This window comes from Panthera pardus, unplaced genomic scaffold (assembly GCF_024362965.1).
Source record: "Panthera pardus isolate Hobbes unplaced genomic scaffold, ASM2436296v1 HiC_scaffold_10, whole genome shotgun sequence".
NCBI classification, from domain to species: domain Eukaryota; kingdom Metazoa; phylum Chordata; class Mammalia; order Carnivora; family Felidae; genus Panthera; species Panthera pardus.
The window spans coordinates 31872174-31944262 of record NW_026526655.1 but is presented as its reverse complement, the minus strand read 5'-3'; the positions used below and the strand labels follow the sequence as shown (position 1 = coordinate 31944262).

The 72089-nt window shown below is 38.9% G+C and overlaps 1 protein-coding gene across 2 annotated transcripts; it reads left to right on the top strand.

Annotated features, from left to right (window-relative positions):
- Positions 1 to 21635: 21635 nt before the first annotated feature.
- Positions 21636 to 44827, top strand: ICOS (inducible T cell costimulator). 2 transcript variants are annotated; one of them, XM_053905749.1, is made up of 5 exons: positions 21636 to 21777; positions 37808 to 38146; positions 39212 to 39318; positions 40283 to 40367; positions 42613 to 44827. In XM_053905749.1, exons 1-5 carry the CDS (start codon positions 21720 to 21722, stop codon positions 42765 to 42767), a joined length of 744 nt encoding a protein of 247 aa, XP_053761724.1. In that variant the 5' UTR covers positions 21636 to 21719; the 3' UTR covers positions 42768 to 44827. The 2 variants fall into 2 exon arrangements, with proteins under 2 accessions (XP_053761724.1, XP_019301831.1); XM_019446286.2 differs by having other exon boundaries at positions 42578 to 44827.
- Positions 44828 to 72089: the final 27262 nt, after the last annotated feature.

Below are 72089 nucleotides of genomic sequence, written 5' to 3'. Positions count from 1 at the left end.
TAATCCCTAGAAGGGGGCTCAGGTTAACTAAGTCTGGTAACATCGTTGTCTGGTCTAACGAGAAAATGTATACTTTGTAAAGAGCATGGTCTTTTCTAAGGAATGAAATGCTCATAGCCCCAGTGCTCTCTAAAGCATGGAATGGATACCACTAATTTTAACAGGTATCAGAAAATAATGACTTTGGGTGGTATTTGGACATTGAGTAACATTGACTCACAAAGTGAGAATATATTTTCCCATTTCAATTTTCACTTTTTTGGATTACATCAAAGAACAAATCTCATAGTTCTCTATATCTTTAGCACATTACTAACATTTGTTCATCTTAAACTCTTTCTCTCTTTCTGGTTAGAATTTAATGCATTATTTGTTCCCATTTATTATTATTATTATTATTATTATTATTATTATTATTATTGTCATTGCCTTTTATTCTTGGCAAGTAGTATTGGCTTTCCATTTAATTACTGATATGAAAAATTTTAAAGTTTTTTTTTTAAATAAAAGGCTTCCTTTTAATATTTTATTTATTTATTTATTTAGTCATTCATCTCTGCCCAACATGTCTTAAACTCAGGACCCCAAGAGTCACATGCTCTTCCAACTGAGGCAGACAGGTGCCCCTCTAAGTTTTAAATAAAAACATAGAAGGACAAATTTAGTAGAAACACAAATGTTAAGATAATCACAGCCCAAGTGGCATTGGGAAATAACAAAAACAGAAACAGAAGCAAAACCCAAGAACAACAACAACAAAACCATCCTGTGACTACAAGAATGCTTCAAATTTGGGGAACTTGTAGATCAAGCCTCTGTTTCCGAGGCACCCCCTTTTGTAGAAGCCTCTCAGAAAATACTTAAGCCTAGAAAGGCGGAATGGGGTGTTCTCAATAAATCAGTTCCCTTGTTAAACCCTTCCCTAGAAAGAGGAGTTTCCTTCTTACAGCCTTCTCTTCCTCTGGCTAGTATCTCTTCTTTCCTCTTTTACTTTCTCATCCCCCAAGTCCTTTCTCTGTCCCATCTCACTGTTTCCTCTTTCTTCACCTATTCATTGGCCAAAGTTCCCTCCTCATCCACCAATGGCTGCTGCCTCTGCCTTTATGTGTTCTGCCATCTGACCAATCAGGGTGCTGCATTTGACATTTCATGCTTTCTAGCTTCCTCTGATGTCTTCAGAAGAAAACTCCTGTACACAAAGGACTCTCCTTGGACATTCTGAATCCCTTTAAGGCTACTTTAACAATTTCTGGGTTCAAATTCTGGACAACTGTAGGGTGCTATTATTATCCATAGAAAGTAACCCCCCTCCCCCCACCCCCCCCAGATGCTTTCACTCTTGACTTCCCTTGGACACAACATGTGGGTTTTCCAGGCTGTAGTGCACGCTAGTTTGTTTTATGCACTCCTGGGACAGCACAATGGAACTTCTAGAATTTGCCTTGGATAACTTATGTCCTTGAAGGATTGATATTATTACATTAAATTCTGGGAATTAAGGAAATTAGGGAAAGCACCACCAACATGAAACTAAACATATCCAACGGGATCGTCAATTTGGAAACTAATTAGGGGAAAGTAATTACTATTTTCCTCTCTCCCACCATAATCACGGATGGAGTTTGATAGGAAGGAAAGAGGCAAGGGAATGTTTCCTACTATGAGACAATATGAGAAAACTTCCCCCCCCAGACCTGAAAATAATGTCGAGTGTTACATTTAGCATCTTTGACATTTCTCCTTTCTCATGTGTCACATTAGTTGTCTTCTCCCTACATTCAGCTTTTGAACACACATAATACAGAATACCTTTAACTTTTTGTTAAATCTTACAGGCCAGAGTAGAGAAAGTTTAAAGTAATCAAAAAAAAAAAAAAAAAAAAAAGATAAACAACTCCTGCCTCTTCAAAACAAAAGCCCACTGAGGAAGCTGGTGCCACATAAACCTCACCACCACCAAAGGCCCAGCTCAGAGTCCCTAAAAGACAGCCTGTGGTATTGACCAGTTAACCACGCGGGCCACCACGGAGAGGTGTGAATACGTGGGGAGAGTCACGTGTTGTTTCTCTGCTGCTTGAACACCAGCGGCAGCTAACACTTACCTAGCAAATAGAACATGTTCCATACCAGTGGGAGTACTTGACTTGTGAAAACTTGCTCAATTCCCCCAAGAAGCTAACGAGGCAGGTATTGCCATGGTCTTCATGTTACAGGCGAGAAAACTGAACTCAGAAGTTTAGGCACTTGCCTGTGGGCCTGCAGCTTAGGAAGTCGGTGACCTTTGGGCTTAAGGCCAGAAGATGGCTCCAGAAGCCCAGCTCTCAACCTCTGCACCAGGAGCAGCCCTTTCTGAGTGAGGTACTGTGGCTTCCATGGAGTTTGTCGCCAAGAGTCTGTGAAGGGAATCCAGTTTTCCCATTTGGGAATCCAGTTGTATTCCTCAGGAAAAATTACTAGGCACTGGGGGCAATATATACCACATTTAAGAAGGAGACAAAACTTCTAATTTTATATGTTTGAAGGAAAAACTTGCTCATACAAACTATTGTTCTCATGAAGCCTCACTGAAGTAAATAAAAATGAACAGCTCTGGAACATGAAACTAAAATGAGACAGGATGAAACAAATGACTCCATCAACAGGGCTTCTGTCACATATGACATTCCATTTTTGAGGCTGAGATCTTTAAAGCCTTAGCAATTTAGTTTTGATTTTCTTTGAGTTTGTTTTTTAATCAGCCCCAAACCTACTTGATGCTTTTACATTTATTTCTAAGGCAATGTTCCCAGGCACAAATTTCAAAGGGGAATTCTATTGCTTTTTTTTTTTTTTTTAATCAATTATAGCTGGCATACAATATCCTATTAGTTTCAGGTGTACATCATAGTGATTCAATATTTTTATACATTACAAAATGATCCCCATGATAAGTGTAGTTACCATCTGTTGGTATACAAAGTTATTACAATATTATCGAATACATCTCCTATACTGTACATTACATCCCCATGACTTATTACTTTTTAATAATTGCAATAGAAGCAGGAGGTATCCTGGTAGTATTTATGCCTACAGAGAGAGAAAAAAATAAATGTGATTGCCTGGGGCTCTTTCTTTGCTTTGTTCTCAATTGCTGTTTCGACCTCCCTTCTTCATCTCGGGCACTAACCACCCACAAACTGAATAGACCACTAATTCTTAGCAAGCAAATCCTGCAAATTAAGAGGGTTGGGTTAGGTCAGGGTATGGGCGTAAGGAGACCCAGCAGTCTCAGAGAAGGCACTATGTGCCTTTGTAATCTTTGTTGGAGTAGCAACGCCTAGGGGTTGGGTAGGCAACTGACCTCTACAATCCAAGAATCTTATCTTACCTTATTTTATTATTTTATTGCTTACTGGTCACATCAATTGAATTCTCACATCATTGTGTGAGAAGAGATAACATACAAAGTCCTAAAATGCCAAGTCCTTGTTTAGAAATGGATCTTTGTCCCAATAATTTGTAGGATGGTTAAGAGCCCAACCATGGGGTTAATTCCCTCAAATGGCTGGCAAATAAATACACTGACAATTTTATTGCCCCAAATGATGGATCTGATGGCATACATTGACGAATAGATGGGTAACAAAATGGCTTGCCCTAGGGTTTATATCTAGAAGTTGCAGCTTCATAATGCTAAAACAATGGATTGACTTTTTGTTTTTTGGGGTTTTTTGTTTTTTATTTTTTTGGTCTTGTGGATAGGGCTTTTTTTTAATACCCCCCAGAAGATAAGTCTTTACTTTAGGAACCTTGGGTATATTAGTTTTCTAGGGCTGTCATAACAAATTGCTGTGGTCTGTGTGGCTTAAACAACAGAAATTTCTCACAATTTTGGAGACTAGAAGTACAAGATCTACATGTTGGCAGGATTGGTTTCATTTAAAGGTCATGAGGGAAGGATGTGTTCCAGGCTTCTCTCCTTGGCTGATAGATGGTTGTTTTGTTCTACGTTTTCACAGTCTTTCCTTTCTTCCCATCTGTCCTAATCTCCTCTTCTTTTAAGGACACCAGTCATTTTGGATTAGGGCTCACCCACCTGACCTCATTTTACCTTAATTACTTCTTTAAAAGTTGTATCTCCAAATACAGTCACTTTCTGAGGCATTGGACGTAGGACTTCAACATATACATTTTTGGGAAGACACAGTTCAGCTCCTAACTATGGGTAACCTCATTTGTTTTAGGCTGATAGAGAGGTTTAGCTCTAGAGCTAGACTTCAAAATTACAAGTTGAAAAAGTCTATCTTTGGTACACACAGTCTTTCCCCCCGCCAGGATATTGTCTTCAGGCTGATGTCACCATCTTCTTTATCCTTTACAGACTCTGTGCCTCACTGTTCTATCTTCCTCTATCATAAATGCTCTCTCAAGAGAGAATCTGATATCAGTCATGTATATAGAGGAGCAATTTTAACTTAGGGCAATTTACAGGCTATGTCTTCCCCATAATAGTGTAATGAAAGGCTTTGTCTCCATTTAAAGGAAATTCACCCAATAGTTTGTAGATCAATAGGTGAGGGGGCAAGTGAGATGAAGGACTTTTCCTTGCCCCACCCTTGAAATAACAAGATGTAACCAGACACGAAATTCATCTCTTTACAAAATTGATCCTTGGGATCAATCCACTGTCCCCCCACCCCCCCAAAAAAAAGGGAAATAGGCAGTAAACACAGGTAGGAGTAACTGAGAAAAGATGAATAAAGAGACTATTTGTAAAGGTGTGAGCAGAGTTAAGGAAAGCCAGTAAGGGATGGATAGATATCCCAGGGCAAGCAACAACAAGCCATTACTACCTCTAGATCTGAAGGTCAAGGAGAGGGAATGTTTATCAGAACGGAGACAGAGCTATAGCAGTAGCTACTAGCTGAGCTGTTGCTATGAGAAGGCTCCAGGACAGAAGTTATGGTTTTAAAAGGAGGACAGAAGTTACGGTTTTAAAAGGAGGTAGCTTAGGGAATAGTGAACCTCACTTTCCTCCCGCCCTACCATCTCTCGCCAGAGCTTCGCCAGCTGAAAGCAAATGGAAACCAGAGGTTGAGGAAGTGGATGTGGTCTGTGAGGGCAGCCTCCCAAAGCACAGGGCAGGGTGGGCACAGTCCTTGTGATTCACCTCTTGGGAACGGTCCAACAGTGAGAACTAACTTCGGGCTCCTGTTTTCTCCTCCTCTGTTTTTAATGATGAAATGATTTAAAAAAGGCTTCCGTTTATCACTGTCACTTATTTAGTCTAAAAGTCTTGTTATACATCCTTCTGCAATGAGTTTTCACACTGTGCCTTGAACACTTAGTTTATCAGCAGTATAAGATGAAGGAAGCATTTTCCTCTCTTTGCAGACTTCTGCTGTTTTTGTCTGTTCAATATTCCTTTTCCTCCTTTCTGGTAACAGCACCTTGGTTTTCCTTTAGGGGCCATTTTCCTCAGACTCTTAGTTAATGTGGTTGGCGTAGGGCTGACCTGGCTTCTGGACTCCAGGGCTAAGCACACGAGCAGGCCCAGCCAATCACAGCCCTGCATGTCCTTTGTCACGGGGATTATTATTATTATTTTTAAAAGGCATGTGCTCTGTCAGTGCATCAAACTCATGACTTCTGTTAGTGCTATCTACTCTTTACAAGCTGTCACTTTTGTAAAGCTGGCAGGAGGTAAGCCCAGAGTTCTTTAAGGTCAGGATGAAGCCAATACAGAAAAGAGCAGAAAGGAGATACAAATGAAGATAGAGCCCTGGATCTAGCTGTACCCGAAGTTCTCTTAAACTTACTTTTAATTTCATGAACCATTATTCCTTTTCTTTCCTTAGGCCAATTTGGGTTTCTGTCACTTGTAATAGAAATTCCTGACTAATACCTTCTCTGTGATCTTAAAAATCAATATTGCTTTATATTGGTTTCTATACATATTGTTTATCATCCAATGGTCTAGGTTTAGTCCTGTGCTTCACTGTTATATTACAGGGATAGTGGATAAGCACTGTTGAAAGTACTTCCAGCAGCAGAAAAGTAAAATGCTGTGCAAGCTGTCAGCTGGCATGTTTTGTGGGAATAGAGCCACCTACCCATTGTGAAGAATATCACTTGTTTGATGAAATTCTGCAAAATGAAGACATGGGCCATCCACAGGAATATGTAACATTAATTTTTAGTTTTTAAAAAAAATTTTTTAAATGTTTTTATTTATTTTTGGGAGAGAGAGAGAGAGAGAGAGAGAGCGAGCGCGCATGAGCAGAGGAGGGGCAGAGAGAGAGGGAGACAGAATCTGAAGCAGGCTCCAGGCTCTCAGGTATCAGCACAGAGCCCGACATGGGGCTCGAACTCACGAACTGTGAGATCATGACCTGAGTTCAAGTCAGATGCTTAACCGACTGAGCCACTCAGGCACCCCAATTTTTAGTTTTTTTTTTTTAATATGATAGCAACCAGCCTACTGAAGCAATGAACATATAGCACATTTAGAAGTTGCTTATTTCTTATTGATCTTCAAGTTACGTTAACCTTATTTCAAAGCCTCCTTCCCTCAGTCTGGGAAGGAGCAGAATAGTTCCTATTATGCTTTCTATTTGTTTGATATTATTTTCTTTCTGACCATACATATGTTTCAGCTATTTCCAGAGCAAGTTTTCTTTTTCTGTTCGTTCTTTCTTTTTTTTAGAGAGAGAGCGCAAGTGGGGTAGATGGGCAGAGGGAGAGAGAGACAGAATCTCAAGCAGGTTCCACACTCAGCACGGAGCCGCCTGCAGGGCTTGATCCCACGACCCTGAATCATGACCTGAGACAAAATCAAGAGTTGGATGTTCAACCACCTGAGCCACCCAGGCATCCCTCCGGGGCAAGTTTTCAAAGCTGGAATAGGTATGTACTCTGTTCGTACTCCTCACATTACTGTTTAGGCTTTATCTGTTCAACACTAAACAATTAAAATAATATAATCCAATCTTTCGTATGATTCTAATGGCTATAAAGAAGATAAAACAACATCTAGATGGTTGGAGTTTGTGTAGACATAGCTTCACTTGTAATGGTGGATACACTTCTGCGTATGGGTTTGGGGTCTACTGGAGCTTCAACAGGGGCCCTGGTCTGTTTGGAAATATCTGATAAAAGTGGAGCAGGAGCAGGCTTCCTGGGAAGATACCACTTGATTGGGAGACTGTGTGATGTGCTGTAAGAGTTCTGGTATTTATTATCAAATTGCCCTTAGAAGGCTGTATCAGTATTCACTCCTACCAGCTGTGGATAACTGTGCCCGTTACTTATGTCCTGCACTAAAGCTGAATATTAGGTTTTGTTTAAAATCTTGTAGATATCATTTAATATCCTTTATTTTTATTTATTTTTTTTTAATTATTGAACGTTTATTTATTTTTGAGACAGAGAGAGACAGAGCATGAATGGGGGAGGGGCAGAGAGAGAGGGAGACACAGAATCCGAAACAGGCTCCAGGCTCTGAGCGGTCAGCACAGAGCCCCACGTGGGGCTCGAACTCACGGACCACGAGATCATGACCTGAGCTGAAGTCGGACGCTTAACCGACTGACCTACCCAGGCGCCCCCATTTAATATCCTTTAAATATCACTTAAATATCTTTGCCAATTTGGTAGGACAAAAATGTATGTCATGCTTTCCGTTTCATTTCTGTCTGCTTACTAGTGAGCTTGAACTTTTTCTTTCTTTTTAAAAAAAATTTTTTAAGTTTATTTTTGAGAGAGAGAGAGAGAGAGAGAGAGAGAGCGAGCGCATGAGCAGGAGAGGGGCAGAGAGAGAGAGGGAGACAAAGAATCTGAAGCAGGCTCCAGACTCTGAGCTGTCAGCACAGAGCCCAGTGCAGGGCTGAAACTCACGAACTGTCAGGTCATGACCTGAGCCAAAGTTGGACACTTAATCAATTGAGCCACCCAGGCACCCTTTCAACTTTTTTTTCTTAATGTGGGTTTGAACTTTCTTCTTTTGTGAATTGCCTACTCAGGCCCTTTATCTACTTTTTAAATTTAGAGTGTTCTTATAACGACATGTAAGGAGTTTTATGTATTGATCATATTGGCCTTTTGCTGTCAGAGTTACAAATATCTTTTCTGCTTTCACCATTTGACCTTTATCTTTAGATTTTTGATGTATGAAAATTTGTGAGTTTTTATAAATTGTATTTATCAAGGTTTTTCCTTTATGTCATTTTCCCCTTGTTTTTAGGCTTAAAATACTTTCTTCACCCTGAGATTAAGCACATAGTCATGTATATATGTTTCCAAAAATATCTTTGTTTTTTCTAACACGGTTGTTGATTTAAAAAAAAGATATAAAAGATAATACACATGAGGACAATATCCAAGAAATAACCATGAAGGAATTTATCCTTCTATCTAAGCAGTTAAAATATACTTTTCTCATCCAAATTTTCTCCAAATTCTTTTTATGATTTTTTAAAGTTTAATTTTGATTCAGGAATTTTGCCATTTTATATGAGGTTAGAGCCCTACTCTAATTTTTAAAAATAGTTGGCTAACTATTCCTATGTAACAAAAATACATATTTCCTCCACTGCCTTGAAATTTATGTGTCTATCATTTTTTAAATTCCTGTGTTGTATGGATTTGCTTCTGGATTTTATATTCAGTTTAGCTAATTCTTATACCCGTTCTTGGGGCTCAACCACTTTGACACTTCACATTATAGTCCGTTAATTGTTTTGGTTATTTTCAACTCCCCCCCCCCCCCACCCAAAAAAGAATTCTAAAATCATTTGGTAAAAAATTTGAAACTTGAAAAATCCAGTGGGTTTTTTGTTGGAAAAACATTATAAATTTATTTAGAGAAACGGATACTTTAATCAGATGGAGTCTTTCCAATCAGAAACATTGTGTGCCTCTCCATGTGTTCACACCTTTTGTTATGTCCCTTGGTAAGTTTCATAGCTTTGATATAGACATGTACACTTGTTATTTTCCCCTTATAGTTTTCTAACTACTCATTTTTTCCCTGACATAGAGAAAGTTACTGGCTCTTCTTGGATTTATTTTGTTCGTAGCTACCTGACTAAACTTATTAATCATAAGACCTTTTCGGTTCATTCTCTTGGATTTTCTTGGTAATCAACTACATAAAAACAAATATCTGATAACTGTTTCTCTCCTCTTTTAAAAAAATGTATAGCACTTGCTTCTTTTAAATATCTTTCTGAATAATGAAAAACAGTGGGGGTAGTACCTTCCTCCAACCCTTAGAGGATCCCTTTGTAATTAAGCATGATTCTGTCTAGTGATATGAGGTAGAAACTTTATCAGGTTAAGAAGTATCCTTCTAGTTATGATACTCTACTAATAGTAGAGTTTTTAAAATCATGCACGGATACTGCATTTATTGAAGGTCTTTTCAGCATCCATTGAGATGATTGTATATTTTTCCCCTTTAAGTTTGTGAGATATAGATTTCTTAATATTATGCAATTCTTGCATTTTTGGGAGTAAATCCTATTTGGTACATTATTCCCTTAATAAGCCATTGAATTGGATCTAAAAAATGTTTTATTTATTTTTGAAGGAGGGAGGGAGAGAGAGAGGGAGAGAGAGAAAGGGAGAGAGAAAGAGGGAGAGGGAGAAGGAGAGGGAGAAAGAGAGGGAGAAAGAGAGGGAGAAGGAGAGGGAGTGAGGAAGAGGGGGGGGAGAGAGAGAGAGAGCGCGCGCGCTAAAGAATGGGGAGGAGAAGGAGAGAGAGATACAGAATCTGAAACAGGCTCCAGGCTATGAGCTGTCAGCACATGAGCAGGGAGATCATGACCTGAGCCAAAGTCAGACGCTTAACCTACTAAGCCACCCAGGCATCCCCAAATTAGACTTCTTAGTTTAATTAATATATTCATAAATGAGACTGGTCTGTGGATCTTCTTTGGGTTAACTTTATTTTTTAGCATTCTCAGTTTTGCAAAATAAGCTAACATATTTTCAGTCTTTACTTCTAGTGGTCCAGATTGAAGCACTCACTTGTAGAATATTTTGGGTTTAGCCCTTTTGTATGGGCTAGTTTCTTGGTTCCATTTTTATTTTCTTCCAAGGTTATTAGTCTTTTCAGTTTCCTATTTGTTTCAATTTTCTAGATCCCAGAAAATTAGCAATTTCAACCATATTGTGAAAACGGTAAATGGTACTGGATGTTCTATTTTCTTTAAAATTAAAAAAAAAAAAAATCTTGGTGTTTGGGTGGCTCAGTCTGTTAAGTGTCTGACTCTTGATCTTGGCTCAGGTCATGATCTCATGGTTTGTCAGTATGAACCCCATGTCAGGCTCTGTGCTGGCAGCGTGGGGCCTGCTTGGGATATTGTCTCTCCCTCTCTCTGCCCCTTGCTGTGCTCATGCGTGGTCACATTCTCTTTTTCCCAAAATAAATAAAGAAACTTAAAAAAATCTCATCAGGATCTGTGTTTTCTTCGAACATTGTGCTTATATATTATCTTTCCCTCAAAGATAGTCTTGCTCCAGTTAATGATTTTTAAAATAAAAACATATCTTTTATTATGTATAATTTGTTTCCTAATTCAGTATTTTTTGTTTGTAAATACATATTAATTCTATGTCTCTACTTTTTAATTTTTTTTTTTTTCAACGTTTTTAATTTTATTTTTGGGACAGAGAGAGACAGAGCTTGAACGGGGGAGGGGCAGAGAGAGAGGGACACACAGAATCGGAAACAGGCTCCAGGCTCCGAGCCATCAGCCCAGAGCCTGACGCGGGGCTCGAACTCACGGACCGCGAGATCGTGACCTGGCTGAAGTCGGACGCTTAACCGACTGCGCCACCCAGGCGCCCCTGTCTCTACTTTTTAAAGCCTTAGTTTTTCTTTTGTATCTCTTGATCTAAATGATTAACTCATTAGTATTATTTCATTCTTACTTAATAAAATACTAAAGTTATATGATTATATTTTTGCCAGGTATAGCTTTGGTCATATCTAATATGTTTTGGTAAGTTGTGTTTTGTCATGTTTCCTAGGTTGTCTACAATTGAATTTTACTATTTACTCTTTGACCAAAGAGTTATTGTAGAGAGTGATTTTTGAAATTTTTAAGCAGACATAGTTTTAACACTTAAACTTTTCTTGCTAATTTTTAATTTCATAGTGATCAAAGACAGTGTACATCTTCCGCCTTTGAATTATATTGAGGGTTTCTTTGAGTGAATCAATAACAATAATTTTTTGTAAATATTCCAGATGTGTTGGAAAAGCAGATATATTCTCTAATAGACTAAAAGTTTAATATATAATAAAACAACCTTTATAATTTGTTACTCAACTTTTATCTTTAAACTTTTTGCTTATTTGAACTCTCAAAGACTAAGAATAATCTCTTAGCTATTCTGTTTCTATTAATTTTCCAAATATTTCTGGCATTTCTATATTTCAATAAGTCTTTATATTTGTATAAGAGTACTAAAGCTTTATTGTGATTTTACTTTTAAATAAATATAAAACAACTTCTTTGTCCTGAGTTTATCTTTGATGATATTTTGACTCCATTTTTTATTTGTTACTGTTTATCATACTTAGACACATCTTTTTACATTTTCCCTCATTTGTCAATTTTATATTCCAGTGCTTTGCCTAACCTATCTGTGGCGGCTTAATGTTTTCCTGCCAATTTGCATGAGCATTTTACATATGAAAAATATTAATTCTTTGCATCTTTCTTATAAATATTGTTTCTAATCTGTTTGAGTTATAATACTTAATTTCTATGTGGAGAACTCTTTTTGAATCCAATCTATTAGTGTTTATGTGATTTCTTTTGTTGCTTTTATACTTAGAATATACTTCTCCATAGTTTTTGTTTTTTATGTAAACTTTATAACTTTGCAATTTATATGCAGTTTATTTTGATGTATGCTAAGCTATAGATCTAAACAGATTTTTTCCAACTAGGTATCTAAATATTTTGGTGGCATCATTTATTAAATAACTGTTTCCTTTGAGCTGATATGAAATGCTGTTTTTGGTGAATACTAAGGATTGGCTTGCTCAAATTCCAGTCCAGCCTCCAAGTGTGCTTTCCTATAATGCAGAAGTGGGAAATCTGGGCTTTCTTGGGCTTTCTGGGCTTTCTTGCAGCTAAGGTTCAGATGTGCCATCACAGGACTTGAGGAATTGCATCAAAAGAAAGACATCTGTTTTGCTAGCACAAATTATGGCAGAGGCAGGATAGTCTTAAGTGAGTAGATTCCTGAGCTGATAGCCTCCAACAGTGTCCATGGAAGCTTTTATGATCATGATTGGAACTGTGTAAGGTAGGGTCGGGGAATTGTTTGTAGAAGTCAAAATCTGCTTCTCCAACCCTTCTAAAGATTTTGTAATATCTGGTGACAAATCATTTTCTGGTCAAACTAGAGAGAATGGTTTCTGTTATCTGCAGCTGAACCCTACCTAGTATATTGATTTTATCAAACATTAAATTTTTATATATCCCAGGGCCTCATTCTAGATACATATTCCTTTCCACTGAATTTTTTATCTTTGGACTGGTATAAAATGATCTAATTATTTTAACCTTATAATATGTTTTAATATATGGCAGGCCTAGTATAAAAAATATTTATTCTTCTGGATGAACTTTTGTATCACTGACAATTTCCTCATAGTCCTCAGCCCTGTTCCTTGGGGATATTGATTCAATAAGCCGTTTGAAGAAACTGCTCATCTTCTGGTCTGAGGTTCCGGGCTGGGCTCACAGTTTCTTGATAACTCTACTATAATGGTTACAAAATAATTCTAAGATTTAAGGTGAAGATTTTGATAATAAAGTGGAATTTAATTTTCTTTTGGGGGGGCATTAATTTTCATTACTTTATAACTGCACCCAACAAAACTTTGTTTATATTTTTATATCAAATAACTTATGAAAAGCTAACATCAAAGAGTTATGGGGGCACCTGGGTGGCTCAGTTGGTTAAGTGTCCAACTTCAGCTCAGGTCATGATCTCGCAGTTCTGTGAGTTCGAGCCTCACATTGGGCTGTGTGCTGTCAGCGAATAGCCTGCTTAGGATCCTCTGTTCACCCCTCTCTTTCTGCCCCTCTCCCGCTGGTTCTCTCTCTCTCTCAAAATAAATAACCTTAAAAAAAAAAAAAAAGTCTCGACACTTCAACACATCTATAATCCGGAAAATGATCAAAGATTATGTGAGGAGAAGCTGGGTCTAAGATTCTTTGTAATTGCAATCTTTAGGCATAGGAAAATGTAAACTCTCAGAGAATGACATAAAACAAAGCCTCCAAGGGATGAGCACTGGGTGTTGTATGGAAACCAATTTGACAGTAAATTTCATATATTAAAAAATAAAAAAAAAAAACAAAAAACAAAAAAAAAAAAAAACACAAAGCCTCCAAGATAATTTTCTACAAGCCTTTGTTCGTTTGTTTCTTTCTAGACACTTATAAGAGCACTAATCTAGAAGCATATATGAGTTCTGATTTTGACTCTGGCATAGCTACTTTGGACAAAATAGTCCACTACTCTGGGACTTACTTAGGTTTCCATCCCTAAAATATGGTAATGATAACTCTTCTGGACAAATCATTGGTTTTCAACCTACCATGTAGGTATAGGCATCGCCTAACCTGTACCATGCCGTACAAATGTGAATTAACACATTTTCTGTCTTTTACCTACCTTAGTTATCAAGACCTTCTGCTCTGTCTTCTTCATCTAACTTTTCAGCCATCTCTGATTTTTCTTGACCTATCATGAATCTAAAACACTCATTTGCCTTAGTCATCATCACTCATTTAATTTCCTGGTGAACACCACTAACCTTTGCAAGATCATTGCCCTTCTTTTCTTAAGTGGTTCAGCACTCCAGACTGGGGAAAACTCTTGTTATATGTAAATTTTCTATAGCCATTAAAGTCTCCTCAGGATACAACATAGTGATTAAGAAATAAAAATGGACATTGATTAAAAAATATGAGATTAATTTTATAGGTCTTAAACTTTCACTGGACTTTTAAAATAAAATGGTTAATGAAAGCTATGAATTACTAGGCTGTCAAATGCTCCTGGGATTAGAAGTAGTAACAGAGGTCTGGGCACTCAATACTGTATTGACTCCAAATCCCAGTGGAATTTGAGGCATGGGGATGTTGAACAGAAAGAACTTGTGAAAATTTGACAATGATTCTCAGGTTCATTTGGAAAAACAATTAGGTACCAATGGATATTTTTTAAAAAGAAAAACAAATCAGAAGCCTTGCCTGGCCAAAATTTCAAGTTTATTATTAAACTATTTAATCACTTTTGTCCTTCGTGCTTTAGGTATTTTGCTTCGTCATGCATAAGATAATTTCATAAAACCTTTGCTAAAGAAAAAATGTATTTTACATGCACACACACACACACACACACACACACACACACACACACAGTATTTAGTTATTCCAGTGAGGAGAGTGATACATGGTCATAGGAAGAGACTTCAAAAGTGCAGAAAAAGACAAAGGAAAAACAATGCATCCTTTTAATTTTTTAGATATAGTTTTATATATATATATAATATATATATATAATATATATTATTTATTTATTTATTTATTTATTTATTTATTTATTTATTTATTTCAAGAGAGGGAGAGGGTGATCGGGGTAGGAACAGAGAGATAAGGGAGAGAGAATCCCAAGCAGGCTCTGCACTTGTCAGCGCAGAGCCCAGTGCAGGGCTTGAACCCACAAACTGTGAGATCATGACCTGAGCGGAGATCAAGAGTTGGGCACTTAACTGAGCCACCCAGTGGCCCCAAAGTTTCTATATATTTTTTATTTACACATTAAAAAATTTTTTATGTTTATTTATTTTTGAGAGAGAGAGAGAGAGAGAGAGAGAGAGAGAGAGAGAATATGAATCCAAAGCGGGCTCTAGGCTCTGAGCTGTCAGCACAGAGCCCGATGAGGGGCTCAAACCCACCAACCATGATATCATGACCTGACCTGAAGTCGGGTGCTTAACTGACTGAGTCACCCAGGTGCCCCTTATACATTTTTATATAAATATTTAAACATTAATCTCATATGCGTGTAATACATATAACTTGCTTTTTGCACTAATTATATCCTAAACATTTTCTCATGATTCCATAGAATCTTTGACTTGTACCTCTAGCAATTGCACTTTGATAGCGCTAGGCTCTACTAGAAGTGTTTTTTTTGGGGGGGGGGGGGCTTAAAAGATGAACATTTATTTTTCTTCTTAAAAACAAAACGCAGATTTTTGTTTTATGCCAGTAGGTGTCATCCGTTCACACAAAGCACAACCCAAGAAACCTAATATAATCTGACTTAACCTCCATAATTTCTAGCAAATTCCAGTGTTGTGTTTTAGTTTATCTGAGCCTTTTGCATGAAAGGCATTAGGTTCTAAATAGAAACTGGAGAAGACGCTACCTTTGCCCTTAGGGTGCTTGCAGAAAAGGAAAGAAGGAAAGAAAGAACAGTTTTAAAATAGAATAAATTTCATAAGCTTGAAGTTATTTTACATCCTAAAAAATATATCAATTACTGGGAGATGGGATTAAAACCTTACTCTGAGTAGCTGCCCAAAAACGGTCAATGATATTGTCATGTTTTTCTCAAAGAGGGTCACCGATCTTGATCCTGTGTGTAAAATTTGAGATGTGTCAAATATAATGAACTATTTTTAAAATATCAGAAATTTATGGAAAATGTTATGAAATTTAAACATCATAATTACTAGAATTTTTGGCAACATGTAATGATTTTTAAGAGCTTTCGTATCCATTAGATTTGGGTCCTCACACAAATCCTCTGAGGTTATAAGTAAACTTCTGTTCAGAGAAGGTAGACATCTTGCTTAGGGCCACACAGCTGGTAAACAATGAAGTGAGGTCTAGAACAAGAATCTTCTGACTTTATATGGATATTTATATGTATTTATTGCCAAGTGAAAGTTGTCCTTTAAAGCAGAGGTTAAAAATTGATAGCCCCTGGGCCAAACTAGATCTTTAAGTGTTTTGTCTGCCTCCTATAGTACAGGATGAAAACACTTAAGTTTTTAAAATAAGTTGAAAAATTTAAAAATTGGAATATTTTTCATCCAGATGGAGCTTTAAATCTATCTGGAGAAATTCAGAAGATATTGTTCAATTGGACTCCTATTCCATTGTAGCATTGTACAGCTGGATCTAGTCAGCTGCTTCTCCTGTGTGCTCTCCAGTTTGTCCCAGTTTCCACGACTCCCTATTGCCTTATACCAGGTCCGCTTCATTCATTTGTTCCATCTGCCGGGCCCCTGTATGCATATGAGCTTGAGAGTCTTTTGAGTTTCAGTCTTTTGGGAAAGATTATGTACTCATTACAGCAGTGCTATTATGCTTCGAACATTTGTTTTGATAGCTTTCACAATCAGGTTAAGAGTCACATAAGAGAAATTGGGGTGGGTATTTCAACCCACATAATATTTTAATTGACTGGGCATTATCTGCTTTATCATTTGGGTAGTAGAGTGTATGGAATGAGGGAAGCAAGAGACTGAAGCTTCAATTCTGGGGAGTATCAACATCAACATTCAGGAGGAGAGAGACATGAGAAGAACTGGCAAAGAAGCCCAAGCTGGAAGGGGTCTGAGAGATGGGTGTTAAGAAGAAGATAGCAATGTTTCTGACCATATATGGGGACCGTAGAGGGGCCTTGATGAAATGTTTGAATTAGGAGGCTAAATGTTTCCTTCTGAGAGTTAGACTTTATTCAAGACAGAATAGATCAGAGTAAAGGTATACAAAGTTGTAGCCTAAAAGAACATAATGGCCCTTGGTTCCGATAACTTAATCAGGAATGGGTGGTACTGTTTCAAGATAACGTATGTATAATATCAACATAAAATACTGTAGCACCAAATGACTCAGAGAGGTCACAGAAGGGAAGGATAGAGCATGTTGGTTGGAGTTGGCATTGTGGAGCTCATAGGTGGGAAAAACAGTTTCAATGGAATGATAAAGACAGAAATCTATCTACAGTAGATTCAAGAAGATCTGGGAAGTAGTGAAGGGTAGAGACTGAGTGTGGACATCTCCTTCCTAAGCAAGAGAGTAACAGATGGCAGAGGTTGCAGGGTCTGAGGAAATGTGTTTGTATTCGTGAATGAAGAGATCCTAGCATGTTTATAAACCATAGGAGCCATAGGAAGGTGGTCCAGGGGCAAAGGATGGGACTGGGGACTGGAACCCTGGAAAGACTGAAAGGAAGGAGATGCAGGGAGGTGCTTTATGATGTTTTGAGCAATTAGAATGAAGGCCTTGTTTGCCAAGGTGACTAAGTTAGGGTATTTTTGTCAAAAATATCAATAATGACACTTTCTAGTCACATCTCACACTGACTGTTTTCACCCTTCCTGGAAATGTGCAATTAGTTTGCTGGGCTTCATGAATTAGTAACTCTTAAATGAGAAATTATTTGGCTGTTAAAATGGAATGTTCTTTTGTTTGCTAGTTAGAGATGGACAAAAGATTGGATGAGAGATATATCAGGATAATTATTATATGTATTGAATCAATTTCAGTGTGAAATACAAACATCTTGATATTTTTCTGCCCTCAAATTATGACTCAAAGAGCAAAGTGTTAATTGGTGATTCTTTCTGAGGTCATATTATCCCTTCAAAAGTCCAGAACTATTCACTCATTCATTCAACAAATAGTAATGGAGCTTCTACTATGCCCCAGGCAATCTGTTCAACATTGCAGATATGGATGCAAAGAAGGCATCTTCTTTGGAATCTAGTTATGGAAGTGGTTGGTAGCGAATGGATCAGGAAAGGCTTCTTTGATGAACTGATGAGTGTGTAAGCAAAGGCCTGAAGAATGGTAGGATGATTTCTTCAGGAGAAGGGAGGTTGGGGTGGTGGGGAGGGGAAGTAGAGATGTGAAAAGAGCTCCTGGTAGTTGAAGGAAGAGTAGCTTGAGAAATTTGAGAAACACCATGTTATTCAATAAGGCTGAAGTGTTCAATGCAGAAGGAAGAAAGAGCAAATATGGCACGAGAGGAGGCTGAACTGGTGCCCTATTGCAACGGGTCTTGTAAGGAGTTTGGGCCAGATCTCAGACTAACAGGAAGCCAGTGGAGAGTGCCAAGCAGGGGAGCAAGATGAATTAGATTTACATTTTACAAAGATTATTTAGTGCTTGTAATGTGGAGACAGATTGATATGGGGCAAGTGTGGGGACAGGAAGGTGCAGAGAGAGATGCTGGAGGCCTGACCTAAGGCAGTGACCCTGGCAAGAAAAGAAGAAAAACAAAACGGCAGACAGCCAGGAAGTAGAACGTGGGGCTCATTGGTGAATTCACGAGGAGCAGAGGGGGCTGACACACAGGCTTCTGGCTAATTAAGTGCCAGGATGGTGGTGCCACTCGGAGGAGAAACCATCTTGATTAGGGACAACACTTCTCTTTCACTGCTTTTCTACTTTAGATTGGCACGCCCAGTTTAGGTGTAGCACAGATAACCTTGCAGGTGCTTTTTAACCCCGTTGTTTGAACTCAAAGGTTCTGGTGTGTGGGCTCCTGTGCACATGCAAATATTGCCTTCAGTAAGTTTCAAGCAAAGCATAAGACAGACATTCACCTGTGGAACTTCAAAAAAGTAAGCACACAGACAGCATTACCAACCTTGGTGCCCACAAGTCGAGTAATAATAAACATTCCACTTTTAATGCAACAGACTTTCCACTCCCCACCCTCACTGCTGGCATCTGCACACACAAATCAAAACCGTCTTAAGTCATGGAATAAAAAATGAAAAAAAAAAAAAAAAGCAAACAAAAAGTGCTTCCTGTGGGGTGAAGGGAAATTTTTGCCCAGTTTATTTCCAGGCACATGAAAAGTAGTTCTGTATATTTAAAACCACAAGTAATTGTATTCTTAACTGAGATTTTTGAGAAGAGGCAGCACGGACAGGATCTCTCACAGCAGTCTCTGACATAAGGCACATTTACATCGAGGCAAGGCCTGCTCACCTTTAACGTCAGTTACCTCCAAGTGTCTTACAAACAGAGATTGTGTTGGTTGGGAAAAAGCAGATTTAGAATAAAAGTGTGCATATCCAGTTGAAATGAGCTGAGCCACACCATGATGTGATTTTCGAACATCATCTAGGACCTAAGCACCCTACTCCCGCCAAAATATGAGACCCCCAAATCATGTTATCAGTGATTTATGGGCAGATAAATGAAGACTGGCATGTGATTAGGGTGTGGTAATTAAGAGTGTGGGATTCAGTTTCGTTGGCTGGGTTTGATTGGACTCCATTACTTACTGGCTGTGTGAGCCTGCACTAATTACTTACTCTCTAACCCTCAGTTTCCTCATCTGAGAAATGGGAATAATAATGAGATCTACGTCACGAAGAGGCTGTGAGCACTGAATGAGATCATTCATGTGAAGTGTAATGTCTGGCACATGGATAGGTACTCAGTTAAGGTTCATTATTAGATTTCTGCCCTGTTTCCCTCTGCGTAACTGCAGCTGAGTGCTAGAATTTGTGATAGCTTTCATCAGATGAAGCAAGAGCTTTCCAAACTCAGTTCCAGAGCTAGGCCACAACAAGGTTAGAAAAAGTCAATTATTCTCCACTGCCTCCTCTTTGCTGGAAAAGGACTCCAGTACAATGACGGCGGGTCTGGAGGCATTTCCACTTGATGCGTCAGGGAGCACGTGGAAGGGAAGGGAAGGAAATCAGGGTAACAGGTTCCCAGTTGCCCAGTGTTTCCTGCTCAGGCTGGCTCAACACCTCAAATAGCTTCTTTCACACCCACTACTGAAGCTGAGGAGCCCTAGAAAAAAGTCTCTCGGGAAATCAGAGACTTAGGTGTGTCATTGCAGGATCAGCCTTGTACCTTACCCTTGGAATCCCTTGGGTCTGACCGGATATCCCTAGTTGCTCCTCTGTAGCACCAAATCTGGGTTCTGCTTCAAAGCCTGGACATTGGACTGAAATCTTGGTTGCCCTGACCTACTGACTTCAGCCTCTCACCTGGCTGTCAGCTCTGCAGGCTGAGAGTAGATCCTGCCCCATTACTCCCCAGAAACCCAGCCTGGATCCAGCATCTTGGAATCTGGTTCAGACTTCTGGATGGTTCAGCAGGCTGTGGCCTGGATGGCTCTACTTGCACTGGTTAAGAGTGAGGAGTCTGGAGCCAGACTCTCCGAATCCTAGCACTGCCACTTCCTATCTGACTTGTGCCAGTACTTTATAACTCTGTGCCTCAGTTTTTCTCATCTGTAAAATGGCAGATTAGTAGTCCCCATCTCACAGAATGATTAGGAGGATTAAATGAACTAATACACGTATAAAACATAATATAGGGGCGCCTGGGTGGCTCAGTAGGTTAAGCACCTAACTCTTGATTTCAGCTCAGGTCTTGATCTCATGGTTCGTGAAATCAAGCCCTGCATCAGGCTCTGCACTGTTGGGATACTGTCTTTCTCCCTCGGCCCCTTCCCCCTGCTTGTGCTTTCTCTCTCTCTCAAAATAAATAAACATTAAAAACACATAATATAAACACACATACATAAATAATCCAGATTAATGTAATGTTAGCTATATTCTATGTTTTATACATATTACATCCGTATTATTTTACATTTAGTTTTGTACATGTTTTGTGTTAAGAGGAGTATTCCATATAAATTCCATATAAACACTTACATACATAAAAATCTCCTTATTTATATAATAATAATTATTGTTGTTGTTATTATCTGTTCTATCCCCCCACAGGGATGGAGAGACTACGGGTGGGCTTTTCAACTTTCTTGCTTTCATTTGGGGCTATCGATACAGAATTTCTGGTTTCTACAGACTGCTGTAATATGCAGAGCAGGGTTTAAGTTGGATTAACATGTGATCCATCATTTGGGGAATTACAATCTACAGTGAATGTGATATAAGTATTTGTCAGACCCTTCTGTCGCTCCTCTTCCAGATACATCTTCTATTTCAGTTTCTGTAATAATTTCCTTTATTGTTTGTCGTGTTTCAAAGGCTTTCTATCTCTGGAGCAAATAACACAAGACAGAAAGGTGTCAAAAAATAGGCTATTTATCATGTGGCTGTTTTCACATCCTGTTATCCCTAATAACTATTTTTTTTATTTTTAAAATTTTTTTTAACGTTTATTTATTTTTGAGACAGAGAGAGACAGAGCATGAACAGGGGAGGGACAGAGAGAGAGGGAGACACAGAATCTGAAACAGGCTCCAGGCTCTTAGCAGTCAGCACAGAGCCTGACGCGGGGCTCGAACTCACGGACCGCGAGATCATGACCTGAGCCGAAGTCGGACGCGTAACCGACCGAGCCACCCAGGCGCCCCGCCTAATAACTATTGATCAGTGGAGTAGGGTGGTTCTGAGAATAAGCATGGTCTCTGTCTCTGGTTTTATTGGAGCCAGGATGAGGGTAAAGTCTGTTCTCAAAATTATCAGCAATCCATGGATTAAGCTGAACCCCATAAGCAGTAATGCCTCTCAAATAGCCATTGACATCAATCGAGAGAGACACCTCCTTGCCTTGATGGTAAGTGTGACACTACATAAACCCTCACAAAACCCACTTCCTTTCCAGCAAATAGAAAACAGTTGAGAACATGAATTCACTGTCAGCTTTGAACACTGGGGAGGATTGTATCTGTTTCTGGCAAACATGAAGTTAGACCTCTGCTATTTCCTTCTCTTCTGCTTTCAAGTTGAAGTCCTAACAGGTAAGTGGCCCATTTAATATTTCTCACTAAGTTATAATTCAAATGAACATGAAAAGAAACCAAAGGTAGGAAAAGTCAGGCGCCAAATAGAAGGGGTTTCTGTTTGTTTTTTGTGTTTTTGTGTTGTGTTGTTTTTGTTTTGAAAGCAGCAACAATTACAGAAGAGCCCCAAGCACTTGGGCTCAGGGTGTCTGTGGCGGTGCAGCTGCTGAGAGCGTGGAGTTTGTACCGCTTCCTTTGATATTGTGTTTTAAGATGAAGAAAAAGGTTTCATCCGACCATTAAAATTTTAAATTACCTGCTTGGAGTTACCTGTGAGTGGATCAAGTCGAAGAGTGGCTTACTGTTCTCAGAGAAAGATGAAAGGCAAAATGACTTGTGTCAACTGAATGAAAATAAAATAGTCTTGGCATTTGGACTGGGAATTCTTTTTGAAGGAGAAAATAAAATGGAAGGGCTTTGAAAAAAACAACAAAAAAAGGATTTTGATTTTCATCTTATCTGGGTGATCTTGTGTCAGATATGCCACAGGCTGCCACAGAGGTTTTATTTGACGCTAAGTGTCAGGGTCCCTCAAGAAGGCCAAGGAGTAGTGGATGATGTAAAAAGACTCCCTAGCCTCTGGAGACATTAAGGAAAAACAAGCAACCATTCTAAAGTTCTCAATTCTCTCTCTTAGATGGCATATGTCAGACTGTTTGAACGATTTAAATAATGCTACCTACAACTAAATTAATAAACAGATTTCTGCTGCTTTTAACTTGGTACATTTTTGTAATACTTTTATCCTTCACTCTGATCCATGTTCTTGAGGTTGGCAAAAGCAAAGTGAAATTACATTAAGTTGGAAAGTTCTATTAACACTGAAAGTGAAAGCAGAAATTTAGTAGGTATAATCTTATTTAGCTAGACATAAATTTTGCAGTTGTACAAAGAAATAGATTTTACTTTTCTCTCCAAAAAACTAAAGCAAAAGCGGATTGGTCAAATGTTTCATCCTGTGGTAGTTCAAGGTGGCCCAAATGCTCTTAAGTAACGAGGACTGAGGAGTGAACAGAGTCTACTTACAAGTTCCAAAGCCAGCTTGGGACTACTTGCTTGTTTTTAAGGCCTTTTCCACAACCCAGTGAAATCTTTTATTGAACAACAAATGAATAGCTTTGGAATGGATATTTATCCATTCATTCATTCACTTATCTATTCATTCATGCAGCATCAAGCACTTGCCAGGCAGGAGGTACTGTGCAAGCTGCTGTGTGAACAATGATGAGCAAACCCTTATCAGCCCTGCTCTCATGAGGCTAACTGAATGACTGAGACATTAATCCAGTAATCCCATGAATTAGTGATCACTATAGCCAGAATTCAGAGGATGTCACAAAGAATCCTCTCTAGACGGAGTAGATATGGAGGTGGGGTTTGGAAGCGATATTCAAGTCTTTTCTGTGGACGTGGCACTTGAATTAAGATTGGAAGGATAAGTAAGAATAAATGGGGAGGATCGTACGAGAGTGAGGAAGAAGATTCCATACCAGGAAAAGAAGAAGTGCAAAGGAGCTGTAGCAAGAGGAAATGAATTAAGGTCAGGAAACTGGAATAAGGTAGATGTGCCTGAAGGAGAGGGGTTTGGGAAGGTATAAGATGATGCTGGAAAGGAGAGCAGAGAGCAGACCATTGAGACTATATGGGCCATTTAAAGAACTTTGGATTTTTTCCAAGAACATTGGCTCAAGTCATTGAAAGGTTTGTACTGCCAAAATGAACCCCAGTATGTTAAACCCACTTGGGCACTTAGAGTTGTCGATAATGTGCTTATTATCAGTCTGATACTTGAATTAATAATCGTGTTATTTCTATGGAAGGATGAATCCAACCTAGGTAGAGTTATTTCGAGTTGTTAGACTAAGCTGGTAAAGAAATTGTGCTTCTAAAACGATGTTCATCTTAAGCTCTAGTGGAATAATACCAGAATTCACTCTTACCACACAGAACACTATGCCATGTGACAAGCCATTTCTTGGTTTGACAGGCGGCAAAACAGGCATGAATGACTAAATGGAGATTCTAAGTTGCTAACAGTCTCCATGTTCAAAATACCATCACAATGGATATATCTAGCACCCAACGGTTCTTAAGAGCCTAGAAGAAGTATGCCAAGCCCTTGCAGGTCTTTTCTTTTGGCATATTTTTAATCCTCCCAACTAAGTAGGCTCTCTCATCCCACAAAAAGGGGAGTATTCTTATCTTCAGGTGATGTTTGAAGAATCTCAGACCAGGAAAGGCTGAGTGATTTGTTACATAGTAATTAGTGGCAGAACCAAGATTACAACACAAAATATACCTGACTCCAGATTTCACATTCTTTCCTCATTGTCTTGAAGTAGCAAGAGCTATAACAAATTGTAAAAGGAGAGAAATTCTCAGGTTTGCATTTGGTTGATGAGTTAATAGGTTGGAAACCTTGGTGATTTCTAGTCTTTAAAAAAAATTTTTTTTAATATTTATTTTTGAGAGAGAGAGAAAGAGACAGAGAGAGAGAGACAGAGTACGAGCCGGGGAGGGGCAGAAAGAGAAGACACAGAATTCCAAACAGACTCCAGGCTCCAAGCTGTCAGCACAGAGCCTGACGTGGGGCTCGAACCCATGAACCACAAGATCATGACCTGGGCCAAAGTTGGACGCTCCACCGACGGAACCACCCAGGTGCCCCAGTGATTTCTAGTCTTAACCATTTGATCTCAGTGTAAAATTTAACAAAGTCATCATCTTGTGACTCTGGAGTAGTAGGAAGCTCCTCGTTGTAAAAGGGTCTGGAAAAAATGTGAACCTCTACCTGGGTTTGGAAGACCCTCTTTCTACACCTTATGGGCAGTGAGAACCATGTGGGTGACCTTATGAATTCTGATTTCAGAAAGACCACTCTGAAAGCAGCGTGGATGCTGTACCTGAGTGGGAATGATGGACGTGAGACGGTGCCTAATAAATGTGCATGTCTCACGATGTGTTCTGGGAAGTGCCTGGGAGGATAACCCTCAGGTGCAAGTTGAGCCTTGCTGTTGATTCCAAGGCATCCAATCTGTGACCCCTGAATTCCATCACCTCAGGAAAAACAGCCCGTTGCTGCCTGCAGACGGGCTCCCCCCTGAGATTAGAGAGAAGCCTGCTGATCCGAGCTGACCTTCAGCCCCTCCCACAACCCCCTCAAGTAGTCATGTTGGAGTTTTAAAAACCCAGATTGTTGACTTTTTTCCCCATTGATGAATTCAGGCCATTCCCAGTCAGTGTGATGAGCCTGAAAATCTGATACACTTGATTTTATCCCTTCATTGTCATGTTTATTTCTATTTCTTTTCCTTTGCTGTTGTATCCTTTTAACTAAGTTTCTTTTAACTTCCTTCTTTGCTTCTGTAATTTAGAAGGTTCATTACAGTTCTTAACTGAGTAGTCATTATGTTTAGAGCATCTTGAGTGCCTATTATTGGATTAAAATAATGACAATGGCCTTGCCTGATGTGCTGACTCCACACTCCCCATTGATCTGAGAACTCCTGAAGGTTCTTCCCGTCCCACTCTCACGCTGTCCAGTTAGCACAACCCTGCCCCAATCTTGGGCTTTGAAATAATAATTGCAGATCATTGCCAGGTTTCCTCTTACAGTATTTCTTGTCTGTTTTAAGGATCTCTCCTTCACACTTCCTTCACCTATTTTCAGTGCCAGCACCCCTCTTGCCATCTGCTCCTGTCTTGTGATCTCTGTTTTGATACAGTGATTAGAAGACTTCTATCATTTTCTGCAGATACCTCAAACTCTGTGAATTCCAGCATGGGTAAAGAAGTCTTTAACTCTGATGGGTGACCAATATCTTTTCTGGGAATAGGATTCCTGGACTGAAGTCTTTTCTCTGAATTCTCTGTGGATTCCCATCCACTGTCCGCTGGCTTTTAGGGTTACAGGTGAACAGTTCCATGCTACTCTGATTCTCGCTCATTTGTAAGTAACTTTTAAAAAATCTCTAGGATCTTGTATGCTATTTATTTCAATATTGGAATTCAGGAATTTTGCCAGGGCATGCCTAAGCTCTGAGTATTTTCATTAATATTGCTTGGGACTGAGTGAGCCTTTTCAATCTGTAGACTTGAGGGTTTCGTTTTGGTTTTTTGTTTTTTTTTTAATCTTCAGGGCTATTTTTCTCCCCGTAGTTTAATCATATCTTTTTCTTTGTCTTTTTCTCTTCTTTCTAGGAATATCTATTATTCTCATGTATGATCTTGAGTGCCGTGTTTTTTCATCCATAGTGAACACAGTGGCTTTCCTAATTTCTCATTGTTATTGGCAACCCCCTCAGATGAAGTGGAATAGCATAGTTTTTAAATGGCTAACAGCATATTCCCATTTCTTGGTAGAAACAGAATGTAGGTGTGTAGACAGGGCCTGATTCTCATTTTTGTTTTGCTCACCGTAAGGTGTATAGACTTGTTTGACTTAAAAAAAATGGCCTCAATATTTGCAGTTGTAAACTGAGCAAAACCCACAACTTATGCTACCTTCCTAGCTTAAGGATAGGAAATTTCTATGCAAAAGGATTTATTAAACTTTGTAAATAAAAATCATCTCTAGCCTTTTAATACCCAAGGAAAGGGCCACATTTACTCATTAAAGGCTCGTCTGTACTATTGCTATTCTAATAAATTGAGTCCTTCAAATGGCACTTTTTGGTCATCCTAAGTAAAATAGGACCTTTGGTATTTGAAGACTTCTTATGAAAATTCAAAACTAGGGGCACCTGGGTGGCTCAGGCAGTTAAGCATCTGACTTTGGCTCAGGTCATGATCTTGCAGTTCGTGAGTTCAAGCCCCACATTGGGTTCTGTGTTGCCAGTTCAGAGCCCTCTGAGCCTGGAGCCTGCTTCTTTGTCTCCCTCTCTCTTTGCCCCTCCCCTGTTCTCTCTCTCAAAATCTGAACATTAAAAAATTAAAAAAAATTCAAAACTGTATTTTGGAAAGTAGAACTTAAGTATTTAGAAAGTATACAACACAAATGAAAACTGTTAGTCAAAACATGATTTTTTTCATTGCTTTAGCCTGTAAGGTTGATCAGAACAGACCAAGATTTCCAAGTTTAAAGACAGTCAGATGTTGGGGATATGGTCCTCCTCTGGGTCATGTATAACATATTGATGCCTGTTTCTACTTTGTGTGAGGCAACGCTAAGAAAAATCAAGTTGACTCTAGGGACAGTGACAGACTCACGAATTTTGGTTCTGTCAACCACTAGTTCTGATAGTATAGCTTTTGTTTGTCGGAGCTGTGTTGACATAGGCATGGCACTTTCAACAAGCAATTAGAGATCATTTTAATATAGCTGTTTTGAATTTGAGAAATCAGACTTTTTACAGCCAACGTTTATATTTTCCTAGGACTCATCACCAAAATGTCCATTCATGGAAAACAACAACAAACAAACAAATCCTCTAGTTCACAAGAAAAGTTGTGTTTATGTTGTACTATGTCTAAAACAAAAATCTCCCATTATTTCCTGTTTGTACCTGTTGAATGATAACGAAAGTTTGTATATGTGAATCCATGTTTTTACATGTCTACAGGCAGAGAAGTTACAGAATAAAAGAATTTTGTCAGAGCAAAGAGCTAGACTTTGTTGCAGATTCAAATACACAGGGTAGCTCATAGCTTAACACATGGTTGTTGAATGAGCATATCTAAAGAAATGTGTTCAGCACAAAGTAATTTTATATCTAAGAAATTATTTTATGTATTTTTGGTATATGATAACTTTTTAAATCACAGAATACATATGTGGCATCAATGTAAATAGTACTTAAAGTACTTGGGATGATAATATACCCAATACATCTGGAAGGAAAAGAAATATCCAAACATAACTTCCCAATCAAGTTTAATGTTAAACCTTCTTTTTTTGTTTCTTTTTGTTTTTTTTTCAGCAAGTCTCTTTAGCTTCTGGGCTCCAGGTTCTGTAGCATTAGGGGGTTGGACTAGATTACTGGACTAAGAGGCTCCTTAAGAATGCAGGCTCTGGTCTCAGATTGTCTAGGTTCATATTATGGTTCCACCACATACTGGCTCAACAACTTTGGGCCAGTGATTCAAGCCTCTGTTTCCTCAAAATACGAAAGTTTCCTTAAAATAGAAAATCCAACATAAAAGACTGTTATGAACATCAAATTATGTATTGCATGTAATGCATTTAACAGTATTCAACATAGGAGAAACTCTCAATGCTTATAAATTGCTGTTGTATTATTATTTGGAAACTTTTGAAAGCTGAAATATTTATTTAACTTCCAGACCTATTAGGCTTCAGAGAATTGGCCAGGTAGCATTCAGTTTGAGTCTTTGTCTTTGGACTGGGAAACAAGTATTCTCCAGTAAACAGAATCTCTTGCTCTGCTTTTCTCGTTCTTCTCCTCAGTCCATTGCAGGACATTTGCCAAACATGCTCAGCCTCCATGTTTTTCTATGCATTCATTTATTTTATTGAGCTTATAAAATGTTCTAGCTCCTTGGATGGTTTAGGTGACCATACTACAGTTCTCATCCTTGTGAAGCTCATGGTTAAATGAGGAAGACAGACAAAATAATTATGATCAAAGATGATATGCATTATAAATATGTTGGTGTAAACAAAGTATTATTGAGAGCATAGAGATAGGTGTCTTTGTCTGGGGTCTCAGGGACCAATTTAAAATGGTTCTTAAAGAATGCATGGGGGTTTCTAAGAAGACAAAGAAGTACTGGGATATTCTAGTTTATGGGAATAGTTTAAGGATGTGAGAAGAATGGTCAAAAATTTAGTATAGGTGGACCATATATGGTCCACAGATTGTGAAAAGAGCTGGTGTCATGCTAAGAAAATTGATTTTTTACCTCATAAGTAACAATATAATAGAGACTTTAGGCTGGGGAGTTAAATGCTTTTTAGGAACACAATTTTGGAAGCAGCATGGAGGATGGATTTGGAAACGGAGAGACTGCTGCTGAGGCCAGTCAAGAAGCTTCCACAGAGGAGGAAAGACACAAAAATGCCTTGGATTGGCAACAGAAATAGAGAAAAGCAACTGAATTCAAGAGATATCCTTGAGCTAAAGTCAACGGGACTTAGTGGCCAATTGGATCAGGAGAACCAGAGAGAGGGAGGTATGAGGAAGGGGGTCAGACTAGTGACTCCCTTAAATGACAAGGTTTGGGTTTGGGAGTGAATATTGAGTTCAGGTTGGAAATGTTATTCTTGATCTATCAGAGGAAACCAGATAGAGATGTTGAAAGGAAACTGGTGATAAAGGACTGGAGCCAAGGGAAGGGGTGGCTGAGATAAAGGTGAGTGTTACTAGAGTAGAGAGGAGAGCTGGGGCCTTCAGTGTAACAAGCGCACCCAGCCAATGCCTTGTCTATGCGCCCAAAGGAGGGATGGGAAGTAATGTGGATATTCTTGGGTGCCAATAAAATTCTTTCTCCCTCCCCTTCTGTGTAAGAGACTTGGGCTCATTTAATCTCATGTAATTTCCCTGGTGGGGCAATTTTAAATCACTGACAATGAATTAACTAGGAAAGTAACTTGTTTGCAATTTAACTGTTACTTCATGAATATTGCTACAAAGCTTTATAGCATATTTGATATTCTTCTGTTTTTATGAAGAAAGTTTTTACTAGAAGAAAATCATTTTTCCATATTTTTCTTATTCTGTAATAGGATACACACTTTAGAGGACCGAGGGTTGTTTTACCCCCCCCAACAAATTTCCTTGGAGAGTAAAAACAATACACATATTTGTGTGTGTGTGTGTGTGCGCGCGCACATACACACACACGCACACGCTCTTTTGGCTTTTTGATTTTCTCCTCACTTCTTCACATCTTTTGTCTTTGTTAGGAAGTTAGATCAGATTGGGTTTATTTTGTTTATCCTCCCTACTCACTTCAATCACTTCTTTGGAGTATGGATGCCTTTGAATAGTAATGTAAGTATAGAAATGATGCGTGTGTAAAAATATGTAATCAGGATTCTAAAAGTTTTAGCCAGTAGACTCATAAAAAATGACAATACTTTAATTAAAGGTGAAAAAAAGTGGTAAATGCACATTTTTTTAAATGCCAACATTTCTTAGTAAAAGATAAAATGTAACAAACCCTAAATAAATGTTGCAGTTTTTAGGACTTCACCTCTTATGTCACACTCATGTGCCTGCTAAGCTAAAGTTTATTGTTTGATTACAGAAAACATGTTTAATAAGCACTATCAATAATTGCATACTCAGGAGATCTTATCTTTCTATCGCTCTGAGACCTTTGTGGAGGTTTGTGGTTAGAAGTCTGAGTTAAGGAGAATGAAATAAAATTACTGTTTTGTCTCACACCCCCTGCAGTTGTGTGGGTTTTCTAAAGTGTTTTTGCCAAAAGATTTCAACAGGGGATAATACAACTGCTTACAAGGAGTCCTGGCAGGATGGGTTCCAGTAAGGCCATCTTATACTATAGAAATGGAATGGTTTAGATATTAAAAAAAAAAAAAAACAACAATGTACAAATAAACTCTTCTGAGCCACAGTACAATTCTCAGGAGAATGATCTTTTCTTCTGATTTTTTTTTTTTTAAACAACCTCCACAGTTCACACGCTCAGGGGATACCAATGTTCTTATCCCTTAAATAATTTGAAAACCTAAAGAAATCACCTAATATAAGGACCGTGATTTTACTCTTGGAAACATTAGTCCACTGATGTCAAGAGTAAAGTTATAACAATCATAGTTAGCAGCAGTTAACAGGTTTGAACCTCTATTGGGAAGGTTGTACCCTTTAGACATGGTAGTCTATGTGATTAAGAAGACACAATACCTGGGGGCGCCTGGGTGGCTCAGTCGGTTAAGTGTCCGACTTCAGCTCAGGTCATGATCTCGCGGTCTGTGAGTTTGAGCCCCGCGTCAGACTCTGTGCTGACAGCTCAGAGCCTGGAGCCTGCTTCCGATTCTGTGTCTCCCTCTCTCTGCCCCTCCCCCGTTCATGCTCTGTCTCTGTCTCAAAAATAAACATTAAAAAAAAAAAATTAAAAAAAAAAAAAAAAAAAAAAAAAGAAGACACAATACCTGTTCTCCAGAATACTTATAATCCAGGAGTACTAACAGGTAAACAGATATGGTAGCAAAACAAAAACTAATACTTAATATTTAGATTTTAAGACCCATTAATCGGAGTCAAGAGGACATATTTCTATTGTGTTTTAAATAATGTATTAAGTGCTGAAAGATATAGCATGATGTTTTATCCTAAGTCACTAACGTGCTGTAGTTATGAAACATCTGAGTGTATTAGAAGAATCATTGGTCCAGGGGCCCGTCTTGGCCATACATTGGGCAATTTTAAAGACTGTGCACTCTGGAGGATCTAAATAATCAACCAGGTTTAAACTTGTCCTCTGTAGAGAAAGAGAATCTTCAATCATCTAAACAAGTCTTTATGAACCTAGTAGATATTTAAAGAGAAAGAATCTGTTTCTTTAGAGCTCAGAGAGAATTTTCTTTAGAATCTGACATTCCATTTCAGGAGATACTCTTCATGCTTGATTATACATTTGCATGTACTTGCTTCTAGAAGACAGACAACATGGCATAGCTAATCATGAGATCATGTTCCAGCAACGAGCTATGGAATCCTGGGCAAGATACTCACTTTTCTGCCCCAAGTCTAGCTTGATAAATGTAAATATAAAATGAAAGGCTTAACTGGATCATTTCTGAGAGCCCTTTTGGTTCTTACATTGTATATTCTATTCATCACCCCAGATTTATAACATCACCAAAATCTACATATTCATTAGTTCATCTCTGTGTCTAATAAATATTTATTATGACTTACTACATACTACAGATGCTATTGTAGATAGTTGGGATGGATTGGTGAAGGAGATCAACAAGGTACCTGGTTTTAAATAGTGGGGTAAACCTGATGTAACAGTGGGGTAGCCAGACAATAAATAAGTAAATAAATAAACCAGATTATTTCAGGCAATGATAAATATTTTCTCTCAGGTAATAGGATAGAAAATGACTTGGGGGTGTACTTTGGATTGAGTGGTCAGTGGTCACTAAAGAAGTAGTAGTTATGTGAAGACTGGAGAGAACATTCTAGGTGAAAAAGCAACAAATTCGAAGCCCAGGGGACCAGCTTCTTATATTTGAGGAATAGAAAGAAGAGCAGTATGACTGCAGCGTAGTGAGTGACTGGTATAAAATGGTGTTGGAGAGCTACGTAGGTCATGCAGGTCATGGAAACTAGGCTGAGGAGCTGAATTTAATTCTAAGTGAGATTTATGTTTCATAAGCAGGGCAATGACACAATCTGTGGATGTTAGAAGATCATTCTGGCTTTCCTGAAGAGAATAGATGGTAAAAGGGCAGAAGTGAGAGCAGCAAGTTAGGAGACTCTTGCAGTCCTAAAGAGAGATGATATGGTTTGGCCCAATTGAAGTTTAGATGCAGGAGCAGTGGATAGACTCAACCAGACATAAAACAGAAGTACAGGAAGTTAGGCCTTCTTCCCGTAGACAGACTTTAACATGATCCTGTAAGCTCAGTCTGTAGTGATCACTGTCTCGCTTCATGTGGTTGCCTGCTTCCATTACCTGTCCCTTGGTTGTTGCTAGTGGCACTTCAACCATAGATTAAACCCAGAATCTTTTCTGCACCCAAGAAGTTGTATTCCCTGTGGACAAATAATCTAACCTGTCCGGGTCTTCAGAAAGAATTGGACTTGTATAATTTCTAAGTTTACCAGGTCTAATTGTTTATGATGCTGAGTGGGGGTTGAACCATGTTACAAGAAACACAAATGTGAAGGAGAAGGTGTTTTGGGGAGTCTGAAACACAGACAGACAGTGTCTATGAGAACTTAGATGGAGATATGTTAGGGAGGAAGGTGAGGAACTTATCAAAGACTGTGGGAAGGGAGATTTTGGAAGATGATTTTATAAGAAGTGGTATGTAAAAAAAAAAAGTAAGCTGAGATAAAGGAAGAAAGAACAGAAGAAAGATTGGTGAGGGGAACTCTCACAATTTTTAACTTCTGGTACAGCAGAGGAACTGATCAAACAGATCTGACACTCAACCAAAACGAACACTGGCTATAAAAATTGGTGTTATGACACCAGCACTCCCAGTTGAATATTAGATCTGGAGATGAGAATATCCAGGAAGGGTGAAGAAAAGATTCTAGTTGTTTCTACAGTTATAAGAAACTGATACATTCTGATTTTCCTTAAATTATCTGCCTACCCGCTAAATGCTTTAGCCATGGTTATAGGAATGATCTCCTTTTGATAGTGTTTTTTCACATGTCTCCAAAGGCTAAGGAGCATTTTTAATCAGGTACTGGAGCATATCTGTTCTACAAGTGCCAAAGTAATTATGAAGCACTTGATTAAATGTCATACCTGCTTCTTTTAATTGAAAACATTCAAATTGCAGACTTAGAGTTGTCAAATGGTTTTCCAGATGAAAAGCTTAAGCACTGGTTACGTAGAAACAGAAGTCAGGCTTCTTATCACTATCTTTAATAATAAAAAGCCCACCTAGATTAAATATGATAAAGTGAACAAGTCAGAGTGCCCAGCAGAAATGACACTTTGGAATCCCCAGCTACTCCTCTGATGTCAATGGCACACATCCTTGGCATTATCACTCAAGAAAAACTTAGGTAGTCTTCTTAGCCCTACCTAAACACTTTCACAGGCAAGGAAGATAGTCTCATTCAATTTATTTCTCCTGACCCCCCTGGAATATCCCAGTAAGATTCTGGAACAGAGAAGACTATTGGAACAACAACAAAGTAATAGCTTATCTTGCAGTCTTCTTTGGATAGGTTTTGATCCTGGATCCCTAGTGAGTAAGTGTTGGAAAGAACTTGAAGATGTTTTGGTACTTCCTTATTTCACAGATGAAGAGACCAAAGTCAGAGGGGTACCAGAGTCACAGACTTGCTATGGGAAGGCCAGAATTTTCCTCTCGTTTCCTTGGGAATCACTGCATTGCATCTTCCACTACTCTGCACTGCTGATCATTACCTTTCATCTTGTGTTGGGTTTTGGGTCATAGTGTGGGCATGGGGCAGAGAAGAGAAGCTGCTGACAAAACATCTTCAGAAATACAAGATAGGGCATCTATGTCTATGTGTTTACATGGTGGCCACAGACACTTTGGCCCCAAGATCTCTGTAGTTTACTTGCTGCCATTCTAAAGTCCTGGGAAAATTTGCTCTGGACATTTTTTAAAAATTTTTTAAATATTTAGTTTTGAGAGAGAGAGGGAGAGGGGAGAGGGGAGAGGGGAGAAGGGAGAGGGGTGGGAAGGAGGGAGGGAGGGAGGGAGGGAGGGAGAGAGAGAGAGAGAGAGCGAGAGAGAGAGAGAGAGAGAGAATGAATGAGCAGGCGAGGGACAGAGAGAGGGAGACACAGAATCCAAAGTAGGTCCCAGGCTCCGACCTGTCAGCACAGAGCCTGACATGGGGCTCAAACTTGCAAACCATGAGATCATGATCTGAGCCAAAGTTGGATGCTTAAATAACTGAGCCACCCCCTCCCCCTTCCCCCGCCGGTGCCCTGGACATTTCTAAAGAAACTGAGAACCAGCCCACTGATTTTATTCTCTGCAGGAGAATACAGAGTCCTAAACATCAGAACAATAGTCATGCAGCATAATTTATTTTCACATAAATAAGTCCCCAAGAAAATATCTTTCATTTTAATCTAATGTAGACTGCATATATATCCATGCTATCAGTTATTTCCTTTTGCCTTTTGCTTACATTGTTTCCTCTATTTTTAAAATGAAGACAAGCATTATTTTCCTTCTGTATAGTTACAAATTTTTGTTCTAGAACAAGACATATATACAGAAGACTGAACATCAGTGCACAATAAATAATTATAAAGCATACTACCTTGCCTGCATAATCACCACATCTCAAGAAATAAAACACTGTCAGCACACAGAAGCCTTTCTACCCCCTGGGTTTTGCTTCCTGATCCAACATTTCCTTCCCTTTATGTAAAACCATTAGACTGAACTTTGTGACATCCATTTAGGTTATATTTTGTATTTAAAATTTTCTTAGTGTTTATTTATTTTTAAGAGAGAGAGACAGAGACGGAAACAGAGCATGAGCAGGGGAGGGGCAGAGAGAGAGGGAGACACAGAATCTGAAGCAGGCTCCAGGCTCTGAGTTGTCAGCACAGAGCCCTACACGGGGCTCGAACTCACGAACCAGGAGATTATGACCTGAACAGAAGTTGGACACTTAACTGACTGACCACCCTGGCCCCCCGTTTCTATTTTCTTAGTCATTAGGCAAGAAATCACAACATGCATACTTCACTTACCAAAGTTTCTCATTATACATACCTTTACTATTTCACTTTGTTTTTTATTGTTGATGTTGAGACATCACCTGCCAGTCTAATAGTTCCTTCTCTGAAGGTAAAGCGTCTCTTTTCTATGGCTGCTTTTAGGATTTCCATTACGATGTATCTAGACGTGCACATTTAAAAAAAAATCTGCTAGTGATTTGTTGGGATTCTTGAATCTGGATGATGACTGCACTTCAAATAATTTTTCTAACCTAAGTTTCTAGTTCATCAATTCTCTCTTTAGCTCTAATATGCTTTGAAAATATCCATGGAATTTTTAATCATAGTATGGATTTTGCCAGTTTTATTTGATTCTTTTTCAAATTAGGTTTTTTGTTTGTTTCTTTTAGTTTCCTTTGCTTTGCAGAGGTTATTAGAAGTTTGTCTTTTACTGCCTTAAATGCAGTAAGCCCCGTTGTTTGTTTTGGGATCTGACAATTCAAATATAGGACTTTAAGGGGGCTTTGTTTCTGTAGTCCATTGTTTGTTTTGTTTCCTTGCATGTCTGATTAATTTTTTTGGTGTGCTTGTCATTGTTTTTAAATATTATTTGTGGATAGGATTTGAGGCCTACGATGTAAATCTTTCTTCCTAGAATAGTTGCATTTTTACTCTCAATAGCCTAAGGGGAATAATGATCCAAAGTGACCCTGAACAAAATTCAAGGATTTAGGTTTTCTGGACCATTGAAGTGATGTGAGCTGGTTTCCTCCTGCTTTAACCGTAGTCCAAGAAGGGAACCGTTTGAGATCCCAACTTACTGAGAGAGGATGGCCTTCTAGGTTTCTTACTTTGAAGACTCTGGGAGTTGAGGCATGAAAACAAAAATTTGAACCTGGGAGAACAGCAAACACTCTCAGAGTAAAAGCAACTTCTAAACTCTGCTCATCTCTCTGAGTTCTGGTTCTTCAGATTTAACCCACCAATTTCTTCTCTTTGCTAAACCTTGTTAAGCCTTTTAATAATATTTTTTAGACCTTTTGTTCAGCAATTTTGGTTGTTTGGGTGTGGGAATTTGTTGGAATCTGGGCGGTCATAACCAAAAAACTAGAACACTTATGCATATTTTCACAGTCAAATCTCCAAGTTGAAAATCTATCCCCTTGTAATATGGAATCTAAATTAAAGAGATCTAAATTAAAGCCTGTAGATATTAAGAAAAATAAGTAACTGTGCTAAATCTTAAATAAAATTAGGGCAATTAGTGCAAGCAGAGTTGTGACAGGTGAATCTACCCGCATCATGTTTAGTCATATCATAAATTAAAGTTCTTTCAGAAAGCAACATGGCAATACGTAGTGCCATAACATGTTTAAACAGTTTGACTAGGTCATAAAAGCGAAGTGCTAAAAATCACCCTAATATTCAACATTGGAATGCTTTAACAAATTATATATTAACATTATGTCCTAATATACATACAGTCATTAAAAAGGACGACTGTGACAACTATGTAAGAAATGGAACTTTTATGATATATCATTAAGTGACAATAGCAGAACACAAAGAAATATGTCTACAAAACAAGTGTATATCTGGATGATAGAGGGGAAATATACACAGATAGTATGTCTATTTCACAATAGGGCTGGACAACTTTTTTTCCTTCAACATTCTTTTTTTACTTGCTATATTCTCTAAGAATAAAGACAGATTTCAAAACTTAAGCAAAAAACTTTCGTGCTAATAATTTTCCCAATTTCAGTGAGAAACTTTCATATAAAAAAAAAAAAGGAAAAAGGAACAGAAGAGAACAGTTACTTATAACCCAGTAACTCAGAATCTGCAACCAGACTAAAACCATTTTGGCTCCTTCCTTGTGTGACCTCTGTGTAGCTTTCAAAAATACCCTTGGCTTCCTAGAAAGCTTAAAATGTATTGAAAAAAAAAAAAAGAAATTGACAAAAATCTGGTGCCTTACCATTGTCATCAGACCTTGATTCAATTCTCAATGGATCAGGTTCAGAGAAGACACATTTCTATCATTTGAAAATGATTCATCTGTTGTTTTACTCTCTGACTGGAGGGTATAGTGTAAATATATATTTATATATAATTGTTCATTTTTTAGTTTAAGCTATTTTTCACTTAAGTTTTTTTTGTAAGTTACATCATTCCCCAAATTTCATCCCAAATCTTCCTTTGTTTGACAAAGTGCTAATCCTCCTTCAATCTCAATTTTAAAAATCAAAAGGGCATTATTTGATTCTATAAACAAAATTAGAACCCAACCCCCCACCTTTATTTGAACAGTACTCCATTCCTAGCATTAATTCAGATGTTTTACTACATATTTATCATCTGTCTCCAATATAAAAGCATAATCAGATAATATGGTGCCTGCCCTGTGTAAATATATTATTTAATATATTACATATTATATATTCATATGTAACAAGCAAATTTCTGGTCAGGTTATTTTCGAGGGCAGAGTTTTATTTGTTGTCCTGTTCTTCTTTTGGTTGTGAAATTCTTTCATTTTGGTGCAATAGAGGTGACTTTATGAAGAGAAGAGATAAATTTTGTGCTCAAATACAACTAATAGAGTAGTATCTTCATAAAATGTCACTTTTGCTTTGTTTTCTTCCTTTTTATCCAGGAGAAATCAATGATTCTGCCAAGTCCGAGATGTTTACCTTTCACGATGGAGGCATACAAATTTCATGCAAATTCAGTGAGATAGCCTTGCAATTTAAAATGAAGTTGCTAAAAGGGACGGAAGTACTCTGTGATCTCACTAAGACAAAAGAAAGTGGTAACACGGTGTCCATTAAGAATCTGAAATTCTGTCAAACTCAGTTATTCAATGACAGTGTCTCCTTTTTCCTGTATAATTTGGACAATTCTCATGCCAGCTATTACACCTGCGAACTGTCAATTTTTGATCCTCCTCCTTTTCAGAAGAAGAATATTAGCAGAGAATATTTGAATATTTATGGTAAGACACTGTTTTCATCTTTCAGACTTAAGAGTACGTTCCCATTTAACAGCTTTTCTCACTAATGAAAACAACTAAGCAAATGACTATTTTTTAAAGTTTATTTGTTTATTTTATTTTGAGAGAGAGAGAAAGAGAGAATCCTAAGGAGGCTCCACACTGTCAGTGCAGAGCCTGACATGGGGCTCGAACTCACGAACTGTGAGATCATGACCTGAGTGAGCCAAAACCAAGAGTTGGATGTTTAACCCACTGAGCCACTCAGGTGCCCCTAAGCAAATAAGTGTCATTTGTGGAGTTCATTTTGGTGCAATTGATGGCAATAATTTATCATAAAAATATGCAAGGGATAATTTATTATTATTAATTAGTATTTATCAGTAATATGCAATTTGATCACGTAGACTATTGAGTTAGAAATAGGTTATGTTGGGGCGCCTGGATGGCTCAGTTGGTTAAGTGTTTGACTCTTGATTTCGGCTCAGGTCATGATCTCATAGTCCACCTTCTAGAGATTCTCTCTCTCCCTCTTCTGCCCCTCCTCCTCCCACTCTCTTTCTCCCTCTCCAAAAAAACAAAAAAGAAAAGAAAAAAAATAGGTCATGTTGTCTTTAAAACGCATAGGCCATTAAAAATCAGGAAAAAATTTAAGACAATTACCCAAATCTGTGGCCTAATGGCCATTGGCTCTAGTCATGTAAAACTTAAGGTTTTGGTTAGTGTCGGTTTTGTGGAATCAAGTGAGGGGATTGAAAGCCATAGTTTTATACCCTTACTTTTCCTACTTACTCTTCTACAAAAATATAGACAGAAAAAGTCCTTCCTAGTAACCACATTTGTAATCATTTATGTGCATAGAATCTTTCAGGTTTTAGTTTTTGAACGCTTGCTATAATACTGAGATGGTGTTATATACTGTGCATTGGATTCCATGATTGTAATGAAGGCAAACTGCATTTGATTAAATCACTTTATTGAATTTGGTAAAAGAACTTGTGATTCGGCACCCAAAAAGGAGATTTGTTTCTCACAGTTTTTCCTTAACATGTCTCCTTTCCAATCCAGAATCACAGATTTGCTGCCAGCTGAAGTTCTGGTTACCCATAGGGTGTTCAGCTTTTGTTGTAGTCTACATTTTTGGATGCGTATTTCTTTGTTGGCTTACAAAAAAGGTGAGCAATGTCTCTGTTTTTCTCGCCTCTGCTTTCCTGAAGAATATCAGTAGTTATTTACTCAAAGCACCTGCTGCTCTTGCCAGAGTGATTTGATTAACAGACATTTTCTTTTCCATAAGATAGGTCTACTAACTACTAACTTGGAACAGAAGCTTATTCTATAGCTGCTTCATTCTAAAAAAGGGTTTGAGGGCTTATGGAAAGAGCTGTTATTATTATTATTCAAAAAAGATAAGGGAATTGGGGCCAAGAAAACATAAAAAGTCAGGACGAAGATTGAAACATAAAAATAGATGCTTCTGACTTCTGAGAATCATTAAATATGGGCTGCAAATTTGATTCTAAGTTTCCAGAGTCAGGACAAAGATGAAACAGTTTCGTTTCACTCAACTTGTCAGTTAAACAATCAGTGAGAAAGTCTTACAAGGTGTCAGTCTTAGCTGAGAAGTAAACGGCCAACTTCTTTCCATGGCTAAGTTGTTAGGACTGTTTTTGAAGAAGACCATAGAAAAACTGGGAAGAGAATTCAACAATGACAAAACAATCTCTCTGTGCTGGGGGATATTATTTCCAGTCTTTCATAATATAGGTTCTCAATGAGAGAACTTACAGCATTCTGCATTTTACACAGGTATCAGTTGGCAGACCATGGGTGTATCTGTGCCAGAATGGAATAAAAAAGAGAGATAAAGAATAGAGTGAGATAGGGCTCACTATCTAAATCTACAAAAGAAGGGAACAATAAAAACAAAAATGAGGGAGGAAATTCAGCAGAAGGGTCTTTTTATTTAAAGCCCTTTTCATATTGGTCTCCTACTTAGCTGGAAGTCAGGAGCCTACACCACATGCTAATGCTTTTGTCGCATATCACTTCAACCAAGAATAGAAAACAGTGAAAAAAGACCAGGGATGGAGATGAGGAAGAGCAGCCGACAAACCATGTTTCTGACTTCTCTTTCAGAAGTATCGATCCAGTGGGCATGACCCTAACAGTGAATATATGTTTATGGCAGCAGTGAACACAGCCAAGAAACCTGGACTCACAGGTATGGTTCCATCTGGGGGTTTGGGTAGAGCAGAGTGTTCTTCACATTATGCTTGGAATTTTAATTTATTTTATTTATTTTTAAAGTTTATTTATTTTGACAGAGACAGAGAGAGAGAGCAAGTGAGCATGTGTATGAGCACAAATAGGGGAGGGGCAGAGAGAATCCCAAGCAGGCTCTGCACTGTCGGCTCAGAGCCTGACACGGGGCTCCATCCCATAGAACTATGAGATCATGACCTGAGCTGAAATCCAAGAGTCAGATGCTCAACTGACTGAGCCACCCATGTGCCCTTAATTTCTTATTTTAAAGGAAGGCCAAATGTCTCTCTGGCCTCATTTTAGTCTTTTCTGTGAAAATTTGAATTTTTCACTTCAGGTTTATCCTTTTCTGCAGTACACTGCAAACAATGCATTTGTAAACCACTATTAAAAAATAAACGAGCAAAGGATCCATAAAACCACTATTGTATCACCGCAGTTTTCTAATTGGTATTTCAAAAGCTAGCATGATTCTAAGTCTTCCTTGGTAAAAAGTTCTCTAATTCACCTGATAAGCAGTTATTGGAGATCAGTGAGGTACAAATTGCTGAGTAAGGAGCTGTGGGAGATGCAGAGGTATATGAAGAGTTTTGGACAGAGATTTGGAAGAGAGATCTGGGCTGGTGCTACCAGGGGAAGGAGGAGGAGCCGGTGAGGCTCTTGCTATTCTGGTGAAAAGAAGGTGGAGGGCGAGAGGGCCCCGATGGCTGCACAAGGCCAGTTAGGTGCGACCTTTGACTTTTCCCATTCAGAGCGAACACTGTCAGTTTGAGGTTCATCAAGCTGAGGAGCATCTAGAAAGTTTGAAGCATCCCTTGTGGAAAATTTGTAAGTCTTACGCCTTTGAGGTTGCGACGAGAGGACATATGTGATGAGACAGAAGGCCCCGAAGTTCTGCCACCATTCAGTGGTAAAGGACTTGTATAAAAAGGATACAAACAGCACCTGTAATCATGGAATTAAAGCATGGGAAGGGATCTAAATGCTCCTTCAGTCTATCTCCTCATTTTTTGGATGAGAGAAGTTGATGCCCAGGATGTTCAGTGACTCTTTTGGTTCCCTAGAGATTTCCCACCATAGCTTTGTCACTAACAAAGAGCATGCATTTCATTACTTGCCTATTAAAAAAATCTTTTCTTTTAATCCCTGTGCTTGTTATAATGTGTCTGTTTTAGTTTGGATCCCTGAAAAAGCAGACCCCGAGACAGAGACTTGGGTAGAAGTAGTTTATTTAGAAGGTGACCCCAGGGAAAACGGGTGAGGGAGCAGGGAGAGTAAGACAGGCAAGAAGGAAAAGCAAATGGAGATTGCATTACTGAGGTCTCAGCTGGAGGCCACAGAACCGCTGAGAAGTGTACAGGTGTCTCCAAGAATTGTTCTTCTGAAGGATGGCAAGTGGGGTATTGATCCAGTGGATCCCATCCCCACTGGGTTGGAGTTGCCTGTAGGGTCCACGAACTTTCCCTCATCCATCCTGGAGCCATGCTCTATGCTTGGCTCCCAAGTCTACAGAGAAATCCCTGAGACAGAGAGCAGAGTAATGCATGGTGGGACTCTTGTGCTAGAATGGACAGCATGTACAGAAGTGTCTACCCCAGCTGTGGCTGGGATCAGAGTCGGGCTATTTCACATCCCACCTACGAACTGTAATCACTGAAAACGGCCATAGTGTAAGCTTCTTGAAGGTAGGTGGGTCTCTCCTCTGTATTCTGAAAGCAATATGCATACACAAGTTCAAGCAGAGCATGTCTCAGCACCTCTGTCAAGTATTTATCGCATGATTATGTAAGTAGTACCAGGCCACGTGATCTGTGTTGGGTAGAGAGAGGGGAGACTCAAGCAAGTCCTGGTCTTCAGTCTGTAATGTCATTGGGAGAGCTGATGTGTTTACATAGAGGGTAGACTCATACGATAGTGTCAAAAGTCCTCAATTGTGAAGTCGAGAGTTCAGGTCATGTTTATTACAGGAGTTAAGAGGAGGCTGGGTAAAACTTGACGGCAAATATGGAGCTGGTGCTGAGTCTTGAAGCATCAAGTTTGGATGGGGTGTGTGTGTGTGTGTGTGTGTGTGTGTGTGTGTGTGTACAAGAGTCAGATGAAAGGGACAAACTTGTTGAAGGGAATTGGAACAGAGTGCCTTTAAAAATGTTGTGCTACATTTTGTTATAGGTGTGACTCATAATTTGGAACTTTGTGGCACCCAGGCATGAACCACGTGGGCCAGGTCCCCTCTGACTTGAAGCGCAAGATTCCCACGTCCCCTGGACCACAGAGAGTCAGACTTGATTTGAGTACATGCATCTTCTGCTGGTGTTCTGTTCAATCTGGACTAGTGACTATCGGTCAACAGGGGTTTTAAAAGGCTGCTTCGGTACTGTTGGGTTATCAAAAACACCCTCTTGCAACTAGTTTTACAGAAAGCCCAGCTCGTGTGTGCTCAACAAATAGACCTCACTGGGATGGAATTCCTATCTTCATATCTGCTTCTAGCAATGCACCAGCCAGAAGAACAAACACATCTCCAGATATTTTTAAAAGATGCCATGGGTACCGAATCTGCAAAGCAAATGGGCTGCCAACAGCCAGTATCTCTCTGCACTTCACCTATAGACTACCTCTTCTTCCTCTAGGGCTGAGCATTCCTTTTTAGCCACACAGTAGGGGAAGGTGCTTCAAAATTATAGCTATTTTATTTCTGAGGTATCAACATGTAATTGTACTATTATAATAGGTTAGTACACAGTACTCTTTTCCAACATCTGAACCCCAGTCCTGTATTCCCAAGAGTTTAGATGCCTTCTTCTGCCTTCAGTTTGCCTTTTTAAAATACTCTACATGACTACTTGACAGGCATTCTGTTAAAAAACAATTATTTTTAATGTTTATTCACTCTTGAGAGAGAAAGAGCATGAGCGTGGAGGGGCAGAGAGAGAGGGAGACACAGAATCTGAAGCAGGCTCTAAGCTCTGTGCTGTCAACACAGAGCCCTACACAGGGCTGAAACTCACAGACCGTGAGATCATGACCTGAGCCGAAGTCGGCGCTTAACTGACTGAGCCACCCAGGTGCTCCGACAGACATTCTTGAGTAGGGAGCTTTATCTACATTTTCCCCCTCTGCTGCTCAATAAAACACGTAGTATATATATTTAATTGTAGCCCAATGAATATAATTTGCCTATATTTTCCCTACAAGAATATTTTTCTTCCAGAAAGACCTCTTATTTTCCCAAATTCAGTTAAAATGATTTACTTTGTTGACTTGTTTCTACCACATTAGTGGTAGAAAACATTGCCTAGAATCAGAAGTGACTTTATTGTATGAGTCTGTTTTCTATCATTGTCTATGTTTTCATGGTGCTATTAATTCCAAGCGAGGCTGTTTCTATAGGTCATCTTAAAATTGCAAGCAAACAAACAAACAAACAAACCCACAAAACCGTCTTTCACTGCCCAACATTGTCCCGGAGGGTAGAGCCAATGATCCATTTAGTGGAAAGCTGTAGTTCCTGGAGGTCACTGACAGACTATAACCCAGATGACCTCCTGGCTTGACAGGCTGAAATGGCCCCATCAGCCTGGAGCAGCCATCCAGACCTGGGTGAAATTGCAAGGCTTGAGAGACTCCTGTGAGCCAAGGACAACCAGCTGCTCTTGCCCCCAGAAGCTGACGTCACCCTGGGGACCATGGTGAATCTGCCTGCATTTGTACCTCCACGGTCTTGGAGGAGGCACAGATGTGCCAGGGAACATCAGCAGGATTCCTTCTCCTAGAAACTGGCCCTGGCCCTTCAAGATAGTCTTCCTTTGAATGCAATTTGGCTGGAAAGATTCTTAAATACATATAATACGTGATTGGTCTTAGCTGGAATATTTTCTCTGCTTCCTGTTTGCATGCCCAATGCTTCTGAAGCAGCCAATGTATGTGCAACAACATTTTTAACCTTAGGTAAAGTTGGGCTATTCAGTAGTTTTAAAATTTGTAGGTGCCTGTGTCTAGTTTACTTTAAAAGTGAGACCAGATATGTCATTAGGCATACTTATATTCTTGTAAGCGTGCGTAATGATGGATACGTACAGTACAGTACTGCATTTGTAATTTGAATCAAGTTTGGTGGTGTTTTTCCAGCTGACTTGGACAACCTGGTTGGCTCTGCAGAGCTGTTCCCTGAGTTGTTTGCAGCTTTGGGGGTGGGGGGTTGGCGTGGGGAGTACAGCCTTCATTGGGGTCCACCTGGCCTGGTTTCCATACTGTGCTCTAAAGCATCCTCATCCTCAGCACTGGACATTTCGAAGTGGATTATTAAATGATACAATTTCTATGAAATAAAGACTTGTTTTAAGAGGAGCTACTCATGAAATAGATTTTAGCAGTAGTAGGAAATTAAGGAATAAACATTTGATATTCAGCAACTGAAAATACTCAGAGTGTTTTCTTGGGGGAAGGAAACGGTTCCCTTAGGTGTAGCTAGCACTTGCAAATTTGACCTTATCCTTGAAGGTGGTTACACGGCTCAGAACAGTCGCTCATCATTTTTTTTTTTTTTTTAAATATTGGAACAACCACAAACTTACATAAAAAAGTTGGAAGTACAGCAGAAGAACTCTTCTTTTCCTCATTAAGTTTCTAGCCTGATGCCCTATCACCTCTGGACATAAGTATTTTCTACAAACAAGAACACTCTTTTATCCATAACCACAATGCAACCATCAACATCGGAAAATGAACACTGATACATGGCGGCCATCTCACCCTCAAGCTCTATTCGGGTTTGTCCAGGGGTCCTCCTAATGTATTTTATAGCAAAAGATTATGTTCACAATCTCTTTTTGTATTTGGGTCTTGTCTTTGCAGTGTCTTTCAGTCTAGGCAGTTTCTCAGTCTAGACTTTCATGGCCCTGGCTCTTTTGAATATCACAAGCAGTTATTTTATAGAATGCCCCTTGCTTTGGGTCAGTCTGATGTTTCTTTCTTTTTTTCTTTTAATTAAAAAATTTTTTTAATGTTTATTTAGTTTTGAGAGATAGAGAGGGAGGGAGAGAGAGGGAGGGCGGGCGCATGACGGGGGAGGGGCAGAGAGAAAAAGGGAGACACAGAATCCAAAGCAGGCTCCGGGCTCTGTGCTGTCAGCATAGAGTCCTATGCGGGGCTCAAACCCACGAGTTGTGAGATCATGACCTGAGCCAAAGTTAGATCCCCAACCGACTGAGCCACCCAGGTGCCCCCGATGTTTCTTGATAATTAAAATCGACCTTTGGCAAAAAATAACCCGAAAGAGTTACTGTGTTTAACTGCATCCGGTCAGGTGGCTTACAATCTTGATTTGTTACATTACTGATAATGTTCATTTTGATCCCTTAATTAAGGTGATGCCTGTCAAGCGTCTCGACTGTAAGATACTCTTTTCCTCTTTATAAGTTAATAAGTAGTTCATGGGGAGGTGCTTTGAAAGCTTATAAATCTTCCTTTTCTTGTCAAATTTTCTATTTATTCATTCTTTTTTTTTTTTTTTTTTTTTATCTGTATGGTTTCTTGTTGTATTCAATGGGTAAACTTTTGTTACCATCATTTTATTTTGATGCTTAAACCGTCCCATTCTTGGCCAGAAAAAGCCTATTTAAACGCCTCTTGTGTCTTTCTACCACATCCTCGTCATTCTTAGCACTTTTGTGCTTTGGGGCAGGACAAGATACTCCAGGCCCAGCTAGAGTTTTCCCATCCCAGGGCTAGCATCAGCTGTTTCTCCAAAGAGCCCTTGTTTCTTTGAGTAGGCAATGGTTATTCGAAGCCAAGATCTAGGCATTAGTAAATGCTCATGACTATTGGGATTTCACTGCTCCCAGGCCCTTCAGTGGACAGAACCATGATACAGACGCAAATATAAATGTAAATGTGTATGCGTATATATTTACATTTATTATTTGAGTATAGTTGACACACAATGTTACGTTAGTCTCAGGTGTACAACATAGTGATTCAACAAGTTTATACATTATGCTATGCTCACTACAAGTGTAGCTACAATCTGTATCCAAACATCGCAGTTACAAGATCATTGACTGTACTCCTTATGCTGTGCCTTTTATTCCCATGACTTATTCATTCCATAGCTGGAAGCCTATATTTCCTATTCTCCTTCACCCATTTTGCCTCCCCCCTCCCCCCACTCCCCTCTGGCGACCATCAGTTGTTCTCTGTATTTTATAATATATATTTTAAACATAGATGTAACTGTACATACAATACATATAATATATAGAAAGAAGTGTATGTATATATACATCTGTACATACATATACTCATTTATATCTATATTTATTTAACAACCTATATATGTTGAAACACATGGGTTCATACCCGTGCCTTTAATTCCAATATAACAGTATAGCATTTATTCCAGATTTATTCTTTTCTATTTTTTGGCCCTCTTAGTACACTGAGAAACCTGACTCTCATCATCTTTTAGTATTTTACTTATTTGTTCAGTCTCACAGCATGAAACTAATCTCCCATTTCGGCTGTGCCCCCTGCCCAACATAGTAGCTTCCTCCCTCTGCCTGGACTCTGACTCTTCATTCCAGGTTGCACAAGCCTAGAATCAGCCAGTTTGGGTTCTGACTCCTTGAACTGGGTTTTCCCACTTCATCGATGCCCTTCTTACCTTTTTGGGTTCTACCATTCCAAAGTGGGTCATTCCTCCAACCTCAGCCTGGGGCCATGGTGGCTCCCTTGCACTGGGGTGACTCCCCTAATGGCCTGTGTTTTACCCTGGCTGGCAGAATTTACCCATCATGTTAAGTTCCAATTACCCGCAGTGATTGCTGGTTGATCTTTATCGGCATCAATTCCTTCCCTGTCTTACATCCTTACATCCCTATTTGTGTTTCCTTTACTTCTCACATAAACTGCTTCCTCTGGAATTCTTATCTCAGCCTCTGCTTCTGGAAGAATTCTAACTCAGACACTTCTTTGCCCCTCCACGCCTAGGGGAAACAGTGGTTTTCCACCGACACTAGTCCCAGGTGCTTCATCCTTCCTTATTTGTTCATTGATTCCATCTAACCTTTTGGAAACAATCCACTCATTGCTCTCTTCCTTTAACCTTTAAGTTATCACCTGTTCTGTGGAGACTGACTGAACCACACCCAAATAGGGCTTGCACCTCCTGCTGTATCCCCTGTCTGTGGCCAGTGCCCAAGGACACACAGTTTTCCTAGGACCTGGCCTCCTTGTTTAGGAATATCAGTTTGAATTCTGAGGAACAAAATTCTCCACCTTGTCACATGTTTTTCTTCATTAAATTCACAAGAGGGGACCACTTTTTCTGGGTGTGATCCAAGTCCTCTTCCTACTTTCAACACATTCCATTTTGCTTTTCTTCTGTACTGGGTGAGCAAGATTTCCTATGGTGCCATGGGGGATAGGTTGTGCTCAGGCTAGTTGTTAGTCGACTTGGTTTTATGGCAGTGAGGAGCTGGGGAATTTGAAAGTTTCCAGGAGAGTGAATGCATCAGTCTCAACATTTAACCTCCTCCAGGGTCTGTGTTCCAGTAAAATGAAGATGGTGAATTCACCAACTCCCTCCTACATGAAGGCAAGCTACCCCTTGGATGTCTTTCACTCTATACCACTTTATTTTCTATCTTGTTGATTAGTGTTTATGAATTCAAAAGATGAATCTTGGCTATTCTCCACCTTGCCATATAACCCATCTAAGGCAGCGAGACAGCCTGTCATCAAGTATAGAATTAACCCCTAATACCAACCCTTGTAAATTCTTATTTTCTTGGTCTTCCAAGTCTACCCATTCTTGTGTCATTTCAGTGACATGCTCTGACCATCACTAAAAAAATCATAACTTCTCCCTTAGTTTTCATAGCATAGTGCTTATGAATTTTTCCATTTTCAAGAAGCTAATAGAGATGGTTAGGCAGGTTCACCAGGAATCTGATCTCTGCAGGTAGTGTCAGACAAAAGCCTCCAACTAAACTATGGGCATCCACCACTGACCCCTCTCCTTAAGAAAAGGCATCCACTGAATATATACAATGGAGTATTGCTCAGCAATCAAAAAGAATGAAATCTTGCCATTTGCAACAACATGACTGGAACTAGAAGGTATTACGCTAAGCAAAATAAGTCAGTCAGAGAAAGACAAGTATCATGTGACTTCACTCATGTATGGAATTTAAGATACAAAACAAATGAACATAAGGGAAGGGAAGCAAAAGTAATATAAAAACAGGGAGGGGGTCAAAACCTAAGAGCCTCTTAAATATAGAGAACAAACTGAGGGTTGCTGGAGGGGTTGTGGGGGGGACAGGCTAAATGGATAAGAGGCATTAAGGAAGACACTTGTTGGGGTGTGTACTGGGTTTTTTTTTAAATTTGTTTTTAATTTATTTTTTGAGAGAGCAAGCTGGGGAGGGGCAGACACACACACACACACACGTGCGCGCGCGCACACACAGAATCTGAAGCAGGCTCCAGGCTCTGAGCTGTCAGCACAGAGCCGGACGTGTGGCTTGAACCCACGAACTGTGAGATCATGACATGAGCAAAGTTGGACGCTTAACCAACTGAGCCACCCAGGCACCCGAGTACATAGGATTTTTGTACATAGGGTTTTGTACATAGGGGATGAATCACTGGAATCTACTCCTGAAATCATTATTTCATTAGTGCTAACTTGGATGTAAATTACAAAATAAAAAAATTAAAAAAAGAGGAAAAAAAAGAAAGGGCGTCCATTGAGGCGGGATTAAAAATGAATCTCTGGTTTCACAGAGTTTTTAGTCTTCATGTTAATGAACAGTATAATGGCATCTCAGTATGGTTCTTTGACAAAAATACTGAATTCTACATGTGACTTCTCCTTGGTATGGTCTCTCTCTACTCTTTTCTTCTGGCTTACTGGTGATAGTTCAAAATGCCTGCAGCTTGTCTCGTGGACATGGCACTCTTCCATCAGTATTCCAATAATTTGGAAGTCATGATGAAATGTTCTCCTTGAATTCAAGCTGAATTCAACTTGAATTCAAAATGCCACCAAATACTCCTTTTCTTGTATCTAAAACATCAGGCAAGCTCCCCTGAAACCCCTGGTATAAAAGCAAGATACCTCTGGGCCAACTCAGGGTTACTCTGAAAGAAAGGACACTTCACCACAAATAAATTTTAACTGAAAACATAGCTCTTCCCAGTCTTTTGAGAATATACCAAAATTCTCTCAAATTTGAGAGTGTCCTTCTCAAAGCACAGCAAAACTTCATTAACAAAAACGCTTTTCCCCATTCTCAGTGCCCCTTACATGCCTGCAGGCAGCTCCTAAAGCAGCTCCTCCCTCCTTTTCTTCTCCTGAATGAAGTCTTCCACCAGCCACCAATACAACTCTTCCATCCCCTCCCCACATGGTCCCTTTCAAAGCACCTGATAAAATAGCTCTAATTCACGTTGTCCTTGTATAGGTTTCCTAGGGCTGCTGTAACCAAGTACCACAAACTCAGCGGCTTAAAACAACACAAATTTATTCTCTTATGGTTCTGAAGGCCAGACGTCTAAAATCAGTTTCACCAGCCTAAAGTCAACCTGTTGGCAGGACTAGTTCTTTTGGAGACTCAAGGGGATAATTTTTTTTTTTTTTCCTTTTCTTTTCCAAAGCTTCTCGTGGCTGCCAGCATTTTTTGGCTTGTCATCACTCCAATCTCTGCTTCTGTAGTCACACCGACCTTGCCATTTCTGTTGTGTATCTCCCTCTGCCTCTCTCTTATAAGAACACTTGTGATTGCATTTAGGTCCCACGTAGATAATATGGGATAATTCTCCATCTCAAGATCCTTAACTAATCCCATCTACAAAGTCCTTTTTGCCATATCAGGTAATTCACTGGTTCCAGGGATTAGGACTAGGATATCTTTCATAGACTTATTTAGCTGACTCAAGTCCCCTAACCACCAGGGTTTTTTGGGGTGGGAATCCCCCATGAACCTTTCTTTCCACTCCCAACGTGGGTCTCTATACTTAGGACTCCCCATTCTTCCTCTACATTCTCTTTTGGAAATTCCATACCCTTCCTTGTCAAAGCACCAGAGATCACTTCCTTTAGACTCTCTTTATACAGCGGGCCATGTTCCAACTCTGAGTCCTGTGGTTGTAACTAGTTTTAGACTTCAACCCAATGGATGGCTGATGCTCACTACTCTTAAGAGAGTAAGTGCTGGGATGGAGAGGGGACTGGCCAGTATGGACTTTAGTCCTTTAGCCAATGGTAAGCTCAACTTTGTCAATTCTAGTTTCCTTTCCATTACACCCACCAAAAGGAGCTAAGAACCATTGTTTTTTTTTGTTTGTTTGTTTGTTTGTTTTGGTTTTTTTTTTTTGCTAGTTGGTCCATTATAGTAAGCACATCCCTGAAGAACAAACTACAGTCTGAATCCATGTTAAGAAAGGACTCAATTGTCCCACGTGAGCAAGAGCCCACCTTATCCTTTATGTCATTGGGTCCAAATCACTGTAAAATAAAAAATTTTTTTTTGCTTTATTGGGCAGGGCCTTCCAGAGTCCTAAAAGAAATTGAAATTAGCTTTTAATGGCTGTCCACTTTATTATTGTGGGAAATGGGCTAGACTTAACGAAATTATTTTGGGTCAGAGTTTCCCCTCTAATGGAAACCAGGATTGGGATCCTCTATTTGCCTCCATTCCATAGTATCTACTAAATGCTGTGGGGTTTGAATATATTTCCTAGCAACAGTCAAGAAAGATGGCTATTTCTGGGAAACACTCCTCTTGTAATATAAAGAAGCCCAAGTGAGTGAACATGAGAAATTTGGGAACCATTGTCAGACTTCCAGTTGAAGCTTGGATCCAGTCTAACATTTCTCAAACAGTGCTTTGAGAATAAATCCTATCGGTATGTGAGGGCCCAAGGAGTGACTTAAAATAATCAAAGTGCTTCTCTATCCCTCTCTTCCCTGCCTAATCCCACTCTCTTACCTTAAAGAAACAATTACTGTATGTTAAATTCTGGATTTCATGCAAATGTTACAGAAATCCAACCGCCTACATTTCCAAATGTCTAGAAAAACCAGTTTTATATGAGCGAAAGCAAGGTCTCAGATTTCAAATCTGATCACAAAGGAAAAGCATTTATAAAGCTCAGCGGAACAACCACAGAATCTCCATAGGCAGTCTAATGATAGAATTTCCAAGGATCCACAGTCCAACTTCATAGATGGTCCAAAGAAGTAAAAAGATTTCTCATGGTCACATTCTCAGTGGGTATCAGAAGCAGACTAGAAACTGTACATTTTATTTCTGACACATTGCTTATCTCATTTTCCACTTGCTTTATCTCACCTAACTCAACTTTCCATACCCATTTTCCTTTCCCTAAACATTCATTCTCCCCTCTTAGCTCCTGTTTGCTGTCACCCACCAAGACAAGACTGAAGAGGTTAAAGAAGGAAGATGGGTGGGCAGCAAATGGAGGAAAGCCTCTGTGAAGAAAGATGGGTCAATTCCAGTTTCCTTTTCAATCCTCTTCCTCTTCAAGACTAGTCGCCATCTCCAAGCCCCCTGTCTGCCCTGCGGGGGTCAGTGTTCTCCCAACACCCCACTGTGTCCCTGACACAAGAGACACTGGTGTAACCTCCTTCCTCATCCAAGTTCTAACCACACACAAGAAGCTCTGGCCAAAAATTGGTTTTGAATGAAAGGATCAGTGAAGATGAGGGCTAGATCCCCAATTTCTGGGACTCAGACCCTATCCCTTTCATCCCCCGGTAAATCCTTTCAGTTTATTGGCATCTCTGCTGCTCACCATCTTTGCTAAAACTTGAGAGTTACGCAATTACTTCATCTTCACTTCAGCAAGAAGTAACTTGCCAGCACTAACCTTGGTCTCTGAGCATTCTGAGTAAGGGAAGTGGTTCCTGTCAGTCATTAAACTTTCGGAGCCCTAACCTTACCAGAATCTATAGTTTACTCTGGTACCCCAACTCCCACCTGTGTAATCCACTTACCTAACTACTAACCTTCAGGCTCTGGGCCGGCCACTGGTTTGGATATATGGAATACATATAATAAGAATGATTGAAAAGATGTTCAGCACCACATTTACCAGGCTAATGCAAATTAAAAATATGATAATACTACCCACAGCTTGATATGGCTAAAATTAAAGTATGGAGATAGATATGGAACAACTGGAACTCTTATTCATGGCTAGTGGGAGTGCAAACTGGTAAAACCACTTTAAAAAAGTTTGTCAATTTTGTATAAAGTTAAGCATACCCTTACTGTATGATCCACCTTCCAGTAGTAGGAATCTTCCCCAAAGAAATGAAAATACATGCCTTCACAAAAAACGGTATGAAAGTGTTCATAGCAGCATTTATTCATAATAGGTGAAAGTTGAAAACAACCAAAATATCTATTAACTGGTGGTATTCCGGTCCAAAAATCATGGTACCTTTACACTTGTGATAAATAAGGAAATGATCCATTTAGGCATTAGATTTAATTGTTAGGATCTCAACTGAGACTTGCAGAAAGAATTTACAGAAAAGAAAAATGAACTCCTCTAGACACACCCCAGGATTGAATTTAAAAAAAAAAAATGGAGAATGAAATTCTACTCAAAGCCTGGAACATCCAAAAGCTGAACGAAGACAGTAGTCTTTGAGGACATAAGGCAGAGAAATAAGCTTTCATTAGATTCATAGGAAGAAAATATTCTGAAACATTCATAGGAGCTTCAGTTTAGAGGTCTACTGAGGCTAAGACTCTGGTAGTCAAAACAAAATGTGGAGAGTAGGGTAATATCTTTTCTAGGAAATGGGTTTCATAGGCTCAAGCAATTCTACTTCAAGAGATAGGGGTAGCAGCCATTATATCATAGGACTGAACATTCTTGCTCGGAAATGGGTGTGGAAATGATGGTCTAAATAGATACCATGCTAGGTATGGCACCACAGCCCCAGAAACAAAAGACTTGAAGGGGAAAAGGAAGTAAGATCTTGTGACAGGTACAGTAACCACTGTAAATTTCTACACTTTCTAAGAAGGCTACGATGTCTTCAACACCTCTCTCCGAGAAAAGCTCTTGGATGCTCTTAGATTTTCCCCTCAGATAGGAGATTAACCTCTTGGGAGAAATTAACCTCTTATGAGAAATATCTCCCAATTGGGTTTAAATTTATAGTTACGAATTTTAGATAACTGACGTCAGCTGACTGGCATCGTGGAAAATCTAAAACTGAGAATTTCTCCAGTACCACTGATTTGCTGCCATGATCTTTGGACACATTAATGTGGATCTAGACTAAAGTTGTATTCAGAAGACAGTTTCACCTGAGATGAGCTTTCTAGGGGCCGGGTTTTGTCTTATTTTAAATTTCATGAGTGTAGTGCTGCTGCTGTGATAATCTATGTGTGTCTTTGGCTCTTTAAATGTTAGGGAACACAAGAAGTATGCTAATTTTAGTGATTAAAAACTGAGGCAGCAGTGGTTCAAATAACCCAGACTCTACCAGATATCTGAGCCTAAGTCCTTTTGCTGAGCCTAAGTAAAATAAGGACTTGAGGAGAAAGAATTAAGGATGTTAATCTTTTCACAAGTTAAATTATTTGGACTCTAATTTTCAAGAGAATTTAATCTTTGGACTTCAATTTCTTCTGGGAATTTCACAATGGGAGAGAGTTTATATGCAAATTTCAGGCACCTTTAGGTTGCTGTAAATTTATTAGTGGAATATGTTAGTGTTGCCATTTTAATCATATTGTCTAACCTCTGGTGAGCTATATTGGGCAGTGTAGTTGGGTATAATTTGGGATGGGAAATAGAAGAGGGAGCAAATTCTCAGCCTTGGATTCAGTGTAGATTTGGCGTTAATCTAATGAATGCACTGTCTGTTGGGAGCATTTTTATGCTTCTCACTAATAGTCACAGGAGGATAACATAGGAACAGTACGTGGTATTAAGGAAGCACCTTTTCCATGAAGGTGGAAACAAGATTGCCTTGATGAATGGATGATCTCCTCTCTTTCAGAGGATTGTCACTCCCTTGGTTGTTATCATTCATGGTGAATCTCAAAGACTAAGAGAAAAAAAATAAAGAAAATGATGCGGGGAACTCCCCCTTCCTCAATCTTTTTTTTTTTTTTTTTTTATGAGGGTCTTTAACTAACATCCATGTCTTTTACCCATCTTATTTCTTATTCCACCCCTTCTGATGGTAAGAGACATCTTTTAGTCCATGTTGCTCCATTTGACAGAACTGATTTATTACAAAATTCCAAAAACTGGTTGCTAAGTTATATTATTTTCTCCCCAACCTGACTCAGTATGAGGCAGAGATCCTAGACAGTGTTTTCTTTAGCAGATCCAAGTTTTTCCCTTGGGTGAGCTTTCTTAAGGTCTAACTGGGGTATGATTTGGAGGTAGTGTAGTAGAGAGTATCAGTACAACTTTTCTATTACGTAAATTAACCACACACTCCACTCCAGCTTTCATAATAATGTTTAACATTTTGATCTCCAGTTTTTCTGACTGCAACTGAGAGTCTATTTCTCAACTGGTTTTCAAGGCAGGTGGGGAGTAGAGGTGTTATTTTTTTGGGTTCTCTCAAACTAGAAGCATCAGTGCAAAATCTCAAAGATGGTAAAGAGTAGGGTTTGCTAGAGACAAGTCAGTGATCTGAGTTTGCATGACAGTAGTGGGAAATAGTTAGGAAATATATCTGCCCAAACGTGGGTAATGGGTTTAATTTTTTCTTTTTCTTTTTTTTTTTTTTTAAGCAAATGTGGGAAGCATTGAAGGTATTCCAGCAGAGCAGAAATATTCCAGCAATGTATTTTCCAAAGATTAATTTGGTAGCAGTTTGTAAGTAGACTGAAGACAGGTGAAAGGAGATGACCAAGAGGAGAGGTTATGGCTGAGGAAACAGACAAGAAGGAATGGTAGTTTTATAGAGGTGTAACTTGGCAGGTAACTCTCTGTTGAGGGTGAAGGGAGTGCAGTTGTCAAAATAGTGGAGTTGTTCAGCTTTGGAAGTTCAGAGCAGGGGTTGGCAAACTTTTTCTTTAAAGGGCTAGAAACATGTTGTAGGCTTTGTGAACCACACAGTCTCCATGGCAACCATTCAACTCTGCCACTGCTGCATGAAAGCATAGCCGATACATAAATGAATGAGAAAGGCCATGTTCCAATAAAACTTTATTACTAAAACCTCCAGCCCACAAGCCCTGGTTTACTGATCCCTGATTTACAAGGATATAACATCAGTGCTGGTTGTCAAACTATCACCTTTGAGCTCTAAACTCACCCTCTGTTCCCTGCCCTGGGATGCTGGGGCTGGGGACTCTGCGGAGCACATTTCTATTTTTCCAGCTGCTCCCTATGAAGTCTGCAGCAGGGAGAAGGGATACACTCTTCCTGTTTGGCTTGCTGTTTCCTGTCAGGTCATCGCCACAATGGTTCTTCACCTTGGCAGCTGCAGTTGGTTCTAATTTCCAGTTTGTTCGCATACTCCTAGAACCAGACTATAATAGAGCTGCCTCCGCACCAGCCTCCCAGCAGCCCCTCCACAGGAGTTTGAGTCTGGCATTATGAGGCGCCTCTTCTGAGCTCCTAAGGCATCAGTACCGGCCTTGCAGAGCTCTCTCCCCAGATCCAAGATTCTAGGTCCTAACAACCCTAACATCTTCCCTCTGTCCCACCAGCACTATGAGTGGTAGAGGCTTCCTACAGTTACTATTTTTTGTGTTATCTGAGAATTGCCTTTTGCCTTCTCTTTGCAATTTCCCAATGCCTGTTTAACTTATTTCTTGCATTAAATCCTTTATATTGGAATAACTGGTATGGTTATATAACTTTGATGGCATGCTGATCAATACAGAAATACATTCTGTATAACATAGGAATATACATAGGGACATAGGAAATAGGAGAGATGTAGCCTTGAAGGGGTATATGTTGAGCCTACTTATAGAAACAATGAGCTTGAAGTATTGACAAGTAAATCACTTCTAAATTTCTAGCTGGTAATTGGATATTGAAAAAAGACACGGATGTATTATTCATATGAAGGTGCTGTTTCTATGAGTGACATCGACAACTAGGAAAGTATAGGTAGAGTGGAAAAGATAGAAATGGGAAACCTCTTCATTTTTGAGAGAAATGGAGAGGAAGGAAAGACAATGGGCATGACAAATAAATAATTGCTCTGGAGGCAGAAGAGAAACCTCCAGAATACAAGACAAGAAGAGTGAGTTTTAAGAGAAAGGTTGCAAATAGAGGTAAATCATATAAATATCAAGGGAGATTACTGGAGACTTTCCAAGGGTAGTTTCAGTAGAACAGCAAAGTTAGAATAGAAAGAAGTTTAAGTGAAGACATTTGATGATGAAAGGAAGATGGGCTATTATATAGAGATCTACAAGCCTAAATAAATCAAAATTAATTGACTAATCAATCGAGTAATTAAACTAGGAAAACTTGAAGTTTTTATGTAGAGACGTTATTGGTGATGAGAGGTAGTGGAATATGCATAGGATAAGGGAATAATAAATACGTGGGATACATATATGGAGAAAGGTGGGAGAGGATAGGTGGCATAGAGAACCTAACTGATAGGAAATATATCTGGCCCAAACATAAGTAATCTCCTTCTCGGACATTAAGATACATTTCCTATCAGGAGGAAAGAAGCTGAACTTGTTTTTGAAAATGGACAGTGTCCTAATTCCTTGTTCCTGTGTTAAATAATGGGACCAGACACATTTTCCTATTCCTATGCTAAACAGTGCCCAGACCAAGCAATAACCGAGGCTGCTTGTTTAGGGAATACGTGTTCATGGATGAGGAGACTGTGGACCACCCTGTCCAGATCCCTCTGCTCTGGCTGCCGAGGAATGCTGTTGGCAGAAAGCCTTTATCTGTCATTCCCTTCAGAGTTTGCCTCAGCTGCAGAAAGCTGCCTTGCCCATTACTTCCTTCCAGAGGTAGCCCATGACCAGTGATGTGGCCCAATGGGGGACATTTCTGATGCATCATTTTAAACACATAGAGCTTCCTATGGGGATTGATGGAGACTAGAGATCAAAAACTTGACTTCTCCCCCTAGCCAATCTGGCTTCTTCTCCCTTTACTGCACAGGTGTTGATTTTAAGGATACTCCCTAGTAACCATCCTGAATATTAAACTATGCCCCAAAGTCTGCTCCACAGAAAACCCAACCCATAATGCCAGCCAAACAGCTTACTTCAGGACTTGCTTTAACTTCTATGCCCTACTGTACCCATCAAATCAAGTTATTTTGTCATAAATTCTGCCCAGCCTCAACCCGTTTCCTGCCTTGGGACCCTTACCTTAAAGTCATCCAGCCTGAGCCCTAAAACTCCATAGATAACTTCTTTCAGTTTTCTATTTTGAGATAGTCAAGGTAATATCTTCCCTTATTTCAGTAAGTTTAACAAGCTTAGCTTTGTTTGATTAACAGGTTTTTCCAGGTCTTCTGGAGAACTGATAGCTGAAAATTTTCATCAGATGTCATTATTATTCCCAAGTTTTAGAAAGCCTGGTTGCTTCAGGGAAAGAGGAAAAGTTTGGAAAATATGTTTTGCCTAATATAATAAAGAATCAATCAAAAAAGTCCCACATTTTCTGTCTTGACTTGGGATTTTGCAAGGAAGAATGATCTTCTTGGGGTGGAGAGATGATGGGAGTTCTATAAACTTAGGCTCAGATATCATGGAATAGGACAGTTAGAGTCAATAGTTACCATCTTTCTTTTAGAATTGGTGTTCCTAGAAGTTCTTATCCCTCTGATGGATCAATTTGGGCTCTAGTGGAAGTGGAGTCCATGATATCTGCTTTGACTCGGTAGGCATGTTTTCCCTTGGGTTTGGGATGGCCCTGATTCTGAGCATTTTCATCTCTCAAGGGCTTCTCATCCCACCTCCACCATCCTATGCTGCTTGCGGGCTCAGCAAAAGACGCTTATAGCCAGAACAAGTTTCTCTCTCTTCCTTCTATCCAATATATTAGGAATTTGGGAAAGAGGCAAATACAATAATTTTTCTTTCAAATAATCCCAGAGATATCACAAAAGTGATTTTATGTGAGATTAACTTTGATGTGTTCAAATAGGACATGACATAGAAAAACGTTATTCTCTTGCCTTCCACTCTAAAAGTATTCAGAGAAGGATCTTCCTATATAGGTGTTTTTCAGTAACTATCACGAGACTGTGCTTATTTTTTGAAATTTAAGCCAATTTCTTCCTGCCACTAATGAAGATAATGCACACTATTATGGAATTCCTGCTAGGTCAAGTCTACCACCCCCCTCGTGATACCATAGATACCTGTTATTCCTTGTTATGTGATACCATGATATATCCTTGAAGATGGTGTGTAAAACTCTTCTCCAGTTCCCTTCTTTAGGCCAAATGGACCTAGTTTTTTCTTTTACTTGATATCCAAAAGATCATTTCTATTTCTCTTTTTTTGAATACATTACTGATAAAGACAGGGGTGGGGCATTAAGTCAAGTTCAGCCCACAAAAGATCCTTAACTCAAATTACCAGCCTCTGAGTTTTGAAACTTTTGAAGTTTAGGCTTATTTGAAGTCATTTGGGTTTTCCCCTCCTTTTATTATCTTCTTTATCAACAGCAAACTCTGGTACCTAGAGGCACTAAGTATTACCAGTGCAAGCACTCTGCTTAGCTCAAACTCAAACCTGCTGTGCTCATGAAAAGCACCTTGAATCACAATTGGGTATGGGGCCACTTGGTAGCCATTTTGACATAGAGGTATAGCAAAGGTAGGACAGAGTACTCAAAGAGATAAGGAGACTGGGTTCTGGTGCCTATAATCTAGAAACTCTGCCGCCCCACAAGGAATAAAACAGAAGTTTTTGCTACGTATTCTTTTCCATTGTATAATGTGCTTTTCTAAAGAAGTGTTCCTTAGTGTTGCTGTAGATCAAAGTAACAAATGAATCTTTAAAAATGACAAACTTGAATTAAAAATGACAAAAATAGATTAAGACACATTTTAAATTACATACTTGAAAGAAAGTTTATAAAGTGGTTATACAATTTTCACTAATAATTTTTCTAAAATTAGTCAATTTTCTATTCTCATAATTATCATGAGCTTTTTGGCTTTTGTACCTTACATCTCTTCATTTCCCCCAAGTTGTCACTAGGTGTGAATTTTCAAGTTTCTTCGTATTACCACCTTCACTGTCATCTTCTTCTCTGTACTTAGGGAGAGGAAGCCAGGAGTGTACCATGGGGAAGCCTGGACTGAAGCTTGAGGTGTTTGTGGATGAGACCATTGCTTCCCATAGAAATAGGATTACACACAATCCCCTTTAGTGCTAACCTTTGCACATCATTTTTCTATTATTTGAAGCATGTTGCCTTTTGCTCGTGCACACTCAGCAAATCAGATACAGTTGAGGGCTCATTTTCCTCATTTACCAAATAGTTTCTCAAATCTCTTCTATCTCTACAATTTTACTATTCTAGCATTTAAAAATCTTCAACTCCATCCCCAGGACTTGAATTTCAATGTTTATGTCTTTATTTATTTGTTTATTTGAGAGAGAGAGAGAGAGAGAGAGAGAGAGAGAGAGAGAGACAGAGAGAGAGGGAATCCCAAGCAGGCTCTACACTGTTAGCGCAGAGTCTGACATGGGACTCAATGTCATGAACCGTGAGATCATGACTTGAGCTGAAATCAAGAGTTGGATGCTTAATGAAGTGAGCCACCAAGGCACCCTGAATTTCAGGATTTCTTAAAATCTTTCCTGGTGACCATTTTGGGGGGTATCAGTCTGTGTTGTTTCAGTTCAGGGCCACAAAATTGTCCTCCCAAGGAGCTCTTTGTATGCAAAAGAACCACAAATTCCACAAATTCATCCAAGATGAATTCCAATTAAAAAATATTCTTTATAAGGTTTTATACTTCTTGAAGTTGCACAGTCAGGCTTTTTACAATTTACTTCTTTAATTTCTGGAAAGTCCTAAGGCTCTCAAAAAGTCACTGAGGAAATCACCCACATCATAAGATATTTTCTACTTCCATCTTCTACCCTTTGTTGACTTGCTTAGGAAAAAGGCAGTCTGTTCAGATTTTACTTCATTCCGGAAGTTCCCATTTTCCCATTTTTAGTACTTTTATATTGTGACTTTTATGGGTCCCTCCCCCCCACCCTCCCCGCCTTGAAAGTTAGATGGCTAGAAGGGGGTTATCCCAAAGAGAATACATAGAAGGGAAGGACTTTGCAAATTAAATAAGCAATATTATTTGTGGCCAACCTACATGGGAAATATGTTTGAATTAGCAACCTCCTAATTCTTAGGTTTATAGAGTAGGAATATATGTGATACCAGCTTTGAAAAAGTGATTTCAAAGGAAAAAGAATCTTTTAAAATGTTACAGATGATAGTTAAAATGCTTCCTGGACTTAAATAGCAATTACAAGTGAGCAGTTTCAAAATCAGAAACATTTGGATGAAATTTCTCACAAAACATAGTAGAGATTTTATAAAGAGTATTTCAATGTAATCACTGTCTTTTGTCACCAGCTGTCAGTCTTTTGAGAATTTTTAGTGATTTTAAGTTAAGCCTCACTGGGAAAAAAAAAAAGAAAAAAGAAAAACCAAAGCAACATAGGCTTCCTTTTGAGAAAATTCTAAAACTTAGTTTAAGAAACAAAGTGCATTTTAATCTCTGACTTTGTCAGAGCCAAAGAGATCAGGGCTGGAAATAGGGAAAGAGGGGAGAATTTCTGAGCCATCTAACTGTCCAGGGAATTAGAAGAGCACATTAGAAAAGCAAGGTGAGGCTACCTAGGACTGTATAGACAGACTCACAGGTGATATCCTGGGATATGAGTAAGTCAGGAAGGCCTAGGCAGATGCAGAAATCAAATGGGATCTGGAAGGAATGTGTATTCTCCAAAGAGTGAACAATCAGGGTGGGTAAAAGTAGATTTTAAAAAAGTTGTTTCTGAGAGCTCTTGAGTCTGGAGGAACAGGTGGCCAGAAATGAATTAAAGCCGACAGAAACATAAATATATCAAATAGTATGAAGAGGTGTTTGCCTGGAGGCCAAACTAAATCTGAAGACAAGAAAGTTCTTTACCCTGCTGTGCTCCTGACTTGGAGCTTTAAAGTTTTTCTGCCCAACTTCTGACATGAATATTTTTATTTAGCACTTATTATATGAAGGGCATAGGGAATAGAAAACAGATCATATCAAGAAGAACTTTGTCTCTTGAATGTTCATAACATTGACTCACTACTCTCCCTGTTTTCCCTACCTCCTCCTCACTATTCCTTTCCATCCAACACTCTCTTTATTCTCTTTCACTGGCTCCTTTGTCCATTTGTTTTATTTCCAAGTTTTCTTTCTTGATATTTAATGTATTCCTAAAGATTAATCTGTTTTCCCCAAAGAATATGAATACATTTCCAAGTATTTGGATATTTCTCTCTGAATTTCTGTCCATCACTTCATACATTACATGTAAGTTATTCAGTACTGGGAGAGGGGTATAAAGAGGACGATGATATCCATTGAAACATTCATTTACTCATTTATCCAGTAACTGTTTATTAAGTCTTTAGCAAATGCTAGACATTATTTGAGACACTAGTGGCAGAGAAATGATTAAGATGAGTTTCTTGTTATTAACAACTCCGTCTAGAGGAGGAGTAAGACATGTAAACACTTAGGGAGCCTCAGAGACTTACATGAATACTATGAAGCTCTAGAAAATGTGTAGAATTGTTTGAGAAGCACTTCATGGCCTAATATCACTCCCATCTTTATCTTACTTTTCTATCATTTGCTAAGTTTTAGAATCTATTTCAACTTGCTATATAGTGTGTTTCTTTGTATGTGACATTATATCTTATTTTATGTCATGGTGTATGCTATAAATAAATAAAATTCATAGAGGTCTGTATTCAAGGAAGGTGATTTTTGAGGTGGGCATTGAAAGATGGAGTTCAGGTGGCAGGAAGGAGAAGAGGCATAATATACAGTATATGCCAAAGCATGGGGAGATGAAAATCTTGAGGTGTTCAGAAGAGGTGTTCAGATAATGGTGGGTGGTTGTTTTTGTGGGATCATAGAATACCTGGAAAGAAATGGCAAGGAATTTCTGGAAGAAAAAGAACTGTTTACACTGAGGAGATTGGCTGTTATCTTACAGACAATGAAGAAACAAATGGTTTCAAAGGAGAAGAGGGACATGCTTGGCTCTGTGGTGGCAGAGTAAAAAAGGTGGGTTGGAATGAGGGAGGCAAAAACTTAAGAGATAACTGACGTGAAGGCCTGGACTAAAGCAATAGCAGGGGCGGTATGAATGAAATGACCAATTTGAGCAATATTGAAGGAACAGAGTGATAAGACTTCAGGGATGTTTTGGTATAGCCAGTGAGGGAGAGGAGAGGCAGGTTTTAATGGATGGCAGATAATGTCCTTATTCTCACAGACAATGATTACATGGTCCTTTGAAGTAACTTAGAATCTTTTGGGGACAAGAAGGCATCCACACATGAGAAGTGAGTTAGCAGTAGTTTGCCTTTTCTCACAGTTTGCAGTTTGTGATAGCCTTCCATTCCCTTGTTTGACAACCTGTGAACAAGGTCTCAAGGCAATGCATGATTGAGTGTCAAAAATATGGTTTCAACAGTGAGGGAGATGTGTGGGGAAATGGTGGCATGATAGGACAAAGAAATCGGACAAAAGAAATATGAGGACAAATATTTACAAATATTTATTCACCCAACATGCAAGCACTGAAATACGTAAAGCAAATATTAACAGACCTAAATGTAGAAATAGATAGTAATACGATAATAGTAGGTAAGGGACTTCAATACTTCACTTTTATCATCGTATAGATCATCCAGACAGAAAATCAGTAAGGAAACCCTAGACTTAAAAGGACGTGTTAGACCAGATGGACTTAGACATTTGCAGAACATTCCACCCAAAAGCAGAATACACATTCTTCTCAAATGCATATGAAACATTCTCCAGTAGAGATCATGTGTTATGCCACAAAACAAGTTTTAACCACCTTAAGAAGATTGAAATAATATCAAACATCTTTTCTGATCACCAATGGTATGAAACTAAAACAATCAACTACAAAAAAAAAAAAACTGGGAAAATTCACAAATACGTGTTTGAACAATATGCCACTGAACAACCAATGGGTCAAAGAAGAAATCAAAAGAAATAAATACATCGAGACAAATGAAAGTGGAAATAACATACCCAAACTTACAGGATATAGCAAAAGTAGTTCAAGAGGAAACTTCATAATGATAGATGCTGACAGAAGGAAACAAGAAAGATCTCAAACAAATAACCTAACTATACACCTCAAAAAAACTAGAAAAAAACCTAAGCTCAAAGTTAATGAAAGGAAGGAAATAACAAAGATCAGAGTGAAATAAATGAAATAGAAACTAAAAAGACAATAGGAAAGATCAAGGAAGCTAAGAGCTGAACTTTGAAAAACAAAATAGACAAAACTTTAGCTAGACTCACCAAGAAAAAAAAAGGACTCAAAGAAAATCAGAAATGATGTTACAACCGATATTTCTATAGAAATAGAGGATCATGAGACTACTATAAACAAATGTACACCAAAGAAAAAAAATTGGACAACCTAGAAAAATGGATGAATTTGTAGAAACATAATCTTCCAAGAGTGAGCCATGAAGAAATAGAAAATCTGAACAGACTGATTACTAGTAAGATTAAATTAGTAATGGAAAACTTCAGAACATAAAACAGCCCAGGACCAAATGGTTTCACTGGTAATTCTACTCAACATATAAAGAAGAATAAATAATAGTCTTTCTCAACTCTTCCAGAAAAAGAGGAGAGAACACTACTGAACTCATTTTATGAGGCAAGCATTAGTCTGATACCAAAACCAGACAAGGACACTACAAGAAAATTATAGGCCAATGTCCCTGATGAGCACAGAAGCAAAAGTCCTCAACAAAATATTAGTAAACCAAATTCAACAACACATGAAAAAGATCATACATCATGATCAAGTGGGATTTAATCCAGGGATGCAAGGATGGTTCAACATCCACCAGTAAATCAATGTGATATACTGCATTAACAAAATGAAAAATAAAAATCACATGATCTCAATAGATGTAGAAAAAGAATTTGACAAGATTCAACATCCATTCATGATAAAAACTCTTTTTGTGAGTACAGGGGGAATATACCTCAACATAACAAGGCCATATGTGACACATTTGCTCATAGCAAACATCAATGGTTAAAAGCTGAAAACTTTTCCTATAAATCAGGAACATGATAAGAATGCCTACTTTCACCACTTTTATTCGACACAGTACTAGAAGTCCTAGCCAGTAATTAAGCAAGAAATAAAAGGCATACACATCAGAAAGGAAGAAAAGAAAATGTCTTTATTTGCAGATGACATGATATTATATATAGAAAACCCTAAAGACTCCACCAAAAATCTGGTAAAATAAGTTAATTCAGTAAAGTTGGAGGATACAGCATCAATATATAGAAGTGGGATGCATTTCTATACACTAATAATCAAAGAGAAATTAAGAAATAATCCCATTAAAAATCCCATTTATAATTGCATCAAAAAGAATAAAATGCTAAGGAATGTATTTAACCAAGGAGATGAAAGACTTGTGCACTGAAAACTGTAAGACACTGATGAAAGAAACTGAAGAAGACACAAATAAATGGAAAGATGTTCCATGCTCATGGACTGGAAGAATTAATATTGTTAAAATGTCCATCCTACCCAGAGCAATCTACAATTTAATGCCTGTAAAACTTTCAAAGACATTTTTTCATAGAAATAGGACAGTCAGTCAAAGACAAATACCATGATTGCACTCATGTGTGGAATTTAAGGAAAAAAATATTCATAGGTGAAAAAGAGAGAGAGAGAGAGAAAGAAAAATCAAGAAACAGACTCTTAGCTTTAAAGAACAAGATGATGGTTATGAAAGGGTAGGTGAGTGGGGGAATGGGTTAAATAGGTGTTGGCAATTAAGGAGGCCACTTGTGATGAGCACCAGGTGTTGTATGTAAATGTTGAATCACTAAATTGTGCACCTGAAATTAATACTACACTGTATGTTAACTAACTGGAATTTAAGTAAAAACAAAAAACAAAACAAAACAAAAATAGAAGACTCCTAAAATTTATATGGAACTGCTAAAGACCTTGGATAACCAAAGCTACCTTGAGAAAGAAGAACAATGAAAGAGGACCACTCTTTCTGATTTCAAACTCTATTACAAAAAGTTTAATGATAATAATAATAATAATACTACAGTATGGTATTGACATAAAAACCGCCACATAGATGAGTGTAACAGAATAGCTAGCCCAGAAATAAACTCACAGTATATGGTCAATTCATTTATGACAAAGTAGCCAAGAACATAGAATGGGGAAAGATCTTTTCAGTATAGGGTATTGGAAACATTGGACAGCCATATACAAAAGGATGGACCACTATCTTACACCATACACAAAAATCATCTCAAAATGGGTTAAAGACTCCAATGTAAGACTGGAAATCATAAAATTCCTTGAAGGAAGCATAGAGGATAAGCTGCTTGACATTGGTCTTGACAATGAGTTTTAGTATTTGACACCAAAAACAAAGCCAACAAAAAAGCAAAAGTAAACAAGTGGGACCACTTCAAACTGTAAACATTCTGTACAACAAAGAAAACCATCAATAAAATGAAATGGCAGCCTATGGGATGGGAGAAAATATTTGCAAATCATGTATCTGGTAAGAGGTTAATATCCAAAATAAGAACTCCTACAACTCAGTAGCAGAAAGAAAGAAAGAAAGAAAGAAAGAAAGAAAGAAAGAAAGAAAGAAAGAAAGAAAGAGAGAGAGAAAGAAAGAAAGAAAGAAAGAAAGAAGAAAATCTGATTCAGAGGGGCAGAGAGTCTGAACAGATATTTTTTTCCAAGAAGACATACAGATGGCCAACAGGTGCATGACAAGCTACTCAACATTAGGGAAATAACAGGAGAATCAAAACCGTAATGAAATCACCTCACATTTGTTAAAATGGTGATTATCAAAAGATAAGAAATAATAAGTGTTGGAGAGGATGTAGAGAAAAGGGAACCCTTGTGTACTACTGGTAGGAATATAAATTGGGGCAGCTACTATGAAAAACAGCATGGAGGTTCCACAAAAAATTAAAATTAGAACTACCTGATGATCCAGCAATTCCACTTCTGGGTATTTACCTGGAGGAAACAATATCTTTATTTTGAAAAGATTTCTGCACCCCTATGTTTGTTGCAGCATTATTTTCAATAGCCAAGATGTGGAAACGTCTTAAATGTCCACTGATAAATGACACATACACATAAATACATACACTAGCATATTATTCATCTAGAAAAAGGAAAGAAATCCTACCATTCCTTCCTGCTTCTGTAGGCCTGAATGCCAGCACACTAACTATAAGGATCAAATCAAATGACTTGTAGACCTCCCTCTGGTTCCCAAGTCTTTCAAAAAATTACTGGAAGGGGCCAACATTGGAGTTGCCATTTTATACAAGGTAAGCTGAAGCCCAGCTGATAAAGTCAGTGGTCCCCACACATTCTGCTGGTGAGTGGGAGAGCCAAGGCCAAACTCTACATTTCCTGGCTTCACTTTTGAAGCATACTTTTAGCAGCCTCAAAGCTGCCTGCAGAGGCCTGTGCTCTTACTGGCGGGGAGGTTTCTAACTCTGGGCTGAGGGTTAAAGATTCCTAGTCCTGGCTCATCTGAGTGATAGGGGCAAATCTGCTAAGATCTCTCATTCCTCTGGGCTCAGCCATCTATTTGCATTACTCTTTTCCAGATAAACTCTGCAACTACTTACTGGTGCATCTAAACTGGCTCTTTATTCCTCAGATGGTCTGTAACCCTCCCCTCGCTCTCACAACTGCTCAGGGTGAGAAAGTTAGAGGAAGTCACTGGGGAAGCCTCACAACAAGTCTGCAAACACCTTTCTCCAGAGCCTGACTTATTATGAGGAAGTTTCTGGGAGAGTGGAGCTGGCGAAAAGGATCCCATGTACCACCCCTTTTACCCCCAAATATTCCATTCAAAGTTTGACACTTCCACAGGTCCATCTCAAGTCCAAGCTGAAGCCCAGCTGTCCTTCAGAATCACATGTGCATGAAGGTCACCTGCTAGATTATTCCTCCACCTTCCCACTTCCTTTCACCAATTACCTCCCCTTCAAAAAAAAAAAAAAAAAAAAAAAAAAAACCCACCAAAAGAATTCTGGCCTCACATTGTGTGTGGGCTAGGTCTGACAGTAACTAGAGGTGTGAGTTTTACTCTCTTTGGACTTCAGTTTTCTTTATAGTTTGTTTCAGGTGAGGAGTACTCTAGATGACATTTAAGTTTTTTCAGATCTATCAGCTTGCGAGTAAATATTCGTCTTTCTTCCCCAGGCTAGGTTCCGTTTCTGACAAGACTGTGACTTCCTGGAAGGCAGGGACTGCTGTGTTCATCTTTGGATCCCCATGACCTGGCCCAGGGTCTGCTGTAGACTGTGAGGGATACGTAGTTTTGCACACATGACTGAGTCAATGGCCTTCATCTTTTATTAATGATACTATGCCCCAGTCTTACTGCCTCCTGCGATTAAAACCTTAGAGTCCTCCATGTGTCCCACCCCCCACTCTACTCTTCCCTTGCGCATTAAGTCAGAAAACAGCTCTTTCCTCTAAGCGTCTTTCAGATCTAGCTTCCCTTCCCACCTCCAGACAGTCACCCACATCTCTGCACTTCAAACTTAGGTGATTTTAGCAACGTGTACACTTTCTGTTGCTGTATGTCCTTCCCAAACTCACCCTATATACCACCACCGTATTAAGCTTCCACAGCTTTGTGCCTTAAACCTCAAATGCCCATAGTGTACGGTTATACTCAGTGCTTAACTTAATCTGGCTCCAACCTACACTGGCATGATTCTCCACTTAAGTTGTCGTTCATGGTCTTCTAACCATCTGCACGTTCCTAATTTTGACTATTGCTTAGTAGGGCTTCTCCTACTTAGAATGCTATTCCGCCCTCACTACCCACCTAAATGCACTTCATCCATCAAGGTCCAGATCATTATTCCTCCATCAACCTGAAGTCTTTCCAGGTTTTATTCTAGCCCACACTACTCTGCCCTTCACTCATCTAACAAATAGTAGCATTGCATACTTTATTAGGATATCTCTAATGCTGTGGTCACACCGTTATGTCTTGTTATCCCAAGTTGCTTGTAAACTCCTTGAGGGTGGGGAATAGGTCTTACGTATCTTTATGTTCCCTATTGTCTAATGATAACAACACTAGCTAACATTAGTTGGTTACTTGTATACGCCCGACACTACACTAAGCCCTTTATATTCGTTATCGCTTATTACCAAAATCACCCTGTGTGATGAATTCTATTACTGTCTCCCTTCTTCAGATGGGGAAACCAAAGCTTTGATTGTTGAGTGGTTTGCATCAGGTCACTTATAAAGTGACAGAATTATGTTTCGTTTTTACACATAGTAGGCTCTCCCAGAGTTGAGTAATTGTCAGGGAATATGTCCTGTTTTTTTCCCAAGTGTTGAGAAGGTGCATTGTTTTGGGGTGGGCTCCAGAAAAGGCTTGAAGAGATTTAGGGGGAGTTAGAAATAGAATAGTAGGCCTGCCAGTGAGAAGTATAAAGTTACAAGATGAGAAAAATATGTTTCAGAATCAGATCCATATCTGGGAAAGTAGCAAAATGTAAAAATACACTGGGTCAATAATCCATGATAAAGGAGAAAGTTTAGGACAAGCATTACTGCAAGACAGAACTTATATGTTTGTTTAGTTAGAACATTTGGGTAGCATGGAAAGTTTTCAGTTAGATTTTGAGGAGGAGTGAGGATTCTCCTTAAAACTAAGACACTATTTTGTAGTGAGAAAACTACGACTAAGTAACAAAAGTCAGTTATAACTAATGGTTTGTATTTGATGGTATAATGTTTTTAGGGCCTAACAGGGAGTTCAGACTACATTCTGGGTTCATGCTCACCCTTGAAAACTATAAAGTTGGAACAATAATTTTCTCTTTCTATCCAGAATACTTCCTAGCAATCTACCAGATCTTCTTAGGGTAGGAGAGCCAAAACAGAGAGGGGGATGATGAATGGCTGCAGGACTTGAATAAAGCATCTTCTGGACTTGAAGGAAGCCCTCTACCTGTCAAAGGTGTAGTTCCCTACTCTGCTCTGGCATTGTGTTCACTGACACTCACCAAAGGGCACTGCCCTAGGTAGCCAGATGACCAAACAGTCTCCTTGCCCTGAAAGTGAAAGAGACCATTGAAAACTATGAACTTTGCTTACCTACCTGGGAAGGACCTCTCAAAGCCTAAAACCAAAGAGCCCTGACCTGGAAAGGATGGCAATTGACATTTATTAATAACAGACTACATACAAAGTTTGGTACTTGACATGTTATCTCATTTAGTGTTTACACATCTGTGAGGAAATGGCTTGGGGAGGATAAGTAACTTCTGTAAGGTCCTTCAGCTAAGAGGGGGCAGAGTGGAGATTCACAGCTAGATCTTTTGAAGTACCTCCATGTTATATTTTGTTCTCCTTGAGCTCTAACCTCAGCTCTGCCAACAACGGGCCGTATGATTTTGGTAAGCCTCTTATACAGAAGATGATGACCAAGGTTGTTTCCAGTACTGTGATTCTCTCATTATATTATCTAACGGAGGAATGGGAAAATTCAAATGCTAGGTAGAAATGGTGTGTCCAATCCCGTTCTGGTCACTGAACCTATATCTTTGTACTATTAAGATCAGATAATAGGCACAAAAGAATCAGAAGAGGGAATTCATGGAGAGCCCAAATCCTGGAGCAGTGAAACAGATAATTAGCTTGGTAATAAACATACAAGGGCTAGCAGACTTTAAAGAATCTAATTTGTCCTCATCTGCTCTATATTCCCATATGAGCTGGAATAAGCCTGGGATCTTTGGGTCCTTTTGTCTTTGATTTATAAATGGGTGGTATATTCCTAAGTCAACTGGCCTGAGAACTCAAAAAAAAAAAAAAAAAGTCAATGGGGGATGCACAATTCTATGTGTCTCTTCAAAAATACAATATTGGTTGCCTTCACTTGGGGGCTGCTGAGATTGTGTGGAAATCATTATCTACAGAGGAGCTAATAAGACTACAATAGGAGAGGATGTTCAATGGACGCAAAAGTTACCTTTCACAAGTTTGAGTAGTTTTATCTTAAGATAATACAAAAAGGGATAGCGTAATAACATAAGCTACAACATGGGTGAACTTGAAAACCTTGAAAATGAGGTGAGCTGTGTAAAATACTTAGCATTCATGGACACAGGGAAGTTCTCAGTCAGTGGTGGCTATGCCAATAGAATTCTATCATTATCGTTACTATTTCTAAAAGTGAGAAGGTATATAAAAGAACCTCTCTGTGTCTAGCCCATGACACACTCAATAAAATTGAGTGTGTAGCACTCTTTCCACTAGCGAGAATTGTGTTCTTTTCCTTAGAAAAATATAGTAAGTGGAAACCATTTATACTAGCAAAGCAGGCAATTCAAAACTCACTCCCCTCACCTCCATTCACCTATCTGAAATGGAGACATTATTAAAATATATCAGAGGGCTCAGTTTCAGTAGAGAATTTTTCTGATTCCAAGAAATCACTTGCCCCCTTTTCCTGGTGTGGCTGCAATTCGGGGACTTTACCCAGAACAGAAGACAAATGGAGTGCTTGTCCTGGTTATGAAGTTACAGAAATCATCTGTTTGCTTCATCTGGAAATTTATGTTGTTTTTCTTTAGAAGGTGTTCTGTTATAGACCACATGGTTTCTGACTTAGTCAAGTTCTAGTTTCTTAATCATTCAGAAACTCTCAACTCAATCAGACAGAGATAATCATGTGCAGGGCTTCTCCTTTTTCCTCAGTAAAATCCCAAAAAAGCCACCAATTTTTGTTGATTGTATTATAGATTACTCATTCTGCCACTTAGTGGAAGAAAGCTACAAAAGACCTCATCTGGGAAACATGGTAGTTAAGACTTTTGCTTCTCAAGTTTAGATTTCAGAATTATTTTACATTTACATTTCTAACTCAGAAACCATGAATTAAATACCTTTAAGTGCAAGAGACCTGCTTTCATAAATTTTTACATGCGAGTTCAGACAAGTTAGATAAAAACATATGACATTTAAACACTCAATTATAGAATATAAAATAAATATATATACATGGTAGGGTATGGGGACTGACATGTGAACACTTATTTGTTATTGTTGCCAAAACTCTTGGAGGGAATTTGAAAGAGACCGAGCAAAGACTGGTGTAACTTGCAGAATCTTTGGAGATTTTATTGATTCATGGATATTTGGCTGGACAGCATGGTCACAAGAGTCGCAAACAGCTCTATCCTATCTCTAAAATGAACAGAGACAAATGTTTTCCCCCATCTTACCACACCAGCCTTCATCTTTCACTAGGCTCTGGATTCTGTGAAATCCCCCAGATTTTTTTTTACCTGTGATTTCTTGGCTCTCCTGTCATC

What these genes read in the sequence shown, in the direction of transcription:
- ICOS (XM_053905749.1), top strand. Translation starts at nt 21,720, where the DNA reads ATGAAGTTAGACCTCTGCTATTTCCTTCTCTTCTGCTTTCAAGTTGAA. An exon ending in AGAATATTTGAATATTTATG is followed by an intron (nt 38,147 to 39,211) that starts GTAAGACACTGT and finishes TTTCCAATCCAG; the next exon opens with AATCACAGATTTGCTGCCAG. An exon ending in CAAGAAACCTGGACTCACAG is followed by an intron (nt 40,368 to 42,612) that starts GTATGGTTCCAT and finishes TGTGGCACCCAG; the next exon opens with GCATGAACCACGTGGGCCAG.